This window comes from Lotus japonicus, chromosome 5 (assembly GCF_012489685.1).
Source record: "Lotus japonicus ecotype B-129 chromosome 5, LjGifu_v1.2".
NCBI classification, from domain to species: domain Eukaryota; kingdom Viridiplantae; phylum Streptophyta; class Magnoliopsida; order Fabales; family Fabaceae; genus Lotus; species Lotus japonicus.
The window spans coordinates 34820093-34881129 of NC_080045.1; the positions used below are offsets into that span (position 1 = coordinate 34820093).

The 61037-nt window shown below is 37.5% G+C and overlaps 3 protein-coding genes and 1 long non-coding RNA gene across 8 annotated transcripts; 3 read left to right on the plus strand and 1 right to left on the minus strand.

Moving 5' to 3' along the window:
* The first annotated feature begins 11939 nt into the window (after nucleotides 1-11939).
* LOC130718882 (uncharacterized) lies at nucleotides 11940-13390 on the plus strand. Its single transcript, XM_057569513.1, has one exon. The coding sequence runs from the start codon at nucleotides 12209-12211 to the stop codon at nucleotides 13220-13222; it is 1014 nt and encodes a 337-aa protein (XP_057425496.1). The 5' UTR covers nucleotides 11940-12208; the 3' UTR covers nucleotides 13223-13390.
* A 2514-nt stretch (nucleotides 13391-15904) lies between these two features.
* On the plus strand, nucleotides 15905-19237 carry LOC130717744 (uncharacterized). Its single transcript, XR_009012383.1, has 2 exons — nucleotides 15905-16269; nucleotides 18744-19237. It is a non-coding gene; the product is annotated as an uncharacterized LOC130717744 (long non-coding RNA).
* On the minus strand, nucleotides 18808-29882 carry LOC130717743 (protein EMSY-LIKE 1-like). 5 transcript variants are annotated; one of them, XM_057568094.1, is made up of 11 exons: nucleotides 29641-29882; nucleotides 26775-26944; nucleotides 26570-26679; nucleotides 26347-26467; nucleotides 26087-26153; nucleotides 25926-26023; nucleotides 25146-25214; nucleotides 20331-20579; nucleotides 20173-20241; nucleotides 19853-19916; nucleotides 18808-19140 (listed from the first exon to the last, which is right to left on the minus strand). In XM_057568094.1, the coding sequence occupies exons 2-11, from the start codon at nucleotides 26859-26861 to the stop codon at nucleotides 19094-19096; spliced, it is 981 nt and encodes a 326-aa protein (XP_057424077.1). In that variant the 5' UTR covers nucleotides 26862-26944; nucleotides 29641-29882; the 3' UTR covers nucleotides 18808-19093. The 5 variants fall into 5 exon arrangements, with proteins under 5 accessions (XP_057424077.1, XP_057424074.1, XP_057424073.1 ...); XM_057568091.1 differs by having other exon boundaries at nucleotides 25926-26153; nucleotides 26775-26939; XM_057568090.1 differs by having other exon boundaries at nucleotides 25926-26153.
* Nucleotides 29883-51909: 22027 nt separating this feature from the next.
* Nucleotides 51910-52914, plus strand: LOC130719474 (uncharacterized). The gene has a single exon (XM_057570101.1). It carries the CDS (start codon nucleotides 51910-51912, stop codon nucleotides 52912-52914), a length of 1005 nt encoding a protein of 334 aa, XP_057426084.1.
* The last annotated feature ends 8123 nt before the right edge of the window (nucleotides 52915-61037 follow it).

A 61037-nucleotide genomic window follows, 5' to 3' on the forward strand; every position in this document is an offset into this window, starting at 1 on the left:
ATCTTTTCTTATTATTAGTGTGTTTTGTGGGACTAAGATCCTTTAAGAACTCTTTGAAGAATTATTGAATTACTTCGATCTGATGTCAGTTTGATTGTTTGTAGTAGTGCATTATGATGTCATTTTAAGTATTGAGATGCTTAAAGAATTCTTCACAACGCTCATGAATAGTGCATTTTGACTGTGTTAGAGTAATTTAAGTTATTCATTTGGATAGAACTTTGTAATAATGCATTTTGACTACTTCAGAGTAATTAAGTTGTTGTTTTGGGAAAATATTTACATTCAAGGAATACTAGTATCTTAGACAAATACTAAAAAAATTTGTTTTGTTTTTATTAACAATGTTGCTTAAAAAATTTAAGTTGACCTATTTAAATGTAGGCTTGTTGGCCTATTTAAAGGCCTTATTCTAAATTTAAATAGGCTACTAGGCCAGAATTTAAAAAAAGTCAGACTAGGCAAAAAAGAATAAAAAACCTATGGTAGATAATAGGCTAGGTTTAGGCCTAATTTTTTTTTAAGTATGCTAGACATATTTACGAAAGGCATGTCCTTGGCCTTGCCTATTCTCACCCCTACCTTTGCATCTGTCATCCTAGAAATTATTGTCTTCGGCTAGGTTGAGGTTTTCTATGTGACATAAGGAGACGTTTACCGCTACATATGAATATCTTGAGTAGGAAAAGAAGTCCAAGTGTAACGCCCCACTTTCTCAACTGAGGAATCACATTAAGTAACCTAACAAAGTCTAAGGACTATTCTGCAATCCCTAAAATCCAAGGGTATTTTTTTTTTGAAAATGACTAAATACCATAGGGTGGGAAACACATCATAACTTTATTTAAATAACATGTTTCCCGATATACAGTAATAATAGTTTACAATACCATAAGTAAGGTTCAGAATAAACATGCGCACTTTAACAGTGGCGGAAGCAAGGCTTTAATAGCAGAGTTCTCATATAGAAAAGGAGACTCAAACATAGTCCACAATAAGAGAAGCAAAGCTGCTTCTTACAGCTCTGCTCCACCGCCTACCACCCGATCTCCAACTCGAGCAGCTAAGCTTCGGCGGAAGGATCTTCATCGCCTAATAGCGTTAAGCGCCCAAACAACAAGTAGCAAATAGAAATGGTTAACTCCATGCCATTACCACATATGAAAGAGAAAACATGTTATTCGAACTTAATCATATAACGTGATAATTAAACTAACAACATATATCAAGTTAAATGACGATTCATTGAACAATATAGCATCAAATCAAACATCAGTACCATCAACTGTTAGTGTCCTATAATGCGACTATATGCTTCTACCATAATTGATCGATCAATATCGTCTCACAAGACGGGACAATCACGCGGGACCACACCACCTCATCGCCACTTAGCGCCACTACGGACGGGACAATCGCGTGGGACCACACCTACCTCATCGCTACTTTAGAACATCTCGAAAGATGAGACAATCCCGCGGGACCACACCCACCTCATTGCCACTTTATAACGCCTCGAAAGACGGGACAATCACGCGGGACCACACCCACCTCATTGCCACTTAAGGACCAAAGCCTATATGCCAAGTCAGTCAACAACAAAGCCCAGCAAATGATCAATTCAGAGTAACCACATGTTATTCCTATTATCAACGAACATAAATCAACTCAATTGCATACCAACTCAGTTCAATGACAGAAACCAGTAAACGACCGAAGCCTCTCAGAAAACGGAGACACGCGTCTCAATAAGTTCACTCGGCCGAAGCCTCCAGAAAACATTTTCCCAGTTCAGCATAATAATCATAATCCAATGCCAATCAATATAAACATCTTAATCTCAAACGCAGGCAGTGCGATAAAAGCAGGCAAGACTCAAAGACGCTCTAAAACTGAGTTACCCTTACCTTCGTGAGTAGAAGTTGTGCATGGAAGTTGCAAACCTAGAACAAGGAAACACAATCATCAACACAAGACCTACTATAAGTAATCAATCTAATAACACTAATCAAAACCGGAAAGAAAGCTTTTAAAGCTTCAGAGTTCCTATTTAGGCACGAATTGACAAAATAACTTTGTTTGCTAAAACGTGCATAACTTGAGCTACAGAACTCGGAATGACACAAAACCAAAGCCAAAATTTCAACAATCGAAAGAGCTACGCTATAGCTCAGGCCATACAGACCTAAAATTTACTTTTGGACAAGGTACCATAACACTAAGTTTCGGCCACTTCTCAAAATAGGGTTTCCCGAACTTTTTCTTCGATTTAAATTAATTCCTAGGTATTCTTAGGCGATATCTAGGCCAGGGAAAATCTCAGAAAAATTATCGGATCGAAAACTAGAACAGGGGTATTTTGGTCAAGATTTTTAGCTCGGAAACTCAAAATCGGAATTTCGAAAAATAAATTGGATGAGGTCAATACCCACGACGTTTATGACAACTAATCCTACTGACGCTAAGCTCAGTCGAGAGTTTTTGATTCAGAAAGCGGAACCTCAGCATAAAAATGGGTATTTGAGCATAATTGAAGTTCTGCGGCGATTCGGCGAGATTAGGCGAAATGTAATCCGCTAAACATGCTCTTGGGCATGCAGGGAATAAGTTTAGACAGAGAAATCAAGTTATTTGGACAAAGCTCAAAACTTTGAGCACAGAAAGACATAGAGAAAAACGATATAATTTACGATCAGAGGTAAGGAAAAGCATCAGTACCTCGAGGCCTACGCGTAGCAACGAACAAAGCGACGATCGGACAAGAATCGGCGAAAAGCTCTCCTCCCTTTCTCTCCTTGAAGCTCGCGGGTTTGGTGTGGCAATGGTGAAGAATTTGAGTTTTTCTCCTATTTATAGGAGATGGAAAACGCGGGAAAATGAAAATTTCGCGATTATGATTTTTCCTGCACATTCCTCTGTGAATTATAAGATAGAATCCGGCGACAGAATTTTAGAACTCGAAACAGGTTTCTTGGAATTTAAGCAAACGATTCACTAACGGTGTTAATCGATTTAACCCGTAAAGTTACTTTTTGCAGTTGATGTCGGATGAGAAAACTTTCTTCTGAAGAAAGATTGGAAACATCGAAAGAAATGGGTGTATGCAGGTGGAATCTTCGTTTGAAGCTCCGAATAGAAAAAGTCTTCATCAACAGTTTACTTTAAGGTTCTTGAGCTATCAGGGATTCAGTTTCGGCAAACTTCCGAGGATTGAAATCGATCGTTCGTACATTATAGGGTTTCGTGTCGAAACACTCGTCATGGAAAGGAATAAGAGAAATTCTTATATTCCTCTAAATATTTTTTGAATTCGTTTCTACAGTGCTTTAAGAGCAAATTAGCCCTTTACTAACGTTTTCGCCCTAAGGCGGAAGTGAATGAAACTCGTGCTATAACCTATAGCGGCTATAAGACTATTCCTAACCATTTCCTGAACTTTCTTCTTCATAACGCTAATCTAAACATTAAACACAAGTCAAGTTCCCCTCACGCTTACACAAAATCCTATGCGTGAGTTGGAAATTAATTATTTATTTAATTCTAAAATCTTGGGTCTTACACCAAGTCGAGTAACTAGTCGGGATACTCACCACTAGAATAGGATTATCTAGATAGGAACCAATGAAAAGAAGTCCAAGTCGAGTAACTAGTCGGGATACTCACCACTTGAATAGGATTATCTAGATAGGAACCAATGAGATTTTTGGAGTGACGGTTAGATATTTCATCCACTAATACATAAATCTCTTGGGTTAGAAGCAAAGCTTTGGGTATATCCCATCGACCGGGTTCGGCTATAATGCTCATTTTGTGATTACTAGGACTTAAGGGATTAAGGCAGTGTCTCAATTAGTATATTTGCTTAACTAAGGAATTAGTAGGTGAATAGCACTTATCGAAATAGTAAATGTTGAATACACCTTATATGAGTATATTAGCTGAGAAACAATTGTGGATCTAGTGAAATAATTTCCTAAGTATTTTTTTTCTTTATTTAGATAATTATCAATTTTCAACTACTCATTCAATGTCTAGCTAGTGAAACTGGTACGTATCACACAATATCTGAGGATGACAAAACTCGATACATTCTCAACCACCACGCCAAGAACATGCGATGACCTAACGATTGTGGTGACACAGATACTAACATGATATGCATCATCACCGTCAACAAAAAGATTCTCAACTTTCGAAGAAGCTAAACAAGGGGCATTAGTTTGATATCGTTTTGTGATGCATCCTGAGATGAAATTCAACTGCACTTGGAATAGCTGAATTTGAACTAACCTTATCTTTTGAATTACATTCTTGGTGATCATCACTTGACCTTGACTTTTAGATTGAAGTTTCAATGACTTTTCTAATGTCTACGAGGTATTTAGTTATTCATGATTTGTTCTTGGGATGCTCAAACCGACAATTATTTACCATAACTTAATTGATAGAACCGATCTATGACATAATTCATTATGTTTCTTATTTTTCATTTCTATCATCTATTTAGTGGAGTTTTGCATGTCTTGACAAAATTTGCAGCAGGACTACATTGGTGTAAAAATAAGCTTGAATTTTATTAGACTGGACATGTTATTGGGTAAGCAGAAATATCATATTGGCTTGAGATTAGGTTAATAGGGAGGATGATGTATATGCGATTTATCTCCAACTGTTCATGATCAACTTCATGGCGAATCCCAGATAATTTCAACGACAATACTTTATTTCCTGTAAATTGTTAGATTATAAATAGTTTTTAATGATAATTGATTATTATTGATTGCTCATTAATAATATTTATTATTAAAGAAAAACTAAAATTCAAAATAGGAAGTTTTGGCTCATTTGGGGTCAGGATAATATAAGACGTGATAGGATAAGAGAGTTAGATAAGGGTAAGATGCGATAATTACATGATAGGGTCTTATCCTATCATAAGTTTGAGGTGGACGAGATAATAATAGAATATGATATAAACAATGAATGTAAATATATTTGTTAAAATTTAATTTTTCTAAATGAATAATATTTAAAATTAATTATTATATTATTTTTATTGTTATTAATGAGTTTATATATGTTTTAGAAGTATCTAATTTTTTTTAATCAATTACTCTATTTAAATTTAGAACATATAAGTAACCAATTGATTTCAATTTAATAGTTGCAAATGTTAAATAATAAAACTAATTCAATTTTAATATTAAAAATTAGTCTATATTTAAATTATAAATAATTATATAAGTACAAATAGTTTTTAGTATGTAATAACATATGATAAGAGAAAATTAGTCCATTTTTTATCGAAAGTAGAATATGAATTGCTAAAAAGATGAGGTAATAATCATGATGTACACCTTCCTCAAAGGGATAAAAAAGTCAGATACTACCTAAAGAAGCCCTAAAGCACGAAACCAAAACACAACAAAACTCCCTGAAGAGACTCGAACCGACAACCCATTAACTCTATACAAGATCACCTACAAGAAATGAAAAGAGAACATCAAAGCCCAGCAAAGCCCACAGTACCCCTCACAACCCGCCAAAAAACCACCCAAAAAACCCAAAAAACCCAAAAACCTACAAAAAACCAGAACCACCCTCTACTAAAACAAAGAGTATCGTCTAGACGAGATCTGATAAGCAATCTAGCAATGGGCCACATCGTCAGAGCAGTCATACACCATACCAAGTAGTTTCCCCATCAGGACAGCGCTCCTCGCTCGAGTCGTGATGCCATAAGGATGTGAGAGCTCATCTGGTAGCACCATCAATTCTTTCCCTATTGTTGTCGCTTCTTCGTCACCCGTTATAAGTAAGTATTCTATTTTAGTGTTAGTGAATTATTAGTTTATATTTTTTTTTCATAATATAAGTAACGAAAGAATATTAACTAAGTAATAGCTAGGCATAAGGAGAAATTGTCTATTTTTATGAGTAAGGACAATATTTTCACCATTTATAAGTTTGCTCATATTTTGATTAAATTTCTATGACTTACTAAATAATTTTTAACTTTGTAGTAGCAACTAAAAATTGACAAATAATAAAATCAATATATTATTAGAATTAGTATTTTTACATTTATAAATTAACATATTACAAATTATTAAAAAATATATAGAAATAATTTAATTTGAGATTAGGGCATTGTGAATGTAACGCCCCAATTTCTCAACTGAGGAATCACATTAAGTAACCTAACAAAGTCTAAGGACTATTCTGCAATCCCTAAAATCCAAGGGTATTTTTTTTTTTGAGAATGACTAAATACCATAGGGTTGGAAACACATCATGACTTTATTTAAATAACTTGTTTTCCCAATATACAGTAATAATAGCTTACAATACCATAAGTAAGGTTCAGAATAAATATTGCGCACTTTAATAGTGGCGGAAGCAAGGCTTTAATAACATAGTTCTCATATAGAAAAGGAGACTCAAACATAGTCCACAATAAGAGAAGCAAAGCTGCTTCTTACACCTCTACTCCACCGTCTACAACCCGATCTCCAACTCGAGCAGCTAAACTTCGGCGGAAGGATCTCCATCGCCTAATAGCGTTAAGCGCCCAAACAACAAGTAGCCAATAGAAAGGGTTAACTCCATGCCATTACCACATATGAAAGGAGAAAATCATGCTATTCAAATTTAATTACCTAGCATGGTAAATAAACTAGCAACTAAAGTTAATCCAGATATCAACAAAACCAACAATATAACTAAACTCATATATCAACAACTTAACATAGATTAACTCAGATAATAATAACCTCAAATCAGATATCAATAAACCAATAATTAAAATCCAACAACATAGGGTCAGGTGTTAGTTCCCTATAATGCAACTATATGCTGCTACCAAAATGGATCGATCAATAACGTCTCACAAGACGGGACAATCACGCAGGACCACACCCACCTCATTGCCACTTAGCGCCACTATGGACGGGACAATCGCGTGGGACCACACCCACCTCATCGCCACTTTAGAACATCTCGAAAGATGAGACAATCACGCGGGACCACACCCACCTCATTGCCACTTTATAACGCCTCGAAAGACGGGACAATCACGCGAGACCACACCCACCTCATCACCACTTAAGGACCAAAGCCTATATGCCAAGTCAGTCAACAACAATGCCCAGCAAATGATCAATTTAGAGTAACCACATGTTATTCCTATTATCAACGAACATAAATCAACTCAATTGCATACCAACTCAATTCTATGATAGAAACCAGTAAACGACCGAAGCCTCTCAGAAAACGGAGACACACGTCTCAATAAGTTTACTCGGCCGAAGCCTTCAGAAAACATTTGGCACAAGCCTCAGAAACAGTCAATATAAGCAAGCATACAACATTGCAAGCATAATAATCATAATCCAATGTCAATCAATATAAACATCTTCATCTCAAACGCAGGCAGTGCGATAAAAGCAGGCAAGACTCAAAGACACGCTAAAACTGAGTTACCCTTACCTTCGTGAGTAGAAGTTGTGCATGAAAATTGCAAACCTAGAACAAGGAAACACAATCGTCAACACAAGCCCTACTAGAAACAACACTATCTAATAACACTAATCGAAACCGGAAAGAAAGCTTTTAAAGCTTCAGAGTTCCTATTTAGGCATAAATTGACAACAGAACTTCATTTGTTAAAACGCGCATAACTTGAGCTACATAACTCGGAATGACACGAAACCAACGCCAAAATTTCGACAATCGAAAGAGCTACGCTATAGCTCAGGTCATAGAGACCCAAAAATTATTTTTGGACACGGTACCCTAACAACAGGTTCCGACCACTTTAGAAAATAGGGTTTCCAAACTTTTTCTTCGATCTAAATCAATTCCTAGGTATTCTTAGGCGATATCTAGGTCAGGGAAACTCTCAAAAAAATTATCGGATCGAAAACTAGAACAGGGGTATTTTGGTCAAGATTTTTAGCTCGGAAATTCAAAATCAGAATTTCGAAAAATAAATTGGATGAGGTTGATACCCACGACGTTTATGACAACTAATCCTACTGACGCTAAGCTCAGTCGAGAGTTTTTGATTCAGAAAGCGGAACCTCAGCATAAAATGGGTATTTTGAGCAGAATTGAAGTTCTGCGGCGATTCAACGAGAATCGGCGAAATGTAATCCGCTAAACATGCTCTTGGGCATGCAGGGAATAAGTTTAGACAGAGAAATCAAGTTATTTGGACAGTTTTACAAAATGCTCAAAACTTTGAGCACAGAAAGACATAGAGAAAAGCGACAGAATTTACGATCAGAGGTAAGGAAAAGCATCAGTACCTCGAGGCCTACGCGTAGCAACGAACAGAGCGACGATCAGACAAGAATCGGCGAAAATCAATTCTCCCCTCCTTCCTCCTCAAGCTCTCGGCCGTGTGTGTGTGTTGGTGGTGATGTTTTTTTTTTTTATATAAGATGTTTTACTTTTGAGTTCTTAGCATAAAAATTTAAATTTTTATCTCTCATTCATTTAATTTAAGTATTAAATTAGCATTTAAATTTAAATCAAAATTATATGAAAATAATGGTATTGTAGGACCGGATGAATAGTGATAAGAACTAAGAACTAAGAACTCATGGTTGGAGCAAAATCTGCAAAGAGTTGCTTAAGCACATGTGGCAGTACGGGCCCACATGAATAGTGCTAAGAACTAAAAATTAAGAACTAGCATTGGAGATGCTCTAACGGTGTTAATCGATTTAACCCGAAAAGTTACTTTTTGCAGTTGATGTCGGATGACAAAACTTCCTTCTGAAGAAAGATTGGAAACATCGAAAGAAATGGGTGAGCGTGTGTGGAATCTTCATTTGAAGCTCCGAATAGAAAAAGTCTTCATCAACAGTTTACTTTAAGGTTCTTGAGCTATCAGGAACTCGGTTTCGACAAATTTCCGAGAATCGAAATCGATCGTTCGTACAGTCCAGGGTTTCTTGTCGAAACACTCGTCATGGAAATGAATAAGAGAAGTTCTTATATTCCTCTGAATATTTTTGAATATCGTTTCTACAGTGCTTTAAGAGCAAATTAGCCATTTACTAACGTTTTCGCCCTAAGGCGGAAGTGAATAAGCTCGTGCTATAACCTATAGCGAATTTAGTAATATTCTATGTCGTTTCCTAAATTTTCTTCTTCATAATACTAATCCAACCATCAAACACAAGTCAAGTTCCTCTCACGCTTACACATAATCCTCTGCGTGAGTTGGAAATTAATTATTTATTTAATTCTAAAATCTTGGGTCTTACAGTGAAGTAATAGAAAAATACTAAAATGTGGAAGCTAAATTCACATTCCACAATCTCTTATTTGCGGTACACAAGTTCACCTATTTTATAGCACATTTTTATTTTCGCTAAATTAAACTAGATACCACGATTTTATTTGCAATGTCATTGTAACAATTGCGGTTGTGGATGTCTAGACTTATGAATCTGTGGTTGTCTTGAAAGAGGATGAATTAAAAGTTTATATGGGGGGAATTGTGGCTCAGCTGCAAGGTCACTTTCCATATGCTTCTTTCATGGTGTTCAACTATAGAGAAGGGTTGAGACACAACAACATCCCAAGCATATGTTCTCAATATGACATGACGATTATGATGTATCCTTGGCAATATGAAAGTTGTCCTCTTCTCCCCTTATAGATGATCAATAATTATTTATTCACACCTCAAAAAAAGGTGGAATGAGGTGGAGGAAGAGAGAGATAGGAAGAAAAGAAAAAGTAAGAGTGAGAAAATATAAAATGTGATAGATGATAAGAGGAGAGAGATAGAAATAAAAAGAGGTGAAAATTAAGTGTATAAAAACAGAGGTGTGTATATATCATTACCCATAGATGATCCATCACTTTCTTCAATCAAGTGAAAGTTGATTGTCTTTTGGGAGACAACGGTGCTTTTGATGCACTATAAACGAGGAGTAATTTTGCATTCCACAACTTAACAAAGTGGTTTGAAAAAAATTGTGTACTGTAATAAAGTTTGCAGGCATAACAATTGTATACCACAAATATTAAAATGCAAAAAGTGATTCCGCATAAAAAAAAACATAATTACTTTTTCAAAAAGTAATGCCACATTTTTTTTATTTCTGGTACTATTTCCTGATGGAAAGTTTGTGAGGTCAGATTGTCTGGACGAAGGTCGAGCCTCACCTCTCGACATAAACTAAGCTTCGTGCCTTGATTTACTGGAGTCCGTGTGTGTAATGTGGAATCTTGGTAAAAGCTGATACTTCAAGCCTGTTTGGTTTTCAGTTGGGTGAATGTGAAAGCACATTCGCTCAACCCAACAAGTGTATTATGTTGGCTGAATGTGCATTGGAAATCGTGATCGCGAATTCTGATGCTTCAAACAGACTTCCTAACTGAAAATCAAACAGACACGAAATCAACCCTCTTTTTGGTAGATGGACAAGAATGCTGAAAAGTGTGTGTGCTAGCGAGGGAAAGAAATTGATTGTCTTGAAGGCCAGAGTCGTCCCCTTTTATCACAAGCTCACAAAATGATGAGCGTAAATAATGCGAATGAAACACCAAAAACAAAGTCTTTGTTCGAAGAAATGTCAAGCTTCAAGAAAGTGAGTGTCGAATCGACAACAAGAAAGAAAATGGGACACTTTAGCTACAACTATCTCGTATATGAATGCCAATAAAAGATATAAGTTTTGTCAGACGCTTGAAAGAAAAGTTACGTGAAAGAGAGGAAAAAAGAAAAGAAGATTAAAATGGTGTTAAGAGAAGCATTCTACATGAACTATTGTTCAAAAACAACACATAAAGTTATTTTAACAAACAAAGCATATGCAAAAGCTTAACACAAGAAAAGTGCAAAAAAGACTAGAAGAGATTAAAGGAAGAAAAGAGAAAGATGGCGGGAATACAATTGTTAAACTTAGATTGTGAACATGTTTAGTTTGCTCATAATTCACGTTAAAGCATTTAAATTTGAGAATCTCAACATGTTTAGCGTAGGGTTTGTATCATATGCAAGGTTTGATTTCAAATTGTTTGATTACTTAAGAAATCCAATGAAAGAACTGAGAAACTTAAAAAATAGTCTAGAATTGAAATTGAAATTACAATAAAAAAATGGTTGGGTGTACTGAAAATGTAGTCGCACTCCTTAGCTGAGACGAATATGGTGTTAATGCATATGTCCAATCCTGGCTAAATCATCCTAACTCTTATTTATAGGAGAAACTAAAAGCATGAAAAATCTAACATTTGAGCACTACTTGCACCACTTCCTAAAAATGCTCAAGTGAGGGGCGTGTAATTATCAACTACGTCATTCCACATGTCAAAAATTGAAATTAGAACTATAGACGTACAATCTGGTGCAAATCGGGATTGCATTTGCTCTAGACATGGGTGACTTCTGGAAGACTACGATCCTGTAACCATTGGTAGCCATCCAGCAACACCGAAGCAGTCGGTTTGTGCCGAAAAGCTTGCCTTCGGCATGCACACTTATGCTGAAATTCCTAAACCTTTCCACATTGATTGTCAACGCGCTGGTTTTTCTTTCGGTGTCGACAATGATCATTTTGGCACTAACGTTCCACGACTTAGTGACATTCCGGTCTAAGAAGCGCTGAATTAACCTTGCCAAATGCCATTTTTCTCTCGAATTTTCAAGTTAACAATCGCTCAGTGGCTTGGATTCTTCACACCGGTGCATACGCTTTTCAATAGCTACACTTAACATGATTTAGATTACTCATGATTTGGTTTTTTTTTTTTTTGAAATTAGGATTTGGTTAATTCTAAAAAATACATTTGTGTAGTTTAGTTTGCAAAATATAAAATCCACAATTTTGAAAAGAGAGTGACGATGAGGTAATGCAAACTAGGCAAGTGAGTGATTCAATAAAATTTTCAAGAATGAGAAGCAAACAAAAAAACATAACCGACCCGCATAATCGGGTAATAAAATACGCGGCATGGCTGGCTGCCCAGTCTCAGATTGAGCGTTTCACAGTCACTGCCGCCGCAGCAGCACACATGCTACGACACAGTTTTGGCGGATTCTCCGCCACCAATCCCTTATTTATCTCCCCTCTTTTCAAACCCATTCACTCTATATAACAAAACGCTAAAACCAAACCCCTCTCACTCACTCACAAAATCCCCAAATCAAACCAAACCAAACCTAGGGTTTCATCTTCTTCACAAAATGAAAGCTTCTCTCAAATTCCGCGACGAACAGAAGAAGCCACTGTTCAGAGCCAAGGTTCCACTCAGCGTCCTCGGCATGCCGTTCCAATCCGGCATCGTCGCCGGCGACTCCAAGGAACTCACACTCAACCTCGCCACATTCTTCCAATCTGGCCCTTCCATCAGAGCCTCTTACCGCCCTAACGACTCCAAAAACCCCTTCTCCGTCGTCGTCAAAACCGGCACCGGACCCTTCGGTTCGCCGCTCTCCGGTTCCATGCTCATGAGCTGCGAGTTCAACCTCCTTGCTCGTAGCGGAGGACCACTCTTCATGCTCCATTTTAAGCCTCGGTTTGGGGATTTCACCTTCAAGAAGACACAGTCCTCGATCTTTGAGAGTGGGGGGTTTGGGTCTGGGTCTGATGATGATGGTTCGATTGAGGTTGTTGAGAAGCCGGTGATTGGGTCGTTTTCTGCTGGGAAGGTGCCGATTTTTGGGAGTGATTCTCCTGCTGCTGGGGCGATTGTGAGCGCGTTTTCTGGGATGGAGGTTGCGGCGAGGACGACGCTTCCGGTGAGGGGACGGGCGGCGGTGAATTTTCGGTGGGGGGTTAGGGTTCCGGCGGAGGTAAAGGCGATTGGGAATAACAGCAGCGGCGCGTTCCAGAGGATTCCGTTTCTGGTTATGGATAAGATTGGGTTCGAGCTCTTGCCGGAGCTGAATGGTGAGTTGAAGAAGGGCAATGGTGGAGCTAGTGAGGGCTCGGGGTTTGTGGCGGGTTCTGATGTGGCGGAGGCGTGCTTGGCGGTGAAGAGGCAGATGGAGGTGCTGCAATTGGAGAACGGGTCGCTGAGGAGCGCTGTGGAGGATCTCCGGCGAGAAATCGGGGGTGGAAGGTACAGAAAGATTGAGAAGAGTGTAGTCAAAGGGAAGAACACTGATGGGAGAAAGAATGAGAAGAAAACGGCGCCAGATTTTAGTGGGTTTCCGGGAAAATCATTGGAATCTGATGTCGCCGCCACTGGTGCATGAACCATGCCTTCATTTTGCAATTTTGTTTATAAAATCTTTGGGGTTGGGGTCTAATTGTTTTCTTGTCTGTCATAGATTTCAAGTTTCCGTTTTGAAACTGGGACTTTCCTTATTCAGTGTCACATATATCATGATATATAAAAATGTTATGTTGATTCTGCTTGGTTATCATGTGGTAGCCTTGTTCTTGTGTTCAATTTTTATTTTTCACTTATAAATTTTACTTGAGCCATCACCATTTTTAAGCAGAAGCTGGTTGAGTCATCATTGCCTTGCTTTTGAGTTTTTGTTTTTTACTTTTAGCAATACAGGGGAATGGAATTAAAATCAAACTGGTGCTGTCTGTGTCACATTTAAAATTTAAATGTCTGCACTCAATGTTGTTAGTTCAAATGAGATAGAGTTCTTTTGGTGCAATGTTTGGTTTGGTATAATGTGCTGATAAGATTTTTGATTGGAAAGCGAATTCATTTGCTCAAAATTGCAACCTAACTCAGGGCAGGAGCGTTTCTGTTCAAATCTGTTCGGTTGAAATGGCATTGTGGCACTTCAGAATGCACAATTCTTTCTAGATGTTGTGTTTTGACAATGGTGTCTGCTGTGTACACCCAGATTTGAATGGCAGGTAATAGAATAGAAGAGCGATGAGTGATAATTGTGAGGTATGTATATGAGATGTTGATAGTGTTTGAATGGTTAATAATCGGAGTTGTTGTTTTCAAATGAAGTAGAATTGTGTTACATAATTTCAGTTTTGACACAGTAAATGTATCTCAGAATTGATTGACCATGTATACATTGTTTTCAACATTCTGCTGTAAATATTCAGTCACAGTTGTTTGGAAGAAGAGGTTGAGTTCTGCATGTATGGTTAGAGGGATCATGATCATAGTTTGAAAGAGATTCCACATGAAAGTTACAGGTTTTTGTTTCAACAATGTAGAGGGAAAAGAATCAAAATCGAATTGGTACTATCAAATTTGAAATTTAAATATTCACTCTGTTAACGCCAGATATTGCTTCAGATGAGACAGATCTCTTGGATCAATATTCAATACGGTGGGGTGCAAATGGCCAATCATTGACGATAAAAAATATTGAGAGGGAGATAGCCTTTGCCATTTGAATTTTGAAAACACTTAATTCTTGACACAAGAATATTAAAATTCAAATCTTGATCATTAAAATATTTTATCGGATGATAAACATGGGATGGACCAGAATCATCTACTGGTTTTGAACTGCACCACTCATTCACACTTTTCATTCTCTTCCATTTTCATTTCCACTTATTTCTTTTTTCTATTTCTTTCTTTTTTTTTTTATTGACAAATAGTTATTAGTAATGTTGGTAAATTTGTCTCTCCTCAGAGTTCGAACCCTGGACCCTTCATCCTTTCATTCCCTCAACCCTTATGTCCAATTTCTTTTCCTATTTCTCTCTTTTTTAAAAAAAAAATTATGTAAAAGTACTAAGAAAATGAATTGTGTTTGGATAGAATAAATTGAAATCACTACTGGAGATAAATGTGGAGTCTTAACATGAACAATCTTATAAAATAACTCTAACATGCTTTTAGTTAAAAAAAAAAATTTATAACCATACTTTTTCAAAGCTATCTTTTACTTAACGGAAAACCACATACATGATGCACCAATTATGATACATGTTAAAACACTAAAAGTGAATTCTAGGGGACAATTGAGGCTGAGAAAAACCATGCCCCATTGGATGAAGTCTTGAAGTAGAAGGACATGGATTGGGAGACGACGCTCGCGAAGGCCAAGGAGAAGGCCGATGAAAATATGTTAGAGGTTGTGGAGGATACATTTTAGAACCTCATCGTCCAGTTGAAACTTCTCAACCTTTCATTTGAGGTCAACGTTTTGGCCCCCCTTAACAAAGTTCAGTATGGTTGCATCTGCGACACTAGGGACAATGACAAGCTGATCAAGTTGTCCCTTATGGACAAGGGACCCAAGAAGGCAGATAGCGTTGAGCAAGACGTGGTGAAGGCAGCCGAGGACGGTTTTCCTGAAGTGGGGAAGGCGGTTGAGGATCCCAAGGGATAGGTGAACGAGGTCCTTAAGGAGGTTGTCAATGACGGTGGTGGCGGGAATTGAAGTTTACCTTTCCTTAGAAAAGATGTCAATGATTTGACGTGTTCTTGGCCAAAGGCCGGACAAACAATCCTATATAGTGGAGTGTGCATCTGTATGTTGGGTATTCTTTTGTCGTGTGGTCCAGCGGCTTATATACAACACGTGGCCCACACCTACTATTTGTTTAGGGCGGGCGACGTGAATTCTGACTCGATTCGGGTATTCTTAGCGTAAACCTGCCTTAGAAATTAAACGACAATAAGATAAGTTAACGTTCAATCTAAGACAACCCTCATAGCTTGTAGTGAACACCTCCTTACTTATCAACCGAAAGCATCCTTTGATACTTAGTGCTCCAAATGGTTGGATCGGTGGGAGTCACCGACAAAAGAGATTCTGACACTCAAGTGAGTATACAATTGATTAAAGTATAAGATCCAACATATTTGATAGGTAAGCGAATTCTTTAAACATTTAGTCATTGATCCGATCCCTAAACAATGTACATGAATAAGAATTTATTCGAAAATGCATATCCATTTAATGTGATATGCTAGTACAGGATAAGTATGCGCGAGGTAGGAATAATGACTAAATGTCAGATTTTAGAGGTTTTATTTATTTAGTTTTTTTTATTTGAATAATATTGGTTTTTTTCTGTAATCTAATCTAAAGAAGATGAGGAATGATGATGACTGTGGGACCATGCGATCATGTACTGTTCCGGCATTTCCATTTTCCCATCTACAACGTTGTGCTGTGTGCAGAGTGCAGAGTGATATCGTGTTATCATGACATCCATCATCAACATAGGATCCTCAACGTTCGAACAAGCAAAACAATGGTTCATCGAGTCGACATCGTTTCGTGATAAACTAAGATTCCGAGACTCGAATTTCAAATGCACCGACAACACAGATCTCTTGGAATTGCTCAATTTTGAGGTAGGTACCCTTTATCTTTTGAATACATAATAACATGCTTGGTGATTGATTATCACTTGACCTTGTCGTTTAGATTGAAATTTTGTGGACTTTTATGATGTCTACGAGGTATTTAGTTATTCATATTTTGTTACATTCTTGTGATGCACATAATTACCATAAGTTACTTAGTGATTTAACAGATGAATGATTTGTCTCATTTTGATTGTTTATTTTCATTAACATATTGCAGTAGTTTCTTTTTCTTTCTTGAATTGTTGACCTGTATAATCTATTGGGGAACAATTGATTGAATTTGAAATGGGTAACACATAAATCTGGAAGTGATTGAAGGATAATGAGTATAATAATGTTCTTCAGATTAAGAATCTACTTCATCATGCTGAGCTTGATAAATATGACCACTGCTGTAACAATCCTACAACTTTGAACTTTGAAGTGCATATATTATTTTATTAACTTGTGACTGCTCATGTTCATAGTGGGAAAATCATAATCATATCCATTTGATTACTTGCAGTAGCAATTGGTTATTAAAATAGAGGTTTGCTGTTTGATGATAGATCGAACAATTCCGGGCTGAACATAACTCTTCTTATGAATTAAGATGAAATTTTGTTCACATTGTACTCAAATGACATCACAATATTGAAAAATTCTACAATACTATTGTAGTATGTAGTGTACTCCCCCTATTGAGACTGACAGATCTCTCAAGAACGGTTAACTTTTCCTTGTTTTTCAAATCTTTTAAATTTAAAATATAAGAAATTTGTAAATGTTTGTGAGAGAATGAACATGGAGTCTTTGGTACATGAGTCCGAAAATTTGCTCCCAAATATTAGACAATTGAAATTTCTCGTAGTTATATGTATCTAAGATGTTCTTTTATTTTGGTACAAAATCTGAAACTAGTATCTTTGAACTGCTGTTAATTAGGATTTTTACTTGGAAATTAGGGATTCTTGTGGGCTTCATTGCTTCTTCTCAAGGAGCAGGAAGAATTATTGCATACCATGTTATTTTGTGTCAAAGTTATCCAATGACTGTTGTGATTTTGTGGGGAAGGAGGAGGAGAAACATTAAAAGCTCGATCAGTTTACCATTAGAAAAAATGACACATCTCGATGCACTTTTTTTGTTGAAATAGCAACTTGCTACTTCAACCAAAATGCACCGGATGTGTTACTATTCTTTTTTTTATATACTTTTTAATCCTATTTTCATACTTTTTCACAGTAATCTAAACAAACTCTAAATCTTCATCATAAAAAAAAACAAGTGTAGAGATCCTTCCAGTTAGCTAAGTAGAAAGAGAAGACTAGAATGGCAAAAAGCTTACTTGAGGAGAATTTCACATTTCTAGGATGAAGGTTCTTAATTTCGGTTTTAATATTAGGATTGCAATTTGGTAACACTCATCCTCATGGAGCTTGATGGCTTTCTGTATACTACATAAGTTCCATCAAAACAGATCCTCATGGACCTATAGAGGAATGGATGAGTGTTACCAAATTGTAATTCTTGATGAGTGAATTTGGCGTCACCAAGGTATGACTATGATGGCTTTCTGTATAGTCTTGGCTAATTTTATTCACAGTGTTGGTATCTGTTTGGATTACTATTGCTATCTGTTTTGTCTCTAGAAATGGTGAATTGTTTTTTAGAGCTGCAGCTGATCTGATCAACTTTTATATTCACATCACACACAGCTTCTATTTCATCCCATTTTTACCCACTCTGTTTTTATATTTATCCTATTTTCCAATTACATAGCTTATAATATTCCAAGTGTATGTTTGTTTTGGTGTTAGTGCAAACGCAAACAGATTCAGGTCCCCTCCTACAGTGTTAAAAATATCTGCAGGGTGTCCAGTTCTAAATCCCACCCTTGAAAATCAATTATTTTGTTTGTCAATTAATATTGTTTAATCATCAAAATAAAATTCAAAGGCTAAGATCTCTACAATTGTAGTTTGTGTTCGAACTACAAAGGATCATGATCCAACGAAAATAATGTCACGTATCTCAAGATATCAACGAAGAAACTACAATTTGACACGTCAAGTTCATCGTGAATTGGAGAATCACGATGTTGCCACATTGAGTTTAAGAGTTCAATGAAAATCTAAATACACTAACTTCTCTCTCATCTGCCCTCATTTCTCTCAAAGTGAAGATGAGTGAATTTTTCGCCTGACTCAAATACTGGAAATTGTTGTGTGCATTTTAGAATACCCTTCTGGCTTACTTTCAACAGTATTAAATATTCACTATGATCACAGGAGATGGATTTTGCATCAAATTTGTGCATGTCCATTGCCCAAATGAATGTCAATTAAAATTTAAACCACTATGAAATGATGGAGGATCATATTGCACATTAAACTTGATCACAGTACTCGTGTCTACTTTGAGGAATTATCTACGATTACTTTACTTTTCCCATGGTCTCAATACTTTGGTTTTTGCAGGAATGAAGGTTTGAGGTATGAGGAGGCATTGGAACATTGACAGCATAAGTCAAGGAGAAGCAAATTTAGAGTACATCCAAACGATTTTTCCCATATCTCATCCAGTTTCCAAGACAAAAAAACAGTGCTAGTATTTTACAGTTGCACAACAATTGATGTGCTAAATAAATATTAGTCTCTATTCTTAATCAACAAAAAATGGAGCATGTGGACATTTTTCAACCGGGTAAGTTTAGGAAGACAGTGCATCAGCAAGAAGAGAATCTGAAGTGAATTAGTTGCATTCAACATTTCCATGAGACTTCATGAGAGCTAAATATCAAGATCATATTCAAAGATGATTATCTCCACTATCCCCTGTCCAGCAATTGTCCATGCAAGAATGGTTGTTCTCCATCTGTAATATGGAAACACAGTAAAAAGTTAAAACCATGTCCTTATTTGTGAAAAACCTACACATAGCATATAGGAGAATGAATTTACATTTCGTTTAACATTAAATGGATACAAGGTTCTACAAACAATATTTGATGAAAAACTAATAACCAATAAGATAGATGTTCGTTACAACTAAGAAGAATTTAAAATTTAATAATACAAAATTCGAACTATTTGCTAAATACACCAACATCATCGACAGTGTTTAGTCCTTGGCACTTTAATGGCGACCTCACCTATCACCACTAGTGCATACAAGCCTACCACTGAAACATAATATACACCACCTTCATTGATTGTCAAATAAGAAAACAGCATTTGTTTGCAAAGCGATTAAGTGTAAGAAATGCTCATTTTTTTATTTTATTTCAGAATCCCTTTCACTAAGCTGCAAAAATAAAACCAACTATTCTCTATGCTTCTCCCCCTCCCCCTTCATTTTTTCTTGGTTTCATGCTTCTTCCACTGCTCTGACCCGAAAAGCAAAAGTCTTTTCTTTAGTTAGAGAGTTGCTAAAATCTATTGTTGTGGCGATATCATAACAAAATTATGTTTTTTATTCAATTACATAAAAGCACTTTTTGTTACCTATATCCTAAACGGGAAAAATATGAGTTTGAATATACAATAGTATGCAGCAAGATAATGTAGACGTCTAAACTAATGATTACCACTTTCACCATCCGATGCATCTGCAATCCTTGCAATTGCATCAAGAAGCGCCTGCTCATGCTCCTACACAAACAATACAAGCGATAATTAGCGAATAAACAAGAAGCATAGAGGATGAAGGTTCAAAATACGGATTTGGCTCCTCACTGAGTCATTACCACCATTGATTGAGAAATCAATGTTTGAGATTTAAAGAATGTCATAATTTGTTAAACAAGGGAAGTATATGATCACAATCACAACCATTGACTTCAAAATTAATGGTTGTAGAGGAGCCAAATCCAAAAATACAGAACTTCATGATGGTTAGTCATCGTACTTTCAGCATTTGCTTTGCCTTCTCAAGCTCCATAGAATCTGGAGGACTCGTTGCAAAAACCCTCTCCACCTGTTATAACATCAATGTTATTAAAGACTGAAAATTTCCCTGTTTTTCTCTTTCTCAATGAGGTTGCATAGGCATGTGATATCTACTACCTCCTTAACAAGTGTATCTGTGTTCATCAACTCAATGTCATCGGATACTCTCTCTCCAATACCATTATTTTGAGGAGGGTGAAGTTCTTTTCTGGCCTGAAATCTGGGATGTCCTCTTCCTCTTCCAGCACCCAAAGTATCACCGCTACGGCTAAAGAATTTCTTAGCTCCACGACCTTGCCCACTATGTCCAATTCTATGGACTATGCCGGGATCTTCACCTTCCCATCGTATATCCTCAGGTGAAATCTGCATTTAACAAGGATTAAACATCTTTAAAAATAAAAGATGATTTTGGACAAATTCATATATCTACTAAGTCATCGAAATAGTCAAACCATTTGAGTTCATTTTTATCTTATGTACACCAGAAACTTGTTGCATAGTAACATACACTGAGCTAACATATTCAGAGCCTACGAAGGTTAAAGCACATGAAAAGAAATTACATAAAGAGAACATTTATGCTTATTTTCCCTAAACATGTTGTAACATCTTTTACAAATTCAATTTCAATTTCCCCAGTATTTTGTATAATAAATCTCAGGTACTTGAACTCTGAGAGTTGTGGTTGTTGTTTCCAATTTTTACTTCCAGAGTACTTACTATCACAATAAATTCTAAGAATCGTGGTGAATAGGAAAGGAAATTGGAAGCACTCACATTGAACTCCCAAAATTCTATTTCTAAGTGAAACTAACTCATGACTAATAATGTGAAATAGTCATAAAACAAACAGGCTCCAAAACCGAAGAGATTAAAAGATTTTTGGTCCTTGGTTCAACTTGATTATGATCAAATAGGAAACTGCACATAAATTATAAGTCCAGAGACTCTAAATATCCTAAAAACATTGCAAGTTTTAAAATTAACATCAGTTTGGGTTCAACTATTCCTGAATTCAATCCAAAAGCCAAGTGAAGAGTGATCTTGTACAACTAAATCATAGGAGTTCTTATAATAATTTTTGCTTAAAAAACTTAAATCTTAGCCTATATTGAGATTGTTTAGAAGTCCTACATTGATTAGAGATGTGGCCAGAATAATCCTTGTAAAGAGCAGAGCAACCCTAACCTCTAAGATTTAGCTTTAGAGGTAGAGTTAAGTCTAACCTAAGTTCAAATATCGTATCAGAGCCTACCCTCGTTCCACCCATATATGGCTGTTGAATATCTGTTAAGATTTTGTTTATTATTAGTCTTATCTCATAGAGATATAGTTAAGATTTGTTTTTCTATTTTAGATTAGTATCTATTAAATAGAGATGATATCTATTTAATTAGAGATAGGTTTAGATAGATTTAGTTTCTTTTTATCTCTTTGTTAGTCTATATATATTGTAGTTTTTAGTCAAGAATTAATCAATGAAATATACACAATAATTATTTCATCAAATTCAAGTTGGTATCAGAGCGAGTTTCAATCCTACCGCTGTGAGGGGGCTCCTCCCCCGTGAGCCCCTTCACGGGGGCTTTCCAAATCTCTTTGGATTTAATTTTCCTTGTACTTTGCTTCAGCTTGTTAGTTCTAGCCGTTTTCTTACGACTAGAACTAGTGATCCTTGTCACGTTCTTGGCCATCACCATTGACGTTCAACCACTGTCAAAGTTCCTCCACCGCCGTTTTCCGAAGTTGCTCAGAACGGATCGGAGGCACCTCCAACTTTTCCCTGAAGTGTCGCCGCCTGTATCTTGAGCAAGGTTGTTCCTTGAGTGTGCGAGTCTCATTGATTAGTGAATACTCAGAATCTGTGGTCGGAATTGATTCAACAATTGTTGATTCAAGAATTCTTGATTGGAATAACATAATAATTCTTCACTGCCAGCAACAGTATTGATTAAATAAAGTGGAATGTCAATGGAGCCTTGCATGATCATCAATTCATATATTCTGTGGGTTTTATGAATTATTGATTCATCACACCCCTGGTTGTTGTCCTTGTTTGTTGGGCTGGAATGTGATTTCAGATGCTGAATTTTCGGTATGGAAACCACAAAAAGATCCTTACATCTGTCGTGGTTTCTCAAAATCAGTTTTCCATAATTCATGTGTTCACATTGATGAAGCATTCGACCAGAGTAAGCGGTGAAGGGCAATTTCAAGTCTCTACAATTTCTGATTACCGCATTGCATACAGTAGCTTCTCTTCTCGAGTTAATCATATTTGTTACAAGCTAGCTTGAGGGGAAGATCTGGATATTGTTAAATATCTCAATAGAGACTACGGTCAGCCATCGCTTTACTCTGCACGTTTAATGATATCATTGTTGTCTCCACGGAAATATTCCTCCCTCGCCATGTGAACAAAAAAGAGTAGCCAACCAAAGGATGCCCGAATCCAAGGATAAACAGGTAGCGCTATAAATGCGATTACTTTGATAGTAATTAAGGTAACCAATATTGTTGGGCACAATTGAAGGATTATTACGTACTTGATAGACAAATCAAAAGTTCCACTATTGTTGGTATCAATAACAACACTGCAGACACTGCAGTTGAAAACGCGCGAAGTAAGACCACGAGGCCTGTGTTCATGTCATCAAACAAAACCTTTAGCAGAACAGACATTCCCTTGTAAGGGTAAACCAGAGAAAGAAATCCAGCCACACTTGAGGCAAGAAGAGAAGCAACACTAAGATATACCAATATAGCTGATGTTGAATAATATACCGCTCTAGGATCACCATATAGACCCTTCTTGACGGAAACTGCAAATCCGAATAAGAAAGACAATATAGTAAAAAGCAAAATAATCAGGGCCATTTGTTTGATGGTGAAAGCCATAGTGAAGTGGCTGCGATGGAAGAGAGGAACTACAATTTTTGATTGTTTGATTTGTCTATCAAGTACGTAATAATCCTTCAATTGTGCCCAACAATATTGGTTACCTTAATTACTATCAAAGTAATCGCATTTATAGCGCTACCTGTTTATCCTTGGATTCGGGCATCCTTTGGTTGGCTACTCTCTTTTTTGTTCACATGGCGAGGGAGGAATATTTTCGTGGAGACAACAATGATATCATTAAACGTGCAGAGGAAAGCGATGGCTGACCGTAGTCTCTATTGAGATATTTAACAATATCCAGATCTTCCCCTCAAGCTAGCTTGTAACAAATATGATTAACTCGAGAAGAGAAGCTACTGCATGCAATGCAGTAATCAGAAATTGTAGAGACTTGAAGCTACTACATTGTTCTCGCTGGTCCTATTTGTGTTTCAGCCAGGTTTGGTTTTTAAGGTGATGTGTGTTGTAGCGCCACCGTTAATGGTCGTCCGGTCTTCCTCTTCCAGTTTGGTTCGTGGGTGTGTTTTCTCATCTGCGATGTTTCTAGCTGTTTGAGATCTTAGTTTGCGTCTCACGGTTCGAGATGCTCTTATTACATTGATCCTAACTTTATGCAATTTGGTTTTGAAGGTGACAGTGTCACCTTGTTTGTTTTGTCTCGATTGTTTGGTTTTCTGGTTTTAGGGCTTCAGCGAGGCTGAAACACAAATAGGACCAGCGAGAACAATGCAGCGGATCAATACAATTAGATTCAACCTGACGCTTCTGCCTCTCCCAAAAACATTAGCACAAACTGGATTATGGAGAAATAGGAAAGCAAAGGAACACAACAATCTGATTCAGATTGTTGGATACTCCAAAACACGCTGCTATTAAACAATCACCATATAAGCATCATTCTTGGATACAACCTCCACCGAACCAGCGGCGTTTGAGAGTTGTCTGTGTCAAAGTTGACACCATTGTTTGTCTTAGAACCCATCAATCGATCGACCTCAAGTATGTTTTATTTCTGTGTGGTTGTTGTTGGTGAGTTGTTGCTTCAGCCTTGTTTTGTTTTCGGGCGTATTGTTGCTGGTTTTTCGCCCTTGTTTGCTGGCTCAGCTACCCTACGACACTCTAGAGGAATTGGTTTTTGTCTTGCATCAATTTTAACCAGATCAAGTATGAGAAGTTGTCTTTTGTCGGCCCATGGATTTACTAGAAGTTTGAAAGGTCAATTCAGAGATTCGCGAAGACCGTCATTATTAAGGGATATCTATTAAGATAATTTTCTTCTTGGGTTAGATTTGTTACAAGCTTAAAGCTAAGTAAGCTTTAGCTTGAGGGGGAGTGTTGAATATCTGTTAAGATTTAGTTTATTATTAGTCTTATCTCATAGAGATATAGTTAAGATTTGTTTATCTATTTTAGATTAGTATTTATTTAAATAGAGATGATATCTATTTAATTAGAGATAGGTTTAGATAGATTTAGTTTCTTTTTATCTCTTTGTTAGTCTATATATATTGTAGTTTTTAGTCAAGTATTAATCAATGAAATATACACAATAATTATTTCAACAAATTCAAGTATGGCCACCCGCAGATGCTTTTCATTCATGTAAATTTAATGCTCCAGATGCCCAGTTTAGAAGTCTCACATTGACTAGAGATACTGCCAGAAGATTCCTTATAAATGGTAGAGTTCTAAGCTAGATTTTGGGATAGATTAAGCCTAACCCAAATTCAAAAAGAGATTATGAAATATAATAATGTTCGAAATCCTTCTCAATTATCAAAATTCCTCATCACAGTTTTTTTCTCCTAAAAGCTCCATGCTTCCTAAAATTAAAGAACAAATATTTTACATGACTCTAATCTGATGTTGAGTCAGGATGTTTCATTCCCTATGATTTTTTAGTAGTAATTTATTCCCTGAATCAGGATATTTTTTTCTCCTAAAAGCCCTTAGCTTCCTAAAGTTAAAGAACTCAAATATTTTACATTACTCTAATCTGATATGAAGCAAATCATAGGGAATAAATACCTCTTTGAGATCAACCCATTCCCAAGTCTCATTTGCTTTATTAATATCATAAACCAATGCGTGCCGGCCCTGCAAAGAAGCAAACAACAAAACGAAATTTAAAAAAGAAACTCTGAAAAGTTATCAACTGTTATTCAATGCTTTAAGCATTGTTATTTCTATATGGATTTTGGAAGGGAGTGAGTTTTATGTATATTTGAAGAGGTTACTGACATTGAAGACATATCCTATACTAGATGAAATAAATGCAAATAAGTCTGCACACTTTTCCATTTACTGTAAACTGTACAAGGGGAAAAGAAACCCCCAGAAAAGTGGAACTGTACAGAGCCACCTTAACTTTAAGCCTTTAGCTAATAAACACCTTCAGCTTTTAATCCCAATTAATCCTTAAACTTTATTTATCATTACAATACTTTTATTAACTTGGGGACAACTCATAATGGTGAACAAATCATCAAATAATATGATTTTTAAAATAAAAAAAAGTAAATGATAAGTTCAGAGTAGATAAGGAAGAAAAAAGTAAGTTTGTTCACTATTAATATACATGTTAACTTTTAAATTGACAGAAGGATCTACTATAACAATAGGTTTAAACTTGAAGGTGTCTATTTGCAAAAGGCAATTAAGTTTAAGGTGTCTCTATGCTCCCCCCCCCCCTTCTGGGAAAGAAAACAAAAAAAGGGTCTTACATGTGGGGGTAAAAGTAAGACTTATCCGCATCAGCGTTGTCAAATCATGATTCTACCTAGATTTGACAGTTCCTAATACACATACCTCAGCAGCGTTGTAATCAGTTATGACAGCCTCGTAAAAGTGATTGTCTTCAGGCCATCTCGTCCAAACCTTCTTCCCGACCAATGGATCAAAAGCAGCTGCATCAGCAGTTGCATTAGATGCAAGAGCACCAGAAGAACTGCGATTCATGAAATGCCTACCTCCAGTTGGTGCCGTAGAAGCATACTGCATAGACTTCACTGAAGACAAACCAGGCAATGACTGACCCTGGCACCAAAATTGGCAGCAAAAAAATTGGACGTCAATAATTTACTTTTCAAGTAAAGAATTTAAGTGCAATGCAATTACGCTTTCAGCATTGGATCGGAAAGCACCGCTTACATTTGAAGCAGTAAATATGAATATACTAATAATGCTGTTAAAGTCCAAATCACATAACATACAAGAAAAGATGGCGTACCGAATGGGTAGTCTTCTGCTTTTTGCGAGATGCTGAAACAGTTGGACTAGGTAAAATGTCATGAACAGGTTGAGATGTAGTGCGCCTTGCAGGTTGGTAACAATCAGTTTGTCTCCATTCCCTGAATGCATCATCCATCATATAACGTGGTAAAAGTAGAAGCAGAAAAACTGTCAATATGTTTTTCTTGTTACAAGTACAACTACTCAAAGAATTACAATACCTTATTCGGTGAATTATTTCATCAGCATTAACCCTGGAAAGAAGTTCCCTGTGTTCATCATCTGAAACCCTCAATTCTCTTCTAAGCTCAGTGATCACACCTTCCTTCTCCTGATAAATACGTAAGTAAAATAGACAAGGTAAATCTTCATTGCAGGAGAATACAAAGATAATATAGAAGAAACGGAGGAAACTAAAGAAGATACCCAAGTAAGAGCATCAGACTGAGCTTTGAAAGCACGCAATACAGCAGAGTATGCTTCCTGCTCAAGTAGATGAATTTGAACCTCCATGTCATATACAATCTAGTGTCTGGAATTGAAGCTAGAAAAGATTCTTTATCGCCTGCAACACTGCTACCTCTGAGAACTCTATTCTGATTTGAGGGAGAAAAATCATTGTCAGTACCTGGAATAGTTTATGAAAAAGGAACTTACATACATGGGAAAAAACCAAAGATGATATGAATGAGAATTTGCAAATTTTTTCTTAAAAATATTTATTCATGCATTCCACATAGTAAAAATCGCAAAAGTGAATGCTGATGAGACAAACATTTCTTGGTTCTAGAAAAAAGGACTCTTCGTTTAAATGTTCTTTTCCAATTTTATCTATGATCTCACAGTAGCAATTATCTATCCCTCCCCTTAACTATACATTTCATTCTCATTTTAAAGGTCATTGAAAAAAAATTAGCACCTTTAAAATGATCAATTTCAGGCAATGCGCGTCTAAACATGTAATTCAACTTACAAGTAAACAAAAAACACTGATAGAAAATATGAGCAAGCCTCTATTGTATTCATAGGTTATGCACAGTTGCACACCATCTACTTTAGAAGGGTTTATTTTGATGGAGTGAAGTTCAATATATGAAACTGTGAAGGTTCTGCAAAACAACTTTAGAAGAGTCATGCACCAAGGCTGCACTTTGTAATTGCTAGAATTGCTAGAACATCCTGTAGATTTCAATTAACATGTATAGTAATTGATACTTCATTGCAAGTTTGCCTACCCTAAACTTCTTGTTATATTTGGTTCCTACACAATACCCACATCTCTAGCTTTGGCCCCTAGTCAACTTGTTTTGATAATTTAATTTAGAACGCTGCATGCCACAAAAAACCAATCCACTTAAGAAATTCCATAGTATAATTTGTTGCAATGAATTCTAACTTCAGGCATTCATAATCATACATAAGTGCCGCATGCAGAAAATACCAATCAAAGAATTCCTATTTTAATACACTTGGTTCAAGCTCTGTCCCTGTGATGTAGCACACCACATAAAACTGAACTCACTAAGAGTTTGTAAACACTTCACACCAATTTGTATTTTGCTGCCCCTCTATTCTATTGTTAAATATTCATAAAACTACTAAGTACATGCCCAAACCAACAGAAGGTCATTTTTTGAATAATAATCACCAGAAATTTCTTATACATAAGAGACATTAGACGAGTAAAATGGCAGTCAACCCCAAACCCGGTATGGCAGTACCCATAAAAAACATCACCAGGGGTAGGATTTCACCTATCAAATGAGTTTGTGCCTTAGCATAGCATGGGTAATTGCAGGTAGGGGTGCAGATGAGGCTACCATAATACCCCACCCTACCACTACCCGCAAAACATTTATCTGTCTTCAATTAGGATTTAAAATACTTATAAATTTTTTGATAAAAAATCAGGGTTATGGTACGGGTACAAGATTTTAAATAATTTGTAAGCATTTTATAATTAGAAATTGGGTGACCTTTGAATGATTTTTCAATTGAGTTCAATTTTTTACTTTTAATGCTTTTTACGTTTATTTTTATTATTTATATTAGTAGTGAAATTGCATTTTAGTTTTACAAGTTTGTCAAGATGGGTGATGGGAATGGGCAAGGTTTCAAATCATGGTCTGTGACGGTGATTATGGCCACAATGTTAGGGTTCTAAATGTCTCTGCAACTGCATTACGACCATAATTATGGCCGCATCAATAGTTTTTATTTGTAATCCAATCAAAACTTTGAGTCTGTAGATAAGACTATATGGTTACAGGAGGTTAATGCTAGTACACTACATATATTAAAGCTGTTAGCACAACATGACATAGGTACTTGTTCTCTCCAAAACTACAGATGGGGCTAGACTCAGTGACAAGCACACAACCTAGCTCCCAGTATTAGTGTTAGAGTGAACATGCCTTCATCCCTGTTGTCTTGGGTTTCTTATTAGATTAAGACTGCCCTTTGGGCTTTTAGCTTTTTTGTGCTACGTGATTTATTAGGTCCTTAAATTGCATAATGAAGAATTAGTGATTGTACATGTTACGACCGGCGGCTATTTATTTGGGGGTTACGTCGTTATTGAATTTACATATGGCACACATGTTTGTTTGACCTCGAGTATCTCCTAGTGTTGAGTTTTATCATGAAGTGTCACCCCGTAATCTGGACCGAATTATTGCAGGAGTGGCTCAGTGTTTAGACCAGGCTACCGTGAGCAGCAGCTCGCTAGGCACAATACCGATATGGGTATTTCTTTTAAGTGGTTTTTTTAACATGCAATTATGTAGACTACCCTAGTTATTGTTGTAAACATAAGCAAGAACACTAATAAAAGGTTCCTACTCGCTATCTCCTAACTTCTTCGTCCATCTATCCAACCAATTAAATTCAGTTTTCATGCCCCCCACCCCATAAGCTATTTCTTCTACATTCTGATAGTGCCAGTACAAGCAATCAATCCCCCACCCCCAAACAACAAAAGGGGTTATAGCTAAACCCTAGCTACACATTTTATGCATGAATTTACAACTGTACAACATGCAATTTCATGGAAAGTTCCCAAATTTAATTATCTACAGCATAAGATAACAACCAACTAGCAGGCTAGACAAACCTCATATACAACAAATTCAAAATAACAAAACAAATCAAGACGAAAAGAAACATTTTTCTACTTTCTAGACAACAAGTTGACAACAGTAGTTGAAATTCAATCCGCTCGAAAGAAAAAAAAACCCAAACCCTAGCATGTTCCTTCGTCGAATTACGAGGAAAAAAAAACAGAGAGACTCACCGTCAGTGTCGCGAATTTCACAGTCCATAAAAGTGTGCGAAGCGAAGCAATGCGTTTCCGTTTGACAAGGACGAAGGTTTTAGAGAAAAAAGAGAATGGGTTTTAGGTTCGAGAGACAGGGTCAGAGGAACAAAGAGTGTATGTATCTATCTCACCTCGTACAAGTTAAGCAGGGGAGTGTTGGCGTGAGTAGACACAAAAAAAAGTGAACAAGAGAAACAATGTTTTTGTTTTGTTTTGTTTTGTTTAGTGAGAACTGGTGTGTCTGTCTCTCTTTATAAATATAGCTGGTGAGGTGGGCTATTCGGGTAAAGGGCTTTCTCTGTGTCGGCCCTTGTGGAAAAGACTTCCTCCTTTTAAGGAAATAACACGTTGACTTGGACTACAAATAATATGCTCAACTAAATAAGGTCTTGTTTGGGTAAATAATAAGTGATAATTAAGGGTTCATTCAATAAGCACTTATTATATAAGAGCTTTTGTTATAATCACTTAAACTAGTGTTTTTTACCCGCGCGTTGCACGGGAAATATGTCTATTGTATTTGATACATTAATTAATACTTTGATTATTAAAAATATATTAAACAACGAATGAAATAGAAAAGTCAAAATTGATGAGTAAAGTGGAGATAAAAACTTCTCTTCTAAGCCCGATTGAGACCAAGAGGAACTCGTTTCACATTCTTCGTAAATATGAAGACGATAACTGTAAGGCCCAAGTTTTAACGCTTTGGATAAGTGAATAAAATAAAAGAGTTTATTTGATTAAGATAAATTTGTGAAGGAAAAAGGTTCAGGAAAAGTCCAAGAATTTATCGAAAAACCGATAAGAGTTATAGCACGACTAACATACGCTTAATCCTAGGTCAAAGGTATTAGTGAATAGTTAATTTACGCTTTAGGACATGATGGAAACTAATTCCAAAAATCCTCAGAGAAATGTTAGAACTTCTCTTTTCCGTCCTTAAACAATCATTTCGATGCGAAATCCTGGAAAGTACGAACGTCAAATTCCAATTCTCGGAAGTTTGCCGAAACGGAATCCCTGATAGTTCGAGAAAACCTAAGATCGACAGACGATGAAGACTTTTTCTATTCGGAGTTGCAAAAGAAGATTCCACCCGCGGTCTCCTATTTCTCTCGTCATTCCTAATCTTTCTTCAGAAGGAAGTTTTCTCATCCGACGATCACTGCAAAAAGTAGTTTTTCGGGATAATCCGACTTACACCGACTTATGCCGATTTTGGATCTTTTGGTTTAATTCCAAGAATCCTGTTTTGAGTTCTGGAATTCTGTCGCCAGAACCTATCTTAGAATGCGCAGAGGAACGCGCAGGAAAAATCGGAATCGCAAAAAAATCATTTTTCCGTTTTTTCCAAAACCTATAAATAGCTTGAAAATTAGATTTTTTGCAAAAATACCCATTTCCCTCCCCCAAAACCGTGAGCAGCTAGAGAGAAAGGGATTTTCGCGAATCTTTGCCCGTTTTCTTCACCGATCGTTGCTAATCGAAGACCTTGAGGTAGGTAAACTATATCTCACTTCTGATCGTCAGATCTGTCGACTTTTTCTATGTTTTTCTGAGCTCAAAGTTTGGAGCTTTTTGTAAAACTGTTCAAATACGCTGATTTCAGTGTCTAAACTTCTTCCCTGCATGCTCCTGAGCGTGTTCTGCGGATTAGATTTTGTCAAATGTCGACGAAATGCCGCCGGGATCAATTTCTACCTTAAATACCCATTTTTCGGTAAAGTCGCAACCTTTAAGCTCTAATCTATCGACTTGGCTTAGTGCTAGTAGGATTTGTCGTCATAAACGTCGTTGTGGACGTCTCCATCCAATCTGTTTTTCAAAAATCCAATTTTGAAATTTTGAGCTAAAAATAATGACCAAACTACCCCTATATCAGTTTTCGATCCGAAAATTTTTCCGAGCTTAGAACCGTCTTAGTTACGGCGTATGTTAACCTAGGAACCAAGTTTGATCGAAGAAAAATCGACCCTCCCAATTAAGGAAAGTGGCCGAGAGCTATACCAAGGGGGGAGGAAATCCGACTTTTTCGAAAACTTGTCCTAACGCGTTAGATTGTCGTACCACGGAGTTGTAGTGTTCCGTGTGACCCTAGGACTTATTGTTTGCTGAGTTTCTGACTCATTGTGATTGATTTCTGTGAAATTGCTTTAAGGTTCGTTTGAGGAATTCGGAGGACTTGAGGAGGAAGATTGTGAAGGAAAGACCAAGGAGCGAGCTGGAAAACCAACAGGTGAGGGCTACTCTCTGAATTACTAGATAATGCTTTAGGTGTCGACAAGTTCGACTTGATTTATGTGTTATGCACTTAATTGCTAAATGTCTGATTTGTTCTCTGAGGCTTCGGCCGACCTTGTTGAGTAATTGATGCCATGATATTGTGTGCTAAATGATTCACATGCTATGTGCTACATGGTTAACTTAGGATGTGTTGGAATATGCTGTTTATGCTTTTGACTGAGCTGTTTTATTTATGCTATTCCACTTGTACCTGAGATTCTGAGGAGTGAGGATTACGGGCAGGTCATGCCAAATTTTTATGAGATTTTGAGAGAGTTTTAAAGGACGAACGAAGTTCGGACCTTGTTATGTTTTAATGGATCGAGACCTTCTCAGGGAATTATTTGAGATTATGGGATCTCTGAAAACTCTTAGGAAGTATTTTAAGATTAAAATGAAAACTATTTTATCACGGAAAACTCATAAGACATTAATCAATTTCTAAATCCTTTGAACAATAATAATACCCTTAGATAAGAGCTTAGAGCCTGAATATTAGTTTGGGAAATATGAGAAGTGTCGTCGAGTCCACGTTTTGAGGAAATATACAAGTCTTCGAGTACGTTGAAACTCTTTTGCTCGATGAGCAGGTTATTATTTGGCTATCTAAAGTTTAGCCCAAGTACAAATCGTACTCTTTCGCTCGATGAGCAGTGTAATGTTTGGCTATCTAAAGTTTAGCCGGAGACTATAAGTTTCCAAGTACTTCGGTACCTTTTCGCTCGATGAGCAGTTTATTGATTGGCTATCTAAAGTTTAGCCGGGAACCATGAGTTCCCAAGTACATTCTTCTTCTTTTGATTAATTCATTTTGTCGCAGAATCGACATTTGCCTTAGGGTAGGCTTTTTAGAGACAATAAGTTAGCTAGAACATGTGACGACGTGTCGAGTGAGGTCGGAGACGTTGTTTGGCTAATCACTTGCATTCATGCACTCATTTTGAGGTTAATACACGGCGGATTACCGGACCTCGGTGGATTCCAAAATGGTCATAAGACCCGGATTTCCATATTTAGGACACTACGGTGGTCCTCAGTAGCAGACGGAATGGCAGACCTACGGGTTCACTGCTGATCTGACTACTTTTGTGTGGTGTAAGAGACGCCCGAGCGGAATGGTCCCACTTTGGCCGGTGTTAGGGCTGACTCGATGGTGTCCATCCTTCTTCCGGAATGCATTTTGTTACCCAGCATTGCATTTCATGCAACATACATGCTGACTTAGTTGCTGAGTGTGATTGGTACCTGTTTATCCTACTTGAGGCATGCTAATTCTTATTATTATCTTTATATTCATTGTGATATATGCAACCCTAGGATGTTATCCCTAAACTCTAAGCCTGAGAGGCTAATAATTATTATCCCATATATATATATCTGGCTTTAATATTTATATAATTCTTTGGAGTTGACCCTCGCGTCTTCTATGTGTGTTTGGGCGGACTACGCCTTTGTCAGATGTCCATGGCGGACCGGTTCACGATGGTTCACCCTTCAGGGGAAACTAGGTTGAAGAAGCTTGATCAGGAGGACTACGGTTCAGGGGTGGTCGACCCCGCTGGCCACCGAGCGACTTACTCGAGATGGGATTAGTGTAGGAGTAGAGTCTTAGCTCTGACCGTCATTGTTTCTTTGGGGACAGGGTAGTTTCCCGCCTATAGCTTTTTGTGTGGTTCCTCTACGGGGATCACAGAGAGTTGGTTGGGCTAAGAGGTCTTGTTCTAGGCCATCTGGGCTAACTCATTCTCATTTTGAGGGATAGTGTTGCGGACACTTGACTTTTCTTTTGGTTTGTACTTTTGCCTACGGGCGTTACTCTCTTTTACTTTCCGTCACTGGAGGTTTACTCGTGACGTGGTTTACAACTTACAGTGGGGGCTGTAATCATATTGTATATTAGTTCTGTTATCTTCGTTTTAGAGTTTCATCTCTTTCTGTCTTTACTTACATTATCGAAAAAAATAATTCACGTTTTTCCGTTTAAGTATTTCTTTTTGGTTACTAAAGTGACGCCACCGAAATCGGGGTGTTACATTGTGGTATCAGAGCTTGTCGAGTCTTTCGGGAGTCTTTGGGGAATAGGTCTTCTGTGCTAGGTTGTGTGACTCTGCAAAGAGTAAAAATTGATTGTCTGCCAAGCGATTTGTCGCTTAGAATTGATTGAAGTTATTGCTTAATCATATTGTATAGTATGTTAGATGCTATCCGATGATGAGTACTAACTGTTTGTTTGACTAAGCATAGGATGGTAAGCCCTGACCGTATGGCGAAGGCAATAGCTACCATGATTGAGGCAATGATGAATCAGGCTGCTGAGGACGCTTACAGACGCGCTGAGGAGGCGGCACGTGAGCAACCTCAACCGCTAATCCAGGCGTCCAAGTACCAGCATAGTGGATTGGACCGAGCTGGAACTGGAGGACCAGTGAGATCAGGTTCTCAGGAGCACCGACGGTGGAAGCCATACCAGCATCCTGAGGGAAGAGACCCTATTCCAGGATCACGCAAGTCGACGACCACAACTATTGGCCAGGAGGCTGTGTCATGTGTCCGTTGTGGAAAGCTTGGACACTACGCCTTTCAGTGCTCAGTGACTGGACCACAATGCTTCAAGTGCAAACAACGTGGACATTTGGCCGTGAACTGTAGGACGTTCCAAGCGGGACCGTCTGACAACAAGATGAAGGGTAAACTTCCTGCCATATCTAAAGGGGCGAGGAAGCAAGTAACGTGTTACAGGTGCAAGAAGGTGGGGCACCACTCTAACAAGTGTCCAGACGGGAGACCTCTATGTTTCAACTGCAATCGCCCGGGGCATCAAGCCAAGGATTGCAATGTAACCAGGGTTGAGCCATCTGTGCCTACGGTAAGAGGAAGACATCCTGCTGCACGGGGAGGAGTCTATATCTCGTGCGGCGAGGGAGCTGGTCGACTAGTCAGAGGAGAGCGCACAAACGATGGTAACCTTCTAACTATTCTTTCTCATTCTAGTATAATACGCTTCATTACTCTCGTAGAACGTGCAACACACCTAACTTGCCCTTACTGTCGAGCTTTGACTTTATAGTTATTACGCCTAATAATACTTTATTTGACCGTTGCTCGTGTTTAAACTATAGAAGTTACACGAGGTTTAGAATAACACGTTAAGCCTAGAAAGTAGTTTTGCACCGATGCGTTTAACAAGAAGCTAGAAGCTGAAGGATGAATCTCAGGGAGATTCCGTATGGATAGTATATGTATGGTGTCGAGAGTGTGTAGTTCCGTAGCGGCATCATTGAGGATTTAATATCAAGATCTTTGTGACTGCTGGATGTTAGGAACTCATTGACTGTTCCAGTGGGTTTTTCTAAATCTTCACCTTCGATGTATTAGGCCTGATCAACTTAATATTGAGGGGGTGATATTCGGAATCAGAACTGGCAATGGACTTTGATAGATGGATTGGTAAGATTAATTTGATTGGATCGAGGATTAGTTGAGTTGGGAAGTAAAGCTCTTGTTAAGTAATTGATCTCCTTTGGGGAGGAGTTATAGTTTAAGAAATGGATATTCATTTAAGAAGTATTGAAGAATTAAAGGACATTTGAGGTCCAAACTTGGTGAAAGTTTAGGTTTTAAGTCTATGAATTCTTGTCTTAAGTGCGTAGGACTCAAGGTTTGTCAGGTTTTGATCGAGAGACTAAGTATCGGATTGATGGGAGGACGATCTAGTTACGGAAATAAAGAGTTAGTATTAAGATTAATACTTGAGGTTGTTATATGTGGACAAATTTCTTAGAGTCTAAGAGTGAATGGAACTTTGTTATGGATTCCGATATTGCATGCTGGGGTTAGCAAGTGAATTTCACTAAGTTAAGTGAGGATTTAAGGGTTAAGATTGACCTTGGGAGGTGAAAATCATGTTCGAATCAGAGATTTAGTGGTGTTGGCATTAATGATTGTAGTTAAACCTCCGAATGTTGAGGGATCGGATGATAAAATGACTAGTTAAGTTTCCTGAGGTACAGCTATGGTTTGATTTTCTAGGGAATAAGTTCGGATTTGGGGGAAGTGTTAAGGATTTTAGGTAATTGTAAAGTGGGTTGTGAATAAGTGAAGGTTGGTTTTATGGTTCAAGTAAGGGAAGTCTCGAAAAAGGGGAGATGACAATAATGGATTGTAAGATATTAAGATGGTGATTAGCTTATAAGTTGCTGATGAATGGATGTTAAAAGGGATTGGGTCTAGCGATGCACAAGGTATAAAGACTCACGTCGAGTTTTACTTTGAGTGATGACTAAGTAGAAGATTGATTTCATGGTGCGAATGAGGATAGTTACGAAGTTGGAATCGACGTTAATGGACTAGTAGATTCCAAGGGAATAGTTCGTCTATGAGTTATAGAGCGATCGAGTTAAGTTTTGAATCATGAGTGGAGATCACGAGGACAGGTTGAACATTCACTCTGGAATGCAGAGGTGTACTGAGTTTAAGCAGAATTTTTGGACGAACAAAAGTAAAGGATCAAGTGGTTAAGGTTGTGAAATTGCACGTAGCGTCAACCAATGTTATTTCCAACATAGAACCGACACGAGTGGTCGAGCAGGACGACATAGAGCTTAAAGTACTTGTTTGACCAGAAGGAGTTGAACATGAGACAACGACGCTGGATGGAATTTCTCAAGGATTACGATTTTACCTTACAATACCATCCTGGAAAGGCTAATGTCGTTACTGATGCATTGAGCAGGAAGATGCATATCTCATCAATGATGGTTAAGGAGCTGCAACTGCTGGAACAATTTTGAGATTTGAGCTTAGATGTGAGAGCATCTGAGGGAGAACTGAAGTTTGGGATGATCAAGATCACCAATGGATTGATGGAAGAAATCCGATACCAACAGTTACAAGATGAATTTTTACTCGGAAAATAAGAATTTAGTAATTCACGGTAAGGACCCGGAATTCAAGGTAGGGAGTGACAATATCCTGCGATGCAAGGATAGAGTGTGCGTACCTAACAACCCTGACTTAAGGAGGTTGATTATGGACGAAGGTCACAAAAGCAAGTTGAGCATTCACCCTGGAATGAAAAAGATGTATCAGGACTTGAAGGTGAATTTTTGGTGGCCAGGGATGAAGAGACAAGTGGCAGGATATGTAGCTGCATGTTTAATCTGTCAGAAGGCGAAGGTGGAACATCAGAAATCTTCAGGTGTGCTACAGAGCTTGGATGTACCTCAATGGAAATGGGATAGCATATCGATGGATTTTGTCGTGGCGTTGCCAAGAACTAAAAAAGGATATGATTCGATTTGGGTAGTCGTGGATCGATTGACTAAGTCGGCTCATTTCATACCTATGAGAACTACGTACAACGTGGAGAAGCTATCAGAGATATATATAGCTGAGATTGTGCGACTGCATGGAGTGCCAACAAGTATCGTTTCCGATAGAGACCCGAAGTTTACTTCACATTTGTGGGGAGCTCTTCATGAGGCTTGGGAACGAGGCTGAGATTAAGTTCTGCTTATCATCCACAAACTGATGGACAAACTGAGAGAACTATCCAATCATTGGAGGATTTGCTACGGGCTTGAGTGTTAGACAACAAGGGCAGTTGGGATACCCTATTGCCACTGATTGAGTTCACATACAACAACAATTTTCATACGACCATAGGTATGGCACCGTATGAGGCTTTGTATGGCCGCAAGTGTAGAACACCTTTATGTTGGTATCAAGATGGAGAGAATTTGTTAGTAGGACCGGAACTTCTGCAACAGACGACTGAGAAGATTAAACAGATCAGAGAGAAGATGAAGGCTTCTCAGAGTAGACAGAAGAGCTATGTAGATCAAAGGCGCAGAACCCTGGAATTTGAAGAAGGAGATCATGTGTTTCTGCGAGTTACTCAGACTACAGGAGTTGGTCGAGCAATCAAGTCAAGAAAGCTGACGCCAAAGTTCATTGGACCTTATCAGATTACTCGTCGTGTAGGACCGGTAGCTTATCAGATCTCACTACCGCCTTTTCTATCAAACGTTCACGATGTATTCCATGTGTCACAACTGCGGAAGTATATTGCTGATCCGACGCACGTCATCGAGCTGGATGACATTGAGTTGAAGGATAACTTGTCTTTCGAGACACCGCCAATCAGCATTGGTGACACAAGGATAAAGCAGTTGAGGGGAAAAGAGATCGAGTTAGTGAAGGTTATTTGGAACAAGGACACCGGCGATGCGACGTGGGAGCTGAAGGAAAAGATCAAGGAACAGTATCCAGAACTTTTTACTGAACCATAAGTTTCGAGGTCGAAACTTTCTTTTTGGAGGGTAGTAATGTAAGGCCCAAGTTTTAACGCTTTGGATAAGTGAATAAAATAAAAGAGTTTATTTGATTAAGATAAATTTGTGAAGGAAAAAGGTTCAGGAAAAGTCCAAGAATTTATCGAAAAACCGATAAGAGTTATAGCACGACTAACATACGCTTAATCCTAGGTCAAAGGTATTAGTGAATAGTTAATTTACGCTTTAGGACATGATGGAAACTAATTCCAAAAATCCTCAGAGAAATGTTAGAACTTCTCTTTTCCGTCCTTAAACAATCATTTCGATGCGAAATCCTGGAAAGTACGAACGTCAAATTCCAATTCTCGGAAGTTTGCCGAAACGGAATCCCTGATAGTTCGAGAAAACCTAAGATCGACAGACGATGAAGACTTTTTCTATTCGGAGTTGCAAAAGAAGATTCCACCCGCGGTCTCCTATTTCTCTCGTCATTCCTAATCTTTCTTCAGAAGGAAGTTTTCTCATCCGACGATCACTGCAAAAAGTAGTTTTTCGGGATAATCCGACTTACACCGACTTATGCCGATTTTGGATCTTTTGGTTTAATTCCAAGAATCCTGTTTTGAGTTCTGGAATTCTGTCGCCAGAACCTATCTTAGAATGCGCAGAGGAACGCGCAGGAAAAATCGGAATCGCAAAAAAATCATTTTTCCGTTTTTTCCAAAACCTATAAATAGCTTGAAAATTAGATTTTTTGCAAAAATACCCATTTCCCTCCCCCAAAACCGTGAGCAGCTAGAGAGAAAGAGAGGATCTGGATTTTCGCGAATCTTTGCCCGTTTTCTTCACCGATCGTTGCTAATCGAAGACCTTGAGGTAGGTAAACTATATCTCACTTCTGATCGTCAGATCTGTCGACTTTTTCTATGTTTTTCTGAGCTCAAAGTTTGGAGCTTTTTGTAAAACTGTTCAAATACGCTGATTTCAGTGTCTAAACTTCTTCCCTGCATGCTCCTGAGCGTGTTCTGCAGATTAGATTTTGTCAAATGTCGACGAAATGCCGCCGGGATCAATTTCTACCTTAAATACCCATTTTTCGGTAAAGTCGCAACCTTTAAGCTCTAATCTATCGACTTGGCTTAGTGCTAGTAGGATTTGTCGTCATAAACGTCGTTGTGGACGTCTCCATCCAATCTGTTTTTCAAAAATCCAATTTTGAAATTTTGAGCTAAAAATAATGACCAAACTACCCCTATATCAGTTTTCGATCCGAAAATTTTTCCGAGCTTAGAACCGTCTTAGTTACGGCGTATGTTAACCTAGGAACCAAGTTTGATCGAAGAAAAATCGACCCTCCCAATTAAGGAAAGTGGCCGAGAGCTATACCAAGGGGGGAGGAAATCCGACTTTTTCGAAAACTTGTCCTAACGCGTTAGATTGTCGTACCACGGAGTTGTAGTGTTCCGTGTGACCCTAGGACTTATTGTTTGCTGAGTTTCTGACTCATTGTGATTGATTTCTGTGAAATTGCTTTAAGGTTCGTTTGAGGAATTCGGAGGACTTGAGGAGGAAGATTGTGAAGGAAAGACCAAGGAGCGAGCTGGAAAACCAACAGGTGAGGGCTACTCTCTGAATTACTAGATAATGCTTTAGGTGTCGACAAGTTCGACTTGATTTATGTGTTATGCACTTAATTGCTAAATGTCTGATTTGTTCTCTGAGGCTTCGGCCGACCTTGTTGAGTAATTGATGCCATGATATTGTGTGCTAAATGATTCACATGCTATGTGCTACATGGTTAACTTAGGATGTGTTGGAATATGCTGTTTATGCTTTTGACTGAGCTGTTTTATTTATGCTATTCCACTTGTACCTGAGATTCTGAGGAGTGAGGATTACGGGCAGGTCATGCCAAATTTTTATGAGATTTTGAGAGAGTTTTAAAGGACGAACGAAGTTCGGACCTTGTTATGTTTTAATGGATCGAGACCTTCTCAGGGAATTATTTGAGATTATGGGATCTCTGAAAACTCTTAGGAAGTATTTTAAGATTAAAATGAAAACTATTTTATCACGGAAAACTCATAAGACATTAATCAATTTCTAAATCCTTTGAACAATAATAATACCCTTAGATAAGAGCTTAGAGCCTGAATATTAGTTTGGGAAATATGAGAAGTGTCGTCGAGTCCACGTTTTGAGGAAATATACAAGTCTTCGAGTACGTTGAAACTCTTTTGCTCGATGAGCAGGTTATTATTTGGCTATCTAAAGTTTAGCCCAAGTACAAATCGTACTCTTTCGCTCGATGAGCAGTGTAATGTTTGGCTATCTAAAGTTTAGCCGGAGACTATAAGTTTCCAAGTACTTCGGTACCTTTTCGCTCGATGAGCAGTTTATTGATTGGCTATCTAAAGTTTAGCCGGGAACCATGAGTTCCCAAGTACATTCTTCTTCTTTTGATTAATTCATTTTGTCGCAGAATCGACATTTGCCTTAGGGTAGGCTTTTTAGAGACAATAAGTTAGCTAGAACATGTGACGACGTGTCGAGTGAGGTCGGAGACGTTGTTTGGCTAATCACTTGCATTCATGCACTCATTTTGAGGTTAATACACGGCGGATTACCGGACCTCGGTGGATTCCAAAATGGTCATAAGACCCGGATTTCCATATTTAGGACACTACGGTGGTCCTCAGTAGCAGACGGAATGGCAGACCTACGGGTTCACTGCTGATCTGACTACTTTTGTGTGGTGTAAGAGACGCCCGAGCGGAATGGTCCCACTTTGGCCGGTGTTAGGGCTGACTCGATGGTGTCCATCCTTCTTCCGGAATGCATTTTGTTACCCAGCATTGCATTTCATGCAACATACATGCTGACTTAGTTGCTGAGTGTGATTGGTACCTGTTTATCCTACTTGAGGCATGCTAATTCTTATTATTATCTTTATATTCATTGTGATATATGCAACCCTAGGATGTTATCCCTAAACTCTAAGCCTGAGAGGCTAATAATTATTATCCCATATATATATATCTGGCTTTAATATTTATATAATTCTTTGGAGTTGACCCTCGCGTCTTCTATGTGTGTTTGGGCGGACTACGCCTTTGTCAGATGTCCATGGCGGACCGGTTCACGATGGTTCACCCTTCAGGGGAAACTAGGTTGAAGAAGCTTGATCAGGAGGACTACGGTTCAGGGGTGGTCGACCCCGCTGGCCACCGAGCGACTTACTCGAGATGGGATTAGTGTAGGAGTAGAGTCTTAGCTCTGACCGTCATTGTTTCTTTGGGGACAGGGTAGTTTCCCGCCTATAGCTTTTTGTGTGGTTCCTCTACGGGGATCACAGAGAGTTGGTTGGGCTAAGAGGTCTTGTTCTAGGCCATCTGGGCTAACTCATTCTCATTTTGAGGGATAGTGTTGCGGACACTTGACTTTTCTTTTGGTTTGTACTTTTGCCTACGGGCGTTACTCTCTTTTACTTTCCGTCACTGGAGGTTTACTCGTGACGTGGTTTACAACTTACAGTGGGGGCTGTAATCATATTGTATATTAGTTCTGTTATCTTCGTTTTAGAGTTTCATCTCTTTCTGTCTTTACTTACATTATCGAAAAAAATAATTCACGTTTTTCCGTTTAAGTATTTCTTTTTGGTTACTAAAGTGACGCCACCGAAATCGGGGTGTTACAATAACATAAATCATAGATATAAGGAATTATCAACATATTAATCTTAAAAAAATTAATGTGATAGTAGCACAAATCAGGATTGTGTAAGATATATCATAAAGTATAACATTATTGTGTTTATTCCAACTAAGTAGGGATGACAATGGGTAGGTACTATAGTACCATCTCCATACCCGCGTTTTTAAAAATTACATGTACTCGTCTTTATATTCACGTGGGTAGCAACTCGAAGCTCCCCACCTTTAGACAATTCAATGTCATTACAGGAAACTATCCATCTTTGCCAAAATCTAAATTTATGGATGACAATGGGTCTCAAAATCATAGGGTACCCGCAAAAAATACTCACTATGGGTATGGTAAAAAACCGCTAAATGAGTATGAGGTTGAGTATAGATAATTACCCACAAAAAAATAGTGGGCATGGGTGCGGGTATGGGCACTATAGTACCCAACCGGTCCATATCCGCATACATATGTTATCATTATTATTATTATTATTATTATTATTATTATTATTATTATTATTATTATTATTATTATTATATTAAAAAATTAACTTAAGCTATAACTTTCAAACTCACTCTTTTTTAAAAAAAAGTTTGGGATATATTAATTAATACTCTAGAAATAAATAATAAATAAATTAAGATAAAATCAAGAAATAAACCACCTAAATCCTAATCAAATCTAAAATTTAAATATATATTTTTTTTACTCTAAAAATAAATCAAAAATAAATTAAGATAAAATCAAGAAATATACAATATAAATCCTAATCAAATCTAAAATTTTAAAATGTATTTTTTTATGAGAATTAATCTGAGAATGACACGTGTTATTTTTTTCTTTTCCAATTAGTGAATATTCTGCATCCTAGAAGATTTTCTTTTCCTCAATCCTTTTGCTTTTGATTAAGGAGAGAAAAAACAGGAATCCTTGAAGCATATGACATCTTACAATTAGTTGAAGAACAAAATCAATTTATGAAGAAGATTGAAACAGAAACCCAAAATGAAGTCTTGAAGAATAAAATACCCTCCTTCACCAATTTGAAAGGACTGTGGTGAAAGAATTGTATTTAGTGTATTTGTTAATCTTGGGGTGGAACCCTTGTGAAACAAAAAATCAAAGGCACATTTCAGTCAAGAGAAACAAAAAATGGTGTATTGCCCCATATGTGCGCACCCCAACAAATTATCTATATATGTGAGAAAAAAACAAAATAATTCTCTCACCCAAAATAATCGTGGTTACTTCACCAATAAACTTATACTAACAATCAATTTAAATTGAACTTAAGGAAATATATAGAGCAAAGTAAGATAAGTCACCCAATTGGCATACTAAAACATGAGTATATGCAAAACTAATGAGTTTGAGGAAAACATGAACCAACCTTAAGAATGGGCTAAACATACTCATGAAGATTTAATGTGAGCTCTTCATATGCTTTCATCAATTTGACTGACATGTGCATCATTAAAAAAAAAGTAAGTTGTGCATCATTCACATACAGTGTAAATAGTATGCTTATACACACAGCTCAAACATGAAGAATAAAAACGGGCAAAATTTGAGAAATGAATATAAATTCAGGCTATCCTAAGTTTCGTAAATTTCTATAAATTATACCAAAATCTGGTTTAGAATGGTTTCACACGCATGGATTTCTACAAACTATACTAAAATCTGGTTTAAAAAAATACAAAAGCGGAAGAAGAACAATAGAAAAAACATTACATCAGAATCAAAACATTACGTCTTCAACAATGATTCGTGAAAGGGTCCATGCAAAAATTTGTAAACTTTTGGATCAAAACACACAAAATATGTGAAATTTAAGAATCCAGGATTAAATTACGAACAAAGGATAAACTGAAATGACACAAACCATCAATCACAACATGATAAACTCTTCTTCACGTAACATCATCTCACGGCATACCTCTGTCCTGATCGCGACGTGTGGCAGAGGTAGAAATAGCAGCTATCAAATCTATGCATGTCCATGGTAGCTTTGTGGACCCTCAGCACCAAATCAACTCCCTTTTCTTAGAATTAACATTAAATAAATAATAAGATAAATTAAGATAAAATCAAGAAATAAACATCCTAAATCCTAATCAATTCTAAACTTTAAAAAGGTACTAAATAAAGATCGATAAAAACTACCAAAATCTAGCAAATCACAATAAAAAACTCATAAAATCCTGAATTAAATAAAAATATGAAAATTCAATAAAAATACCATAAAAATTCATTTATACTCTAAAAGTAACTCAAAAATAAAATAAAATATTTCATGAAATTAAAATTAAAAATAAACAATAAATAAGGATAGATAAAAACTATCAAAATCTTGCAAATCACAATAAAAACTAATAAAATCCTACATTAATTAAAAATCCGAAAATTCAATAAAAATTAATTATTATACTCTATAAATAAATGTAAAATAAAATAAAATATTTCCTGAAAGTAAAATTAAATAAATAATAAGATAAAATTAAGAAATAAACAACCTAAATCCTAATCAAATCTAAAATTTAAAAAGGTACTAAATAAAGATAGATAAAAACTACCAAGTCTAGCAAATCACAATAAAAACTCATAAAATCCTGAATTAATTAAAAATCCGAAAATTTAAGAAAAATTAATTAATATACTCTAAAAGTAAATCTAAAATAAAATAAAGTATTTCCTGGATTTAAAATAAAATAAATAATAAGATAAATTAAAATAAAATTAAGAAATAGACAACCTAAATCTCAATCAAATCTAATATTAAAAAATGTATTAAATAAAGATACATAAAAACTAACAAAATCTAGCAAATCACAATAAAAACTCATAAAATCCCGAATTAATAAAATATTCGAAAATTTAATAAAAATTAATCAATATATTCTAAAAATAAATGAAAATACCAAATATCATCTTTTAAAATATTATCAATCAATTATTTTAGAATATATAAAATTAAAACATATATCAATTGAAAATTATATCTTCTAAAATAATATCAATTAATTAGGTTAGAATATATAAAATTAAAACATATATCAATTGAAAATTATATCCTCTAACAAATTGACACGTGGAATAAGTTTTATGAGAATTAATCTAGTGCTGACACGTCACTAAGAATTAATCTGGTGCTGACACGTCACTAAAAACTAACAAAATCTAGCAAATCACAATAAAAACTCATAAAATCCCGAATTAATAAAAAATTCGAAAATTCAATAAAAATTAATCAATATATTCTAAAAATAAATTAAAAGACCAAATCTTATCTTTTAAAATAATATCAATTAATTATTTTAGAATATATAAAATTAAAACATATATCAATTGAAAATTATATCTTCTAAAATAATACCAATTAATTAGGTTAGAATATATAAAATTAAAACATATATCAATTGAAAATTATATCCTGTAACAAATTGACACGTGGAATAATTTTTATGAGAATTAATCTAGTGCTGACACGTCACTAAGAATTAATCTGGTGCTGACACGTCACTATGAAAGTTCTTCTTTTCTAATATATATTAATTGATTTGACAAGCAATTAAAGTTTAAATGTGTACACAGAAAAAGCTTATACAGAATTAAAATGTTTAGATGCATTATTATATAAGTACTTTTTTTAGAAAAGCAAAAGGGGAATTCATTAACATAACTACAATCTTAATAAACGATTGTGCCAAACAATAACTAAGGAATCATCCAAAGCCAAAAAACACCTCATAATAAGAGAACTTAGCACAACAATCCAAGCCCAGACAAATTAGAGAGCCATAACAAGTACCAGACAACCACCGAGAGGAGGTCTCTATCGGGGATGCACGACAGGTAGAGAATGACAACAAATCCAAAAAAAGAAACTCAAATTAAAGAGCAGCTTCACATAGCAACAGAAGCAAAAGAGGCAGTGAGGGGCCCCGTCAAATTAGAAACAATAAGAGGCACGCCTAACAAGAGACAAACAGTTAAAACCCCAAAATTCCTAGAACGGACCAAACAAACTAGGTTCAGCAACAGCTTGGAACTGCCTTGCCTCTCTAAATTAGAAGCAAAAGATAGAGAGGCCTATCGTAGGGTGATAGAGAGCTTCCTATATTTTAATATCAAATCCGGTAGTAATTTACATTATTATAGTAATACTTATAGGTAATTGTTGTAAAAAGATAAAAATAAGAAAAATAAAGAATTAAAACTAGTATCATGCTTTTAAAAAGAAATAAAAAATCAAGAACTCCGTTACTTATAGGTAATTGTTGTAAAAAGATAAAAATAAGAAAAATAAAGAATTAAAACTAGTATCATGCTTTTAAAAAGAAATAAAAAATCAAGAACTCCGTTCACCTTTTGCCATAATTTTTACAATTAAAAAAGTGTAAGAATTTTTAGTAGTACCGACAGGGATGGTTCAAGTTCAAGTGATACATGTTTGATTCTCTTTAAGTAAGGTCTTGAGTTCGAGTTATATGGGTGGAACAAACTCATGCTAGGAGAGTTAGCCCCACCGTGATATGCATGTTCCCGACTTGAATATGATTGTTTTTTATGGAGGATATACTTGTAAGAAAAAAATTCATAGAAAATTAAGAAACAAAATTAAAAAAAAATTAAAGACATGAATAAAAATAAACAAGAAAATAAGATGTTAACATGATACATGCACCATAAAACAATGATTAAAATAAAAATTTAGAAATAAAGTGCTATGAAAAGGGGCGGATAAGCTACTTTCAGCAACTTACTGAAATAAGCTGGAAATAACTTAAGAGGAGTTTATAATTTTTTTTGAAAAAATTTCGAAAGGACATAATTACTTATCCAATCTTCGTTCTAAATAAGCTTAAAAAAATATAAAAAAACCATTCTAAACGCCCCCTAAATTTATTTATTTTTTTGAAATGTAAATGCACCCTAAATTGAAAGTGAAGATTTAGGATAAATATGTGAAGGATATACTATAATTATTTGAAGATACAAAATTTAGTATTGATGTTGAGCCACCTCTGTATTTTTGTCTTTGACTACTATTATATTTTAGCCTATTAAATTTTAGAAAAAAAGGTATATATACTTTTTTTATCGGAAAATTATCAACAGAAAAAAAAAAAGACGAACTAGGGGACGATTAGAGAATCTTTCAACAGAAAAGTCTCTAGCTCGGGAGAAGGGGAAACAATAATCTAAGTACCCACCACGGGAGAAAGATCATCCCGATGAGCAATCCAATCAGCCAAAGAATTACCATCACGGTGAATCCACGACACTCGGGCGACCCTCTATCCAGGAGCTCACGTATTTCTCCCAATACATGCGCATGAACATGAAAACGCGCCCTATCGCCATCGTCCAAAATTGTCACTAGCTTAGAGCAATCCACTTTACAAAGAACTCGACGGTGACCACGATTTCACGCCATAAAGAACCTATCTCTCAAAACTAACGCCTCTTCTAGAAACAGGCTTTCCGCTGATCCATGACTCATAAATCCCACAATCCAAGCTCCGGAACTATCACGAAGTAGCCCGCCACCACCAAAAAAATTATTGTCCTCCTAGAAGCTCTCATGCGTGTTTAATTTACAAACTCCAACGACGACGACCTCCAATGAGTACATAAAGCTTCCCCATCCACCAAAGCCTCTGGCTGCAAAAATCTAGCGTACTCATCATGATCATGGCATAATCTGTTCCATCTACCTGCACTGGCCAAGCCTTTGCATCCAAGATCATATTATTTCTCCATTTCTACACCCCCAAAGCCCAACAAGGAATTTAGTGGTAATATAACATTGATTTAAAAAAAAAACAATATAAAGTTAATGGTTGAATATGTTATTTCTCTTATAAAACGAGTGAGATTTAATCTTAGTCTTTCAATGGAGTAAAGTACAAAAAGACCCTTACAATTAGAGAAATAACATAGTTTCATATTAATATGAGAACGACCATGAATTTCAGCATGTATCTCATATTTCTTGGCATTCATAGTTTAACTAGGTAGTCTGCTTCTTTCCTAACTCTTTGTGGCATTCCTTGAACTTAATATTTTCTTAGGTTGCTTGATATTATGGTATTTTCGTTGTATTTAATGCTTCTAATAGTTTTAACTTGTCAAGACAGGGTACGATCCCGACTTTTTCCAACTGTTGTTACACACCAGTGCTACTGTTGTTTCTCAGCCATTTACTGAAACGAAGAAACAATTTCACCAAAGATTCCTCTTGACCTAGATACTACATGTAACGTTCATCACCATCAAGAAGCGAGACTCAGTTCACACACGTTGGAGAGTGAAGCTTGACCGACCTTCACAATATAAATCCGATTTGACGTTATTTTTAATAGGAAACAACTAAACCTAAATAACTCTTCAGGGGAATTTATCTAAACTCATATTTACCGTATATAATATTGCTAATAAATAATGGTTGGAATGGTGATCATGAGAAATTCAACTTTAATATACTCATACCTTCTTTCACTTTCGCATTATTTTCACGCACATTTTTTTTCTCTCTTACTTCTTTTCTCATCACATCATTGATAATATCTCTCACTTCTCCCACCTCTATGTTAGGTAAATAAGTATCCTTCTCATTCTTTGTTCTTAGTTTTGGTGGTGACAAGAAACAAAGTTATTAAAGTAAATGATCTTATGTGTTCAAAGTACAAATAGATACAGGTACAAAGATCAAACAACAAAATGAAAAGATTTCAACATCAACACAAAGTGTTGAAGTCCATAAGCAAACACTTGCATAAGCTTTATCGTCTATCCAACTTGCACAAAGCTCTATCGTCTGTCAAATGTTGCAAAGTCAAAACATCTATTCCTAAAATCAAGAAGTAAGATCTACAGAGTTACATAATCTACAATATGTAAAAAAAGGATATCAAGTATATACAAGGTTGAAGTGTCAATCAAACTTAGAATACTTGGTGTGATGACCGATGAGTCCGTAGAGTACTCATTAAGTTTGGAGAGGCTTGAACAATAATACTTGATCACGAGAGTCCTTAGAATATTAAACAATTTGGAGAGGCTGGATCAAAGAAGAGTTTGGAGGAGTCTCTAGAATATTTGTTATAGAAGAAGTCCTTCTAATATTCATTATAGTGGAAATTTTGGTGGGAGACCAAGGACTGGGAACTAGCATAAAATTTATGTGTGCTCCTCATTGTTTACCTTCTTGCATATTGCTCATCAATAATCCGCTGCGATCTAACTTAAGCTGTCCAACTATTCAGATTTACACAAATACAATTCAACACCTTCTTGTGTTTCTTTGATATTCAATAATTCCTATTTGTTATAAGGTGGAAGTGGAATTGATATAAATTTGATATTGGAAATAAATTTCAAACTAGATTATTAGAGGTCAAATTGTCATTATAAACATTTTAATTTCCAATAAGTTAACCGCAACCAATATCAGGGGGAAAGGGTACCTCAGGGGGGGAATGAAGGAATTGCAAGGTGAAGGACCCAGGTTCTATTCCTGTCGAAAGAACTAATTTACTACTAATTAACAACTAACACTTGCCTATAAAAAAAACCCCAATCTCAGCCATTGATATTTTAGTCGTCCTTGTCAATAGTGTATTGGTGTGGGTGGCCCATGAAAGTTCGTTTGGTAATATATTGAACAAAGCCCAAAAGCTGTCCATGGCTTTCCATGAAAGCAGTGTGCTGTTTACATCTCAAATTTCAGAGTGGTAGTTTTCGGGTATCATTTTCAAAGTTCAGACATTAACGTTCAAATTCTTATTGATGGGATTAAGAAAAAGTTTGTTTGGTTGTTTTTAAACAAAGCCTATTTTGAGTTAAGTAAGTACACAATAAATAAAGTTATATTCGTTTAAATACTTCCAATTATTTTAACTTCATTTCAAAAAAAGATTTAACTTAAATTAATTGAGACTTCACTTATTAATACAAAAAATAACCATGAGTGTGAATTATAACTTAGTTGATACTTGATATCCAAATGTAACTATATATGCGTACCAAAATTAAATAAATCAAAGTGAACTTAGTTAAAATTTAAATAAATTTAGTTGAAGGCTACTTATTAAGCATGAAAATGTAAAAGAGTGATGTAGCATGATGTACTAATTAATAATGCCACTCATATATTGCATAGTATCAGGTCTTATAAAACGAAATCTGATAAAAATTTAATACTATACAATATTTGGTTATATACTATATAACTTATCTTATCATTTAGATTAATATAATTCTATGTTTGTAAAATATTGAATAATGATAGATAGTATAAAAATGATGATGATATTAGTGGGTGGGTGAAGAAGACGATAATTGATGGTGGTGAAAGCGGCAACCATAGTGGTGGTGGTGACTGTGATGGCGGTGATAAAGAGTGGTGGTTGTGCAGTGGCGTTAGAGGTTGAGTGATGATGCCAGTGATGGAAGCGGTGGCAGGAGGTAGTTGTGACGATAGTAGTGGCAGTGGTGGTCGTGGCCGCATGTAGTGGTAGTGATGGTGGCGATGATAGTGGAGGGTGGTGGAGATGGTCGTGGAGGGTAGTCGTGTGAGAGTGGTGGTAGATGGTGTTCGTGGAGAGTATTGTGGTAGTAGCAGTGTTGTAGGGTGGTGGAGACGGCGATGGCAGTAACAACAGTGGTGGTGGTGGTAGTGGTGTTGGAAGGTCATGGTAATGACTGTGATGGTGGTGGTAGTGGTGGACAATGGTGGTGGAGGTAGCGTTAATGACAGCTGTAGAAGCGGTGGTGGTGGCGGAGGTGGAGGATGGTGGTAGTAGTGGTGGAAGATGGTGGTGGAGGCAGTGGAAGCGAAACTAATGGCGATGGTGGCGGCGGTGGTGGATGGTGATGGTTGTAGTGGTAGATTAAGTATTTTCATGTAACTTATGCATTACACTCTTATCATGCCTTATCAATTATCTATATGGTGGATTAAATAATCTATCATTTTAACGTATAAGAGTGGATTGATAAATAAATCAATACAATACAATGTTAGCACCAAATAATGAAGTTTATATTGTATTGTATAAGCTTATACTATCATACATAATACAATGTACCTAACAAACGAGACAATCAATTTATCGGGTAACAACGAGACCAAAGGGACTTAATTTTGCTCCATATTAAACTTTTCCATTTCTCTATGTAATAAAGAAGCTAAAGAATTTTATAAAAAAAAGCTAAGGAAGTTTATGAATATAGGGAAATTCAGGTGAATAAAAGAAACACCTATATTTTGTTGGATTTGAATGTTAGAGCATGTGGTTTGGGAAAACATTTTCTGTTTTTATTTCTTGTTTTCATTTTTCGAAAATGATTTTCGTTTTCAATTTTCTAATATTTAGAAAACGTGTTTGGTTTAACTTTATATTTTTTTTGTTTTTTGAAAATGAAAAAAAAAATATGTTTAGTTCAGCTATTTTCAATTCAAATAATGATAATGAAAATAAATGTACTATAATAAGTATCATTGCTTTTATGGGGATTTAACTTGCTTACCACTAAACATCTTGGACTGGGCGGATCAACACAAGCCCGTTGACCCGCCCAGTAAGACTATTGCCTTATGGATAAAGGCATGGGTCCCAGCAGGAAGACGTGAGCCCGGGTTACTTTGTCTTGTTTATATTTAGGGGTATATATATTTGTCTTATTCCGCATTGGGATTTGAGTCTTGCATGTAAGACCCAAATCCATGAATATTCTAGATAAGGACCACTCCCACTATAAAAGGGGTGTCCTCACCTTGTACTAGGTACCTTTTTGATCATTAATGAGATAATTTCCTTATTCATACATCACATATATTCTTTTAGCTTTGCTAGGGTTAATCAAGGATACTTTATAACCATTGTTAGACCTTAGGACAGAACATTGGCGCTATCTGTGGCTCTTATTCAGTGATTGTTCTTCTACTGACGTGAGAGGCAGATCATTTTTGATGGAGACACGTTCTTGTGGTGGGCAAGCACCACACCGTCGTGGTGGTGGCCGTCATAGTGGAGGCAGAAGCCAGGCACACGTGGTCCGACCTGAACTGGAGGGGGAAGCTTCTTCCGATGGAGCCTCGGTGGCAGTACGATCTCACGCCACCACGGTTCCAGAAAATCTGGTACAGCCAGGTGTGGCTGTCAGGTTCGGTTTGGACCTTAAAACGAAGCTTCCCACCCCGGAGACAGATGCTTTGGGTGATCAGCAAGCTGAAACACCTGTACGGGCGCCGGACAATGCATTGGGAGCATCATCTGCTGAATTGAAGCAGGTGTTGGATACTATCCAGGCGGTGCAGCGTCAGAATGAGCACTTACAAGCTCAAGTGGAATATCTTAATCAAATTCGTGATCTGAGGCGTGGCCAGCGTGTGGATGCGGAGGATGTGGTAGATTTTCAACCCTTTGCGCCCATTGTGGCTGTAGTTGAGATTTCAGAGCACTTGCAAACTTTGACATTGGATATGTATGGGGGCGACACTGACCCGATAGATCATTTACGGTATTTCAATACTAAAATGGTCATTGGAGGGGCGACTGATGCGGTAAAATGCAGTTTATTGCCTTCCACATTTAAGGGCGTGGCAATGACTTGGTTTATCAAACAGCCTCCATATTCCATTTCAAACTTCACCGATTTGTCAACCAAGTTCCTAACACAATTTTCAGCTAATCAAACTCAAAAGGCGACCCCGACTGATTTGTTCAACATCCGTCAACACGTGGACGAACGCATCAAAACGTATATGGCTCGTTTCAGTCGAGTTTCAGTTCAATTAGAGGACGCCAGTCCAGAGGTATGTGTGGCGGCCTTCAAGAATGGGCTCAGGTGTGGCTCGTTGAATAAAGACTTAACCAGAAGACCCGCCAAGGACATGATGGACTTACGTGCCAGGACACATGAATTCATCTTAGTGGAACAAGATGAACAGACCAAAAAAGATAGAGACAACTAGCGTACTCAACCTGAAGTTACAGTAGAAAGGGGGCGTGGTTCAAAAGAGCAACGCCCAGCTCAAACACCGTGCCAACAAAGGTTGGCGCCCTACCCTTCAGGCAGGCAGGGGCCACAAAGTAACACTTGGCATCGAAATGCTCAACCTGCTTTAGCGAATCAAGGAGAAAATGCACCCGCCCAAGGGCAACAAACCAAACTGAATGCTCCTCTCAGTACGATCTTGCGAGCAGTAGGGCAAACAAATGTAGTCCAATACCCAAGGCCACCTAGGCGACCTCCTGCGAATGTGGACACTACAAAGTGGTGTGAATTTCATAAAACTATGGGACACACTATGGATAATTGCTGGACTCTGCGCAAGGAGATTGAGAGATTGATTAAAGCAGGTCATTTGACAAACTTTGTCTCAGGAGAAAAAACACAGTCTGAAACAGTTAAGGCCACCGAGGGTAGATCATAAAAAAGAAAGGAGGTAGTGGAGGATTTGGGAGCACCCGATGGGTCGTGCTCATCAATCGCTGGAGGATTTGGTGGGGGGGGGGGGGCGTCTATCTTGTAAAGGGCGAAAAAGGTATGTGGAGGCGGTGAATTCAGTACACAAAGCCTATGAGGGTGAGAGTTGGTTGAACCACACTCCTATCACTTTCACGCCTAAAGACTTCGCTAATGTGATTCCACATGACAACGATCCAATAGTGGTGACTTTGCGAGTGAACAACTATGTTACTAAGAAGGTCTTTTTGGACCAAGGTAGTTCCGCGGACATCATTTATGGCGACGCATTTGAAAGGCTAGGCTTAAAGGAGACAGACTTGAAGCCATACACAGGATGTTTGGTGGGATTCACTGGCGATCGGGCCAAGGTTAGAGGATATGTGGAGTTGGCAACAACTTTTGGAGAAGGGGAATTTGTGAAAAAATTCCAAGTGAAGTATTTAGTTATTCCATGCAGGGCGACGTACAATGTACTTTTGGGGCGCGATACTTTAAAAAAAATGTGTGCTATAATCTCAACCGCTCATTTAACAGTAAAGTATCCAGCTTGTAATGGAAAAATTGGAATTTTAAGGGTGGATCAAGAGGCTGCAAGAGCATGTTATACTGAAAGTTTGGCACTTTATGGTAAAAAGGCGGCCAAGGAAGCTCATCGTGTCACGGAAATATTTCCACACGAAGATTTTAATTTGGATCCACGTGATGACTTAGAGGAATTGCGACCTCAACTTGCGGAGGAAACAAAATCTATTCAGGTACTGGGGCGAGCTTTGAAAATTGGAAGCACCCTGTCAATAGAACAAGAAGACCGGCTGGTCGACCTACTCAAAAATAATTTGTATCTATTTGCTTGGACGATCAAGGGTGTACCGGGCATTGACCCCGATGTTTTATCTCATCACTTATCAATTCTACCCGGGGCCAAACCTGTGGTACAAGCCCGAAGACGAATGGGCGAGGAAAAGGATAAGACAGTGCAGATGGAAACCCAGAAATTACTGGAAGGAAAGTTCATCAGAGAAATTCAATACCCAACTTGGTTAGCAAATGTGGTCATGGTACGAAAGGCAAATGGAAAATGGAGGATGTGTACGGATTCCACAAGTTTAAACAAGGTGTGCCCAAAGGATTCATATCCACTCCCAAACGTGGATAAGTTAGTAGATGGGGCTTCTGGAAATGAAATGCTAAGTTTGATGGATGCATATTCGGGTTACAATCAAATCATGATGTACCGCCCAGACGAGGAAAAAACGGCGTTCATGACTAGTCAGGCGAATTACTGCTATAGGACAATGCCTTTTGGATTAAAAAATGCAGGAGCAACTTACCCGGGTTTGATGGACAAAGTTTTTGCAAGCCAAGTGGGAAGAAATATGGAAGTTTACGTGGATGATATGATTGTTAAAACTGTTAAAGGGGGCGAGCACCACAAAGACATGGCCGAGGCATTCACACAGATCAGGAAGTATAACATGAGGTTGAATCTGGAAAAGTGTTCCTTCAGAATTTTGGGCGGTAAATTCCTAGGATTTATGATCACTTCAAGGGGGATCGAGGTTAATCCAGAGAAATGCAAGGCTATTTTGGACATGAAAAGCCCGTCTAACATTCGAGAGGTCCAAAGGTTGACAGGACGATTGGCGGCCTTATCTCGCTTTTTGCCAAAGGCAGGCGATAAGGCGGCACCATTTTTTGCATGCTTAAAAAAGAATACAACCTTTCAATGGACATGGGTGTGTGAAGACGCTTTCCAACAGCTGAAAGAGCTGTTGGCCTCACCACCTATGCTGGCCAAACCTACACCGGCGATTCCTTTGACTCTTTACCTGACGGTCATCGATGCGGCGGTCAGCACAGTCTTGCTTCAGAAAGAAAACAAGTAGTACAAAATCATATACTTTATTAGTCATACACTGCAAGGGGCAGAGGTGCGTTACCAAAAAATAGAAAAGGCAGCTCTAGCAATACTGAAAACGGCCAGGCGACTTCGGCCATACTTTTAGAGCTTTCAAATAAGGGTCAAGATTGACATTCCTCTGCGGCAAGTTTTACAGAAACCTGATTTATCAGGGCGACTGGTTAGTTGGTCGGTAGAACTGTCAGAATACGACATCATTTATGAGCTAAGAGGACAAGTCACAGTTCAAAGTTTGATTGACTTTGAAGCAGAACTAACGCCTACTGAAGGTGACAAAGAAAATTCAGAGTGGGTACTTTCAGTTGATGGTTCGTCAAATGAATCAGGAAGTGGGGCTGGTGTGTCAATCGAAAGCCCAGATAGAATGCTGATTGAACAATCGTTAAAGTTTGAATTCCGGGCGAGCAACAATCAGGTTGAGTATGAGGCATTGATAGCTGGTCTGAGACTTGCCATTGAACTGGGAGTGCAGAAACTATACATAAAGGGCGACTCTCAGTTGGTTGTAAAGCAAGTTCGCGATGAGTACCAGGTGAAGGACCCACAACTGTCTAAGTATCTGGAAATTGTCCAGAGGCTTATTCAGGCGATCAGACAAGTTAAGATTGAGCACATACCAAGAAGCCAGAATGAGCGCGCAGATGCATTGGCTAAATTGGCAAGAACTGGGCGACTCGGGAATTACCAAACTGTGATACAGGAAACCCTACCCCGCCCAAGTACATATATGGTTGAATTTAAAGTGGCAAAGGCTATAGAGAACGCTGGACCATCTTGGATGGATCCGATTATCGAATTTTTAAGTCAGCAACCTCAGGATGAAACCAAAAATACCAGGGGAAAAAGAAGAGAGGCTAGCTTTTATACCTTGGTTGGGGGACAATTGTATAGGCGAGGGATTATGTCCCCAATGCTTAAATGCGTAGATACCGCTAAGTTTCAGGAAATAATGGCTGAAGTTCATGAAGGAGTCTGCTCAAGCCACATTGGAGGGCGTTCTTTGGCTGTGAAAGTACTCAGGGCTGGATTCTATTGGCCAACTATCAAAAAATATTGCCTTGAATATGTGAAGAAATGCTCGAAGTGTCAAATTTTTTCTGATGTACACAAGGCACCGCCTGAACAACTCACAATAATGACCGCCCCATGGCCTTTCGCCATGTAGGGGACGGACATCCTGAGACCTTTCCCAAAAGCTAAGGCTCAAATGAAATTCATCGTGGTGGCGGTGGATTATTTCACCAAGTGGATAGAAGCTGAAGCACTAGCAACTATTATTGCAGGCAAGATAAGAAATTTCTTGTGGCGGCGAGTTGTGTGTCGCTTTGGAGTTCCAATGGCTTTGGTCATGGACAATGGCACACAATTCACTAGTGCATTGACCAAAGACTTTTGTGCTGACCTAGGAATTGACATGCGTTTCGCTTCAGTCGAGCATCCCCAAACAAATGGCCAAGCTGAAGCGGCCAACAAGGTCATACTGAATGGGTTGAAGAAAAAACTAGATGAGGCGAAAGGATGGTGGGCGGAAGAGTTACCAAGAGTCTTGTGGGCGTATAACACTACGGTGCAAACAAGTACCAGGGAAACGGCCTATAAGCTGACCTATGGTTCTGATGCTATGTTGCCCGTAGAAGTAGAAAACCAAAGCTGGAGAGTTATGAACAGGAATGAAGAGGAAAACAACGACAATTTGATTGCAAACTTAATCATGCTTCCAGAATTGCAAAGAGAGGCGCACTTACGCAATGAAGCTGGAAAAGTAAGGGTCGCCCGTAAATACGCAACCAAGGTCGCCCCCAGAAAAATGAAGGCGGGAGACCTAGTGTTGTGTGAAAGAACGTTGACTTCAGAAAAAAACAAGTTGACAGCAAACTGGGAAGGACCCTTTAGGGTTAAAGCCGAAGTAGGCGCAGGGGCGTACAAGCTTGAACAACTTGATGGCGGTGCAGTGCGTCGCACGTGGAACGCCTCCAGTTTGAGACAATATTATAGTTAAGTACAAGAAAGTCGCACTCTTTTTTCCTTGAAAAAGGTTTTTAATGAGGCGACCTATGTAAAAGAAGGGAGGAAACTCTCATGTAAGGATCTATAGATCCTAGTTTTATTTAAAGAAATGAGAAAAGTTTTACAGTATGATATTCGTCACAACTGACAAGATCTAACTCATGAACTTTCTTAATCAATTTTTCTATGGCGATGATCTAGTATGACAAAAAGCTTTCGCAATCAGAAAGTGTCATCACTGAGCAAACATAGTGATGACCCGGGATTTAAGGCTATTTTCCTAGTTTATTTGCATGCATTTTACTATAATATTTAAGATATTTTAGTCATTTTAGGACACTTTAGGCTTATTTCATGTATTTTAATATTTTTATTTAGTTTTAGTATTTTTTACATTTTATATTAATTTTCTAGATTTTATTAGGATTTAAATTAGCTTTATATTCTATTTAATTATTATTAGGATTTATTTACTTTAATTTAGGATTAGATAATTTTATTTTAAGGTGTTATCTTATTTTTATCTTTTATCTATTTTTATTTGATTTATTTTAGGAGAATATAGAGAAAATTCGGAATTAAAATAGAATTATGGAGGCTGGAATCATGCGAAGTGCAAGTGCACGAGCTTACCATGCACCTGCGCTGGGATCGTGACACGTGTCCGTGGCTGGAAGAAAATGCACCAGATGCACGCGGGTGCACCGTGTTACGGTGTGCCTGAATACGCCGGATCATCTGCTCATCAGAAAAAGACAAAAACGCACAGGCTACGAAAAATCATTATAAAATCAGTTTTAAATCTATTTTTTTGGATCCTTTTTTCATCTTTCTTTTCTCCTAAATCAAATAAAAAACCTTTGGGAGACTTGGAGGCAATTTCTTGGTGGAGAGGAAGGCTAGGCCCTTGAGGGCCGGTGTCAGGGCCATGGAGGAGGTGACAACTTCTTCGGATGTCCATGACTCCGTTCTATTTTGGGTTTTGCTTTTCTCTTTACCTATTTTATTGTTTTGACTCTCTTTTGGTATTTGGAATGACTTATTTGACTTTCTTTCTTGTTCAATATACTTTTATGCAATTATAATTATGAGTTTTCATTATTTGGTGTTTCTCTCTATGTTTAATGCTTCAATTGGTTAATTGGTAATTTAAAGAGTTTATATTAATTCATAAATAGATTGAGAAATTGATATGAGTTAATGTAGCTTAGTTCATATAAAGGGGAAAAATTCCTATGTCTTAGGTTATTAATTCTCTTTGCGCGTTCATGTATCTTTTACCAATGTGATGCTTTTTAGGATTTACATGACAATTGAGAAGTTGGTGTAAATTTAGTTTATGACAGGAACCACCCTTGCATCAGTCATCTTAAGAAAGACATGTCTTAGGTAGGGTTAAGGTTTTCTAGGTGACAATAGGAGACATTAACTCTTAGGTATGATTATCATGAGTTGGAAAAGAGATCTAAACCGAGTGACAAGTCGGGATAGTCACCTCTCTAGGATAGGATTATCTAGTAGGAACTATTAGGATTTCTTTAGTGACAGTCAGAGATTCTATCCACTAGGACATGAACTTCTTGGGTTAGGAACAGAGCTTGGGAATGTCTTATCGAGTAGGTATGTGCTATAATGCTCCTTTTATGATCACTAGGGCTTAAGAGATTAAGGCTAGGTTCAGCATGGGTAGATTCGCTTAGCTAAGAAATTAGTTGGTGAATAACTCTTATCGACATCTTAAATGTTAATTTCATCTTATAAAAGTATATTGGTTGAGAATAAGTTGTAAATCAAGTGAACTCATTTTCCAAATACGCTTTCTTCTTTGTTTACCTCCGTGAATTCTTTTATCGCTTTATTCATATTTTCCCTTATTGAAATTTAAGTAAAACACATATCATGGTTAAACTGTTCCAACAATATCTAACTAGTGAGATTAACATGTAGCAACACAATCCCTGTGGAGACGATAAAACCCGATACTATACTACGATTGAGTCTTGAAAGGGATTTGATAGTAGTTAGTGGAGGAAAACCTCTTCATTAAATATCCTTTCATCACATAGCCTTGGCAATTCTAGTGGCCACTAGAACCCAAGCCCCGTCCGTAAAACGACTAAGGCCAGTAAAATGTGCCTAAGCCTTGGCCATTGTACCAAGCATAAAAAAGCCTCGCCAAAGGGTGATCAAAGCCTCAGTAAAAAAGCCAATAAAATCATATTAATTGCGGCACATGGTAATTAAAAATGGAAAAGGGGCAAGGCCCAAATATCATAGTCATTACAAAAAAAAAAGAGAAGGGCGAGGCCCAAGATCCAAGCAATAACAACTTAAAAACAAAGAGCCCAATTACAAACAGGCAGAAAAATTTAAACTTAGTTATTCTTCACTTGTCTGCATCAGCATTGGAGGCATCTTTCTCCACGCCCTCGCCTTGGGTTTCTCCATCGGTGTTGGTGGCAACTTTCTTCACGCCCTCGCCCGTGGCTTCCTCATCATCAGATTCTTGCATAAAGGGAAGGCTGCGCACGTCGGGATCGGCGGGACCAATGACCTTTCCATCCACAATTTTCTTCATGAAGCCAAATTGGGAGAAATCCAACTTAGGATACAAAATCTGCAGTTGAGCCTTGGCGCCTAGATGACGAAGGACATACTGGCGAGAACTATTTTCCAAAAGAGTCTCGTTAGATTCCTTCAACTCGGCCTCAAGCTTCTTGATCTTTTTCTCCGCAGCATCAAGCTTGGTTTTAAGACCCGTTTTCGCAGCCCTCTCCTTGGTGAGATCCTCCGTCGCCCCTTGTAATTGACGACGAACACCGGCCAAAGCATCTTTAGTTTGCTTCTTGGCAGTATGAGCACGCTTAGCAGCGGTATCCGTCTTAGTTTTCAAATGGGAATAGGCCGCCTTAGCCTCTTCAAGCTTCAGTTGGGCGCAGGCCTTCTCAGTTTCAATGTTCTTCAGATGAGGGAGAATAGCGGCGGCACAGCTGGCAGCGGCGAGGGCTTAGTTCACGGCGAGGGTCACCGCACCTCGGACACCTTGACAGGCCACTTCATGAGGAATTTGGGTATTAAAATTCCTCTCCATAAAATGGAGCCCATTGAATTTAGTGTCGAAAACGCTGTGAAGAGCGCCGGTGTCACTACCGGGCACCGCGTCTCGCGATGATTGAGGAACAGGGCTAGAGGCGACCACCAAGTTGTCAAAAGCACCAGGAGTTTGATGCTTGGGTGGGGGAATGTTGTGGTGAGGTTTTCTCTCCCTGTGAGCCTTAGACAAAGAATCAGTCAAAGTTGTTTCCTTAGGATCATTTTTGGAAGAGCCACCAGATTTCTGGCGTTTGGGCTCACGATCATCAACCAGCGGCGACTTATTTCTTTCGCCCTTGGGGTCCTTCTTCTCATTCTTTCTCTGACCTTTAACAGTTTCGACCTGGCTCGAAATAAAGGCCTGCATGCTGTCAGGATTGACGCCGCCCTTGCTCTTGCCCATATCAGCTGTACACAAAGTAAAGAATATACAAGTCAACAACAGGCGATCAAAGAAGACTGTCACTACAAGATTTATATTCGATAAATCTAAACTTACAAAAAAATCTTGAAGTTTCTCATCTTTGGTGGCCTGGAGAAGGTCACAACAGGAAATTTGAGGAAGGGTAAGGATGTATAAGGCGACCTGTTGGTCCTCCTCGGTC

Coding starts and splice junctions, on each gene's coding strand:
- LOC130718882 (XM_057569513.1), top strand. CDS start 12,209: ATGAAAGCTTCTCTCAAATTCCGCGACGAACAGAAGAAGCCACTGTTC.
- LOC130717743 (XM_057568091.1), bottom strand. CDS start 26,861: ATGGAGGTTCAAATTCATCTACTTGAGCAGGAAGCATACTCTGCTGTA. Junction 20,242..20,330: donor CAGATACACTTGTTAAGGAG/GTAGTAGATATC, acceptor ATGTTATAACAG/GTGGAGAGGGTTTTTGCAAC. Junction 19,917..20,172: donor AGGCAAAGCAAATGCTGAAA/GTACGATGACTA, acceptor TTGTTTGTGTAG/GAGCATGAGCAGGCGCTTCT.
- LOC130719474 (XM_057570101.1), top strand. CDS start 51,910: ATGGAGACACGTTCTTGTGGTGGGCAAGCACCACACCGTCGTGGTGGT.